Source organism: Neomonachus schauinslandi, chromosome 3 (assembly GCF_002201575.2).
Source record: "Neomonachus schauinslandi chromosome 3, ASM220157v2, whole genome shotgun sequence".
Taxonomy (NCBI): domain Eukaryota; kingdom Metazoa; phylum Chordata; class Mammalia; order Carnivora; family Phocidae; genus Neomonachus; species Neomonachus schauinslandi.
Genome location: NC_058405.1, coordinates 80724632 through 80795832, shown reverse-complemented (window position 1 = coordinate 80795832; position 71201 = coordinate 80724632). Strand labels below are relative to the sequence as shown.

The window sequence follows — 71201 nt, the reverse complement described above, 5'->3', positions numbered from 1 at the left end:
AAGAGATGCTATCAAAGCCAAGCTGACCAGAAATTCTTACTATTCATGGAGAATGTATAATGAAGACCCCAAAGAAAAGGAAATCTAAGAAAATAAAATTTTGATAGTGTTTCCTCCCTTTGCTTTTCTTTTAGTTGTTATGATCAAAGATACCTGATCATAATTTACATATTTAAAAGTTTACATGAAAATATTTAAAAGTACTTTAATATAGCATCAACCTGCCCAGAAAGAAAGCTTAAAATGCTGTAACAACAAATACAAACAAAATACCAAAACCCCATACCATCACCATTTAAAACTTTAAATGGTAAATTAGGGAGGTATCTAAGTCTATATTTCCAAGTAAAGCAACCTGTTAATTGCTCAGACTGATTACTATCAGTAATGCACTGTCATATCTAACTATCTGCTTCTCACTACATCCCTTAGGGTAGAAATTATTATTCCCATGTTACAGGCTCAGAGAGTATATGGCACCCATCCAAGTCTGCATGCTTTGTAACTGTAAGATTTAGAACAAAACCAGATTTCTGCAGAGGGGGATCAGGAGTAAAAGCATAGTAACAATAAGGGAGACAGTACTTCCTAAGACAGCTGGTAGACTCAATGAAATGGCTACTTTATGTATTGTAGTTTAGATAAAATGTTTGGAAAGATTCAGGGCAGTTCAATTTTATAGGTTCTAAATACTAGCTCAGAAGGCTAAATTTTATTCAACAAATAGTGAGAAACACCCAGGGATTTAATAGGGTTCAATATGAGAAAAAAAGAAACCTGCAGCAGGAGGGAAAAAAACGTTTATTGAGGTCCCACTAGCACAGTTCCATGCAATTTATAATGTAGTATAAAAAGATGGAGAGATGAGAGGCAAGGTGAGCAAAAAATAAGTCAATAAACATGGAGGAAAAGAAAAATTAATATTGAATACAAACAGAACAATGGATCAAATTATATGTTTTTAAAGATTTATTTATTTATTTATTTATTTATTTATTTATTTATTTATTTGACAGAGAGAGAGAGAGATCACAAGTAGGCAGACAGAGGGAGAGGGAGAAGCAGGCTCCCTGCTGAGCAGGGAGCCCGATGAGGGGCTCGATCTGGGATCGAGTCCCAGGGACGCTGGGATCATGACCTGAGCCAAAGGCAAATGCTTAACCGACTGAGCCACCCAGGTGCCCCCAAATTATACTTTAAATGATTAATATAACCACTCTGAAGAAAACTTCCGAATATTTTGACTATATACCATTGGCCTGGGGAAAAAAAAAAGAATTCCAAAGAAATCTTGGATTCTATTTAATATGTTTGGTTTTTGTAATGGTAGGTGAAGTCTTAATTTTTATTCTGTGTGTATTTTAGGATTCAGCAAATGAGTACATATACTGAAGTTGTTGGGAACTAGGTTCTTAATATGGTAAAACAGAGATGCAATATGGAAAAAGGAAAGGGAAGTAGAAACCTGTGTATCAAATGTGAAGGAAAAGGAACATGATGACTGCATGATTAAAATTATACATAAGGCAACTTCATATTGAAATTGCTTGTTTCCTCCCAGCTCTGGGTGCTGAAAAAGCTTAGAAACAATGATACTCCAACAGCAATGAGCATCAACTGGTGCCAAGATCTTGGTTTCTCATCATCATTTCCCACTAAAAGGCATCAAGATGCTTTCAAGAAATGGTTGCTCCCAGGGAGGGGTAGAAAAAGTACAAGATAAGCCTGGAACATCTGGTAAAGCTATAAAGTAAAAATCCTCAAAAAAATGACTGGGAAAAATCAAAAGGTCACAGGAGCCACTTTAAAGGGGCTGTCACAGAGCAAGTCTGGAACAATTTGAGCATCAATATGAATTACAGTATATATAAGTCATATATATAGTTTATATACTACATATACAAATAAACCATATTTATAAGCCACAAACACACTCTCTCACACATAGAATAAAAATTAATGAGTTGGGGGGGCGGAGTAAGATGGCGGAGGAGTAGGAGACCTGGATTTCGTCTCCTCTCAGGAATTCAGCTGGATAGGGATCAAACCATTCTGAACACCTACAAACTCAACAGGAGATCGAAGAAAAGAAGAGCAACAACTCTCTCATCAGAAAAGCGACCACTTTCTGGAAGGTAGGACGTGCGGAGAAGTGAATCCGAGGCGATATTCGGGAGGATAGACGGCGGGGGAGGGGCCTCCGGCGGCCGCTTCTGGCAAGTGATAGAACCATGGAGCACAAAATCAGAACTTTTAAAAGTCTGCTCCGCTGAGGGACGTCACTCTGGTGGCTAAGTGCGGGGTGGAAGCCTCCGGGACAGTGTGGTCTCAGGACCCTCGGGGTCACAGAAAGACCGGGGGTGCCTGAGTGTGGCAGAGCTCCCAGGTATCAGAGCAGGGAAGCCGGCTTCAGAGGCAGAGCCCAGGTGCGGGCTCTCAGCTCGGGGTTGCCATAAACCGTGATCCGCGGCACAGTCGGGCCACTGCTCCTTCAGCAGGGACCCAACAAGCGCCAGGTCCGGGGAGACTCACCTTCCTCCCCTGGGAGGAGTGGCACGGGAGTGCACCGCAGGGATCTGCTGGGTTTGGAGACTCCACCCGGGGTCGGGTGCCAGAGATAGAAACGCGCGGTCACAGGCCGGGTGAGCATGGAGTGCGGCTGGAGACCGGGGAGACGGGAGTGACTGACGGCTTTTCTCTGGGGGCTCACTGAGGAGCGGGGCCCCGAGTTCTCGGCTCCTCCGGGGCGGAGATTGGGAAGCCGCCATTTTCACTCTCTGCCTCCAAAGCTGTACGGAAAGCTCGCAGGAAACAAAAGCTCTGGAGAGCAAACCCGAGCAGATTACTTAGCTGGGAGGGGGCAAGGGCGGGGCAATTCCGCCTCCAGCAAAGACATTTGGAAACCACGGCAACAGGCCCCTCCCCAGCAGATCAGCGAGAACAGCCAGCCAAGACCAAGTTTACCGATCAACGAGAACGGCAGAACTCCAGCGCTAGGGGAATACTGCACATATAATTCATGGCTTTTTTACCATGATTCTTTAGTCTTTCAAAGTTAATTTTTTTTAACTGTTTTTTTCGTTTTTTGAATTTTTCTTTTTCCCCTTTTCAACCAACATCTTATCAATCCCTTTTTTTAAAAAAACATTTTTATTTTTCATTTTTAGAGTCATATTCTATCCCTTCATAGTAGTTACCCGTATTTTTGGCATATATATATATAAGTTGTTCTCTCTTTAAAATTTTGAGATAGTTTCTTCTAACAGATTAAAATATACCCTAAATCTCTTGTATATGGTGTTTTCTACTCCCCTGCCTGATCACATTATCTCCCTTTTTTTTTCTTTTTTTAAATCCTCTTCTTTCTTTTTTCAAACAACTTCTTATCAATTCCTTTTATAAAATTTTTTATAATTTCCATCTTTACAGTCATATTCCATCCCTTCATCATATCAACCCTTATTTTTGTACATATACAAGTTTTTCTTTCTTTAAAATTTTGGGAGGCACTTTCTTCTAAAAGACCAAAATACACCCAAAATCTAGTGTGTGGCACTGATCTATATACCAGCCTGATCATATTTGATCACATTCTGGGTTTTTTTGTTGTTGTTGTTTTGTTTTGTTTGTTTTTGTTTGTTTTTATCTTTATCTTTTTCTTTTTCTTTTTTTTCTTTTTCTTTTTTCTCTCTTTCCATTTCTTTTTCCACTGCTTCAAGTCTTTTCTGATTTGTTTAGAGTATCTTTTCTGGGGACGTTGTTACTCTGCTAGCATTTTGTTCTCTCATTAATCTATTCTCCTCTGCACAAAATGACAAGACGGAAAAAATCAGCTCAACAAAAAGAACAAGAGGTAGTACCGACTGCCAGGGACCTACTCAATACGGACATTAGTACGATGTCAGATCTAGAGTTCAGAATCATCACTTTAAAGATACTAGCTGGGCTTGAAAAAAGCATGGAAGTTATTAGAGAAACCCTTTCTGGAGAAGTAAAAGAACTAAAATCTAACCAAGTAGAAATCAAAAAGGCTATTAATGAGGTGCAATCAAAAATGGGGGCGCTAACTGCTAGGATAAATGAGGCAGAAGAGAGAATCAGTAATATAGAAGACCAAATGATGGAAAATAAAGAAGCTGAGAAAAAGAGAGATAAACAACTACTGGATCACGAGGGCGGAATTCGAGAGATAAGTGATACGATAAGACGAAACAACATTAGAATAATTGGGATCCCAGAAGAAGAAGAAAGAGAGAGAGGGACAGAAGGTATAATGGAGCAAATTATAGCAGAGAACTTCCCTAATTTGGGGAAGGAAACAGGCACCAAAATCCAGGAAGCACAGAGAACCCCTCTCAAAATCAAAAATAGGTCAACACCCTGACATCTAATAGTAAAACTTACGAGTCTCAGAGACAAAGAGAAAATCCTGAAAGCAGCTTGGGAGAAGAGATATGTAACCTACAATGGTAGAAACATTAGATTGGCAACAGATCTATCCAGAGACCTGGCAGGCCAGAAAGGACTCGCAGGATATATTCAGAGCACTAAATGAGAAATATATGCAGCCAAGAATACTCTATCCAGCTAGGCTGTCATTGAAAACTGAAGGAGAGATAAAAAGCTTCCAGGACCAACAAAAACTAAAGGAATTGGCAAACACAAAACCAGCCCTACAAGAAATCTTGAAAGGGGTCCTCTAAGCAAAGAGAGACCCTAAAAGCAACATAGACCAGAAAGGAACACAGACAATATATGGTAACAGTCACCTTACAGGCAATACAATGGCACTAAATTCCTATCTTTCAATAGTTACCCTGAATGTAAATGGGCTAAATGCCCCAATCAAAAGACACAGGCTATCAGACTGGATTAAAAACAAGACCCATTGATATGCTGTCTGCAAGAGACTAATTTTCGACCCAAAGACAGCCCCAGATTGAAAGTGAGGGGGTGGAAAACCATTTACCATGCTAATGGACACCAAAAGAAAGCTGGGATGGCAATCCTTATATCAGACAAATTAGATTTTAAACCAAAGACTGTAATAAGAGATGAGGAAGGACATTATATCCTACTTAAAGGGTCTATCCAACAAGAAGATCTAACAACTGTAAATATCTATGCCCCTAACATGGGAGCAGCCAATTATATAAGGCAATTCATAACAAAAGCAAAGAAACACATCGACAACAATACAATAATAGTGGGGGACTTTAACAACCCCTCACTGAAATGGACAGATCGTCTAAGCAAAATATCAACAAGGAAATAAAGACTTTAAATGACACACTGGACCAAATGGACTTCACAGACATATTCAGAACATTCCATCCCAAAGCAATGGAATACACATTCTTCTCTAGTCCCCATGGAACATTCTCCAGAATAGATCACATCCTAGGTCATAAGTCAGGTCTCAACTGGTACCAAAAGATTGGGATCATTCCCTGCCTATTTTCAGACCACAATACTTTGAAACTAGAACTCAATCACAAGAGGAAAGTCAGAAAGAACTCAAATACATGGAGGCTAAAGAGCATCCTACTGAAGAATGAATGGGTCAACCAGGAAATTAAAGAAGAATTAAAAAAATACATGGAAACCAATGAAAATGAAAACACAACTATTCAAAATCTTTGGGATGCAGCAAAGGCAGTTCTAAGAGGAAAGTATATAGCAATACAAGCCTTTCTCAAGAAACAAGAAAGGTCTCAAGTACACAACCTAACCCTACACCTAAAGGAGCTGGAGAAAGAACAGCAAATAAAGCCTAAACCCACCGGGAGAAGAGAAATAATAAAGATCAGAGCAGAAATCAATGAAATAGAAACTAAAAGAACAGTAGAACAGATCAACGAAACTAGGAGCTGGTTCTTTGAAAGAATTAACAAGATTGATAAACCCCTGGCCAGACTTATCAAAAAGAAAAGAGAAAGGACCCAAATCAACAAAATCATGAACGAAAGAGGAGAGATCACAACCAACACCAAAGAAATACAAACAATTATAAGAACATATTATGAGCAACTCTATGCCAGCAAATTAGATAACCTGGAAGAAATGGATGCATTCCTAGAGATGTATCAACTACCAAAACTGAACCAGGAAGAAACAGAAAACCTGAACAGACCTATAACCACTAAGGAAATTGAAGCAGTCATCAAAAGTCTCCCAACAAACAAGAGCCCAGGGCCAGATGGCTTCCCAGGGGAATTCTACCAAACCTTTAAAGAAGAATTAATACCTATTCTTCTGAAACTGTTCCAAAAAATAGAAATGGAAGGAAAACGTCCAAACTCATTTTATGAGGCCAGCATTACCTTGATCCCAAAACCAGACAAAGACCCCATCAAAAAGGAGAATTACAGACCAATATCCCTGATGAACATGGATGCAAAAATTCTCACCAAAATACTAGCCAATAGGATCCAACAGTACATTAAAAGGATTATTCACCACGACCAAGTGGGATTTATCCCTGGGCTGCAAGATTGGTTCAGCATCCACAAATCAATCAATGTGATACAATACATTAAGAAAAGAAAGAACAAGAATCATATGATCCTCTCAATAGATGCAGAAAAAGCTTTTCACAAAGTACCGCATCCTTTCTTGACCAAAACTCTTCAGAGTGTAGGCATAGAGGGTACATACCTCAATATCATAATAGCCATCTATGAAAAACCTACAGCGAATATCATTCTCAATGGGGAAAAACTGAGAGCTTTCCCCCTAAGGTCAGGAACGTGGCAGGGATGTCCACTATCACCACTGCTATTCAACATAGTATTGGAAGACCTAGCCACAGCAATCAGACAACAAAAAGAAATAAAAGGCATCCAAATCAGCAAAGAAGAAGTCAAACTCTCACTCTTTGCAGATGATATGATACTTTATGTGGAAAACCCCAAAGACTCCACCCCAAAACTGGTAGAACTCATACAGGAATTCAGTAAAGTGGCAGGATATAAAATCAATGCACAGAAGTCAGTGGCATTCCTATACACCAACAACAAGACAGAAATTAAGGAGTCGATACCATTTACAATTGCACCCAAAACCATAAGATACCTAGGACTAAATCTAACCCAAGAGACAAAGGATCTGTACTCAGAAAACTATAAAATACTCATGAAAGAAATTGAGGAAGACACAAAGAAATGGAAAAATGTTCCATGCTCATGGAGTGGAAGAACAGATATTGTGAAGATGTCAATGCTATCTAGAGCAATCTACACATTCAATGCAATCCCCATCAAAATACCATCCACTTTTTTCAAAGAAATGGAACAAATCATCCTAAAATTTGTATGGAACCAGAAAAGACCCCGCATAGCCAGAGGAATGTTGAAAAAGAAAAGCAAAGCCGGCGGCATCACAATTCCGGACTTCCAGCTCTATTACAAAGCTGTCATCATCAAGACAGTATGGTACTGGCACAAAAACAGGCACATAGATCAATGGAACAGAATAGAGAGCCCAGAAATGGACCCTCAACTCTATGGTCAACTCATCTTTGACAAAGCAGGAAAGAATGTCCAATGGAAAAAAGACAGTCTCTTCAACAAATGGTGTTGGGAAAATTGGACAGCCACATGCAGAAGAATGAAACTGGACTATTTCCTTACACCACACACAAAAATAGACTCCAAATGGTTGAAAGACCTCAATGTGAGACAGGAGTCCATCAAAATCCTAGAGGAGAACACAGGCAGCAACCTCTTTGACCTCAGCCGCAGCAACTTCTTCCTAGAAACATCGCCAAAGGCAAGGGAAGCAAGAGCAAAAATGAACTATTGGGACTTCATCAAGATAAAACCTTTTGCACAGCAAAGGAAACAGTCAACAAAACCAAAAGACAACGGACAGAATGGGAGAAGATATTTGCAAATGACATATCAGATAAAGGGCTAGTATCCAAAATCTATAAAGAACTCATCAAACTCAACACCCAAAGAACAAAGAATCCAATCAAGAAATGGGCAGAAGACATGAACAGACATTTTTCCAAAGAAGACATCCAAATGGCCAACAGACACATGAAAAAGTGCTCAATATCGCTCTGCATCAGGGAAATCCAAATCAAAACCTCAATGAGATACCACCTCACACCAGTCAGAATGGCTAAAATTAACAAGTCAGGAAACGACAGATGTTGGCGGGGATGCGGAGAAAGGGGAACGAACCCTCACTGTTGGTGGGAATGCAAGCTGGTGCAGCCACTCTGGAAAACAGTATGGAGGTTCCTCAAAAAGTTGAAAATAGAGCTACCATATGATCCAGGAATTGCACTACTGGGTATTTACCCCAAAGATACAAAGTAGGGATCCGAAAGGGTACATGCACCCCAATGTTTATAGCAGCAATGTCCACAATAGCCAAACTGTGGAAAGTCCCAAGATGTCCATCGAGAGATGAATGGATAAAGAAGATGTGGTATATATATACAATGGAATATTATGCAGCCATCAAAAGGAATGAGATCTTGCCATTTGCGACAACGTGGATGGAACTGGAGGGTATTATGTTGAGCGAAATAAGTCAAACAGAGAAAGACATGTATCATATGATCTCACTGATATGAGGAATTCTTAATCTCAGGAAACAAACTGAGGGTTGCTGGAGTGGGGGGTGGGGTGGGAGGGATGGGGTGACTGGGTGATTGACACTGGGGAGGGTATATGCTCTGGTAAGCGCTGTGAATTGTGCAAGACTGTTGAATCTCAGATCTGTACCTCTGAAACAAATAATGCAATATATGTTAAGAAAAAAAAAGAAGAAGAAGAAGAAGAAGAAGAAGGTAGAAGGAGGGGAAGAATGAAGCGGGGGAAATCGGAGGGGTAGACGAACCATGAGAGATGATGGACTCTGAAAAACAAACTGAGGGTTCTAGAGGGGAGGGGGGTGGGAGGATGGGTTAGCCTGGTGGTGGGTATTGAGGAGGGCACATTCTGCATGGAGCACTGGGTGTTATGCACAAACAATGAATCATGGAACACTACATCTAAAACTAATGATGTAATGTAGGGGATTAACATAAGAATAAAAAAAAAGAAAAAAAATTAATGAGTCTAGTTGACAATAAATAAGTGGAGGAGGTGGGAAAGCTCATTTTTAAAGGAGAATGCCAACTAATTAATGTAAGAAAAATAGTTAGATAATCACTATTTTACAGCCATTATAGTAGTTACAGGAGAAAGCAAAAACCATCGATGGATACTAGAATTCCTGGGAGGTTTAAAAAGAACTGGGATATTTACAGTTTCCTCACGGATTATTTATTAAATACAAGGAGTAAAAATAGTAACTTTGCAAAGAACACCATCACAACTAAATGATTAAAATTACCATCACTAATAATGGGGCAAAATGACATCGTGCACCTCCAGTCTGATGTACTGAGGACGCAACATCACTTATGCAGGCTCCTGTCTGAAAAAGCAAAACCTGAATCCAATAAAGAGGAAACAGGCAAACTCAGATTAAGGGATGGTTTACAAAACAACTGGACTGTACTAATCAAAATTCAGAATCAACAAATACAAAGAATGTCTGAGAAACTGTCTCAGATTAAAGAATAATGAGATAAAAGTTAATTGTAATGGATGAAGCCGTCAGAAGAGAGCTTTCAGTTGCTCCCATCAATATTATCTTACCCACCCCACTTCACTGTGTGTCCTGCCTTCTTTCTTATTACTATGAGTGAACTGTGCATCTCCTCTTTAAGGCTAACCATCCCCTTGCATATTATATCTTGTCCCTCTGACTTGCTTAAGGACATCGCTCTCACAAGTGTCCGTTCTTGCTTCTTGTATCATCAGTATCCCTTCTAGTAACTCATTATCCTAAGTATACAAACATGCTGTAATTTCTATCATTTTAGAAAAAACATTCTCCAGGGGCGCCTGGGTGGCTCAGTCGTTAAGTGTCTGCCTTTGGCTCAGGTCGTGATCCCGGGGTTCTGGGATTGAATCCTGCATCTGGCTCCCTGCTCAGCAGGAAGCCTGCTTCTCCCTCTCCCACTCCCCCTGCTTGTGTTCCCTCTCACTGTGTCTCTCCTGTCAAATAAATAAAATCTTTAAAAAAAAATTCTCCTGACCCCACAGTTCCCTTCAGATATTGTTCTTTTTCTCTGCCCCCTCAAAAGAAAAAAATCCTCAAAAAAGTTGTCCATATTTTCTCATTCTAATTCCTCTCCTCCCGTTCTCTCTTGAATCCATTCCAAAAAGTCTTTTTTCAAACTTCACCTTGTACCACTAAAAATGATCCTGGTCAGGACCACCAGCAACATTTACATTTTAAGATCCAAAAGTTGGGGCACCTGGCTGGCTCAGTTGGTGGAGCATATGACTCTTGATCTTCGGGTTGTGAGTTTAAGTCCCATGTTGGGTGTAGAGATTACTTAAATGAAATCTTAAAAATAAATAAATAAACTCCAAAAGTCATTCTCAGTCCCCTTCTTGGCCAATCAGTATTATTTGGTAGTTAATTGTTCCTCTACTTTGAAACCAAACACATCTTTTTCAAGACATACACTGGGTGTTCTTCCTATGTCAGTAGTCATATGGATCTCCTCTTCCTTCTTCATCCTTATTTTTCTGACCTGGAAGGAAGCACCCCAAGGCTCTGTCCCTCTTACCACTTTTCTATCAATACTTACCTCTTTTACAATCTAATTCAGTTTCACAATTTCATTTAAATACTACTTAAACACTGATCTCTCCCAAATTTCCATCCCCAGCCCATACCTTTCCCCTCTACTCCAGATCCATATATCCACTTCCTATGCAAATGTTCCACTTATAGGTCTAATAGACATCTCAATTTTATTATGTCCTAAACTGAACTCTTGGTCTTCTCCATCCAAAAAGCACTCCTCCTACAGTCTCTTCCATCTCAGATGTAAAAGATCCTCACCATCTGCACCACAACCACTATGGTCCAAGTGATCTCTTCTTGCCTAAATAACTGTTAAACCTCCTAACTGGCCTCCCAGTTTCTGTCCAGAATCTCTCTGTAATCTGATCTTAATAAAGCAATTAAAACTTGAAAAATTTACAGTAGATTATTTTATCCTCTGCACAAACTCTGACAATGACACCCCATTTATTTCACTTACAGGAAAAGCCAAAGCCCTTATAATGGTACAATGCCCTGCATAATCTGGCCCAAGGTTTTTGTGTGTGTGTTTGTATGTATATGTTTTTAAAGGAGGAGGCAGGCAAAATAATAGAAAACCTGCTACTGATTTTTAAATAGTTTAATTAGCAAACATCTATAGAGTATTACCTATGTATGTGCTACTGTTCTAAAACATTTCAAATAAATTAAGTCATTTAATATACATAACTACCTTGTGAGGAATGGATTATTATTACTATACTTTACAGATTAGTAAATGAAAGAACAAGATTATGGGATGTGCTCAAGGACACACAGCTAGTAGAGATAGAGCCAGAATTCAAACCCCAAAAGTCTGATTCAGAGTCAAAGCTCTTCACAGCATTCTACACTGCAGAACACGATAAACTCAATGAATGAAAGTGACCTCTTAAAATATGAAAAAAAGGAAGACTACATATTAAAAAGATCAGTATTACTCAGATCTCATAACTTCTTAGCCAAACATTTTATGAGATTTCATTCAGTTTAAAAAAATATTTGGAAATGTCTATGACTAGTAATTGTTAGGATGAGAAGAGACAGTCAAAATCCAAGATAGCTTTGGGGTATTTAATTCTGGCTGAAAGTTTCAAGAATCTTTATCTTAGGGCTAAACCACATGTTCCTATAAGGTCTCTTCCTGCATTTGTATATTATGAAATATAATCTCTTATAGCAATTCAAAATTGCAGAATAACAAAACCAGGAAACCGTGTAAAATAAACTTAATCAAGTAACACAAAAGGTAAATGATCTGGCTGAGAACTAGTAACAGTTGGGTTACTGACTTATTTCAGGCCCAGAGAAATAATTGATTTAAGTCATCTTTATCTAACTCAAAATTAAACTACTAATATCCCTGGTTTTAGCTTATCCTTTACAATTTTCCTGATAACAGGCTAGCCATTTCCCAGCACATCTGCCTCTTACAATTGGTACCTTGTGGAACTCAGTTAGGTATTATCAAAACAAACCAAAGAAAGAAAAGATAATGGTTTTAATCTGAAAGATTGTCCAGGCTGAAATTTCTACAACCTCTTTTACTATAATTAGTAAAACACATTTAGGCCAATAGATCTAGACTTAGAAAGTCCAATAATTCTTTATGTAAGAATAATAATAAGCACAGAAAACAACAAGGCCATTGTTATCACCATCTCTCCTAAATATAAGATTGTCTTTTTTATATACATGTAACTATATACCATGCTTCATTTATTTGCTTACCTAGACCTTTTTTTTAATGGAAAGGCACCCAGAAGAGTTTTTCACAGAGAATTCATTTTTGTACTAAAACAACATGGAATGTTCCAGTTTTTTGGCAGAACATTTAGTGTTTTGGGCACCTGAGTGGCTCAGTTGGTTCAGTGACTGCCTTCGGCTCAGGTCATGATCCTGGAGTCCCGGGATCGAGTCCCACATCGGGCTCCCTGCTCAGCAGGGAGTCTGCTTCTCCCTCTGACCCTCCTACCTCTCATGCTCTCTGTCTCTCATTCTTTCTCTCTCAAATAAATAAAATCTAAAAAAAAAAAGAACATTTAGTGTTTTTATACTTTATAGCACTAATACAAAATGAGGATACCAAAGCCTTCAATAAGTGGAGTTATAATTGTCTAACCTGCTTGGTGGGAGTCCAGTCTTGAAGAACAAAGAAGGAGGAAAAGTAAACTCAGCTTTTGTAGATGGAAGTGCTGCTTTTTTCTCTGAATTTCCAGTTCTTCCTGTTGTACCTTAAAAAAAAGGGTTATTATAGCTTATTTAATAGATAATACACTAAAGGTGTTAAATAAATTTGTAACATCAGATTTGAAATTAAATATGAAGAATGCTTTTGAAGAATATTTAGGGTGCCTGGGTGGCTCAGTTGGTTAAGCGACTGCCTTCGGCTCAGGTCATGATCCTGGAGTCCCTGGATCGAGTCCCGCATCGTGCTCCCTGCTCGGTGGGGAGCCTGCTTCTCCCTCTGCCCCTCCCCTCTCTCATGTGCTCTCTCTCATTCTCTCTCTCTGAAATAAATAAAATCTTTAAAAAAAAAAAAGAATATTTAATAAAATTACCCTATTTTAGAACACCATTAGGTGAAAGACACCAAAGATGGATTTGGGGATCAAAATGTTCCCAACCATTAAAAAGTTCACACTAATGTCACTTAAAAGTCCAATAAGCTATAACTCTTCAGTCCTTTCATAAATTCCCTTAAATCTCCACAAATAAGTCCAAGATACTTGGTTATGACTCCAGGTTTCAGAGTTCAAAGACCTTGAAGAATTTTCCCCTTCTATGTTTACTGTCATTCTAAGAAAACCACCAGTGGCCATTTTAGCCATTCTGACCATTTTCTATTCAGATTCAGATGAATAACCTGTTCCTGCACTTCCATACCATTTGTTTCCTCCTCGTCATCAACAGTATCACCATCCTGCCAGTTCAGTACACATAGAAGCTTGAAGGAGTCATCTGTCTCTTTAATAACCTCTTTTACCTCTTTATACTCACTTTCAAACCAGTTATCTACTTACTCCATAATTTCTCCCAGATTTAGCCACCCTTTCTGCTCCTAGCAGTTCTTTTGAGTATGGTCCAGTCATACTCCTTTATGCTGGTGAAATTCTTCTTTATGCTCTTTTGCCTTTATACTCACCTTCCTATCTTAAATTATCATTAATTTATTAAATTTAAACTAAGTTGCCCTATACTTGAATAACATCACACCATATTTTATGTTCTACTTAAATTCCACTGTTCAGTCTAAATTCAGCATCATTCTCTTTCCCCATGAGACAAAGGCCAAGAAAATCTCAGACACCTTGACTCTGATACATTCAAAACATTGATTCAATTCCAGAAACCACCTACCTCTCACATAATCATTGCGTGAGAAAAAGAATATATTTGAACCATTAAAGTCAGATCTCTTATTAATACTACTGAACCCAATCCCTAATGGGTGTCTTCATATAATTAGGGTTTAACATTGACAGTTTAGAATTCCACTTCTTGAAAAAATCCATTTAAAGGCCCAGATCCTAGTGAGGGATGACGGAGGATCAGCACTAAGAAAATGAGGATAGAAAGAAAGAAATGGGTTTGACAGACACTTGAAAGGTAAACTGACAGATTGTGGTGACAAGGGAAATATACATGGTTCATCCATCAAACATTAAATATCTATAATCTATCATCTAAAAATCTATTACCAGAGGCTGAGACTAGAAAGAAAAATACAACAAAATCTCAGACCATGGGACCAGACACATGAACAATCAGAGCAATACAATAAATGCTACGTGTGTGAGAAAAAATGCTATGTGAACACAGAAAAAGAAATGCAGGGTGGTGGGATGGGTTAGCCCAGTGATGGGTATTAAGGAGGGCACGTATTGCATGGAGCACTGGGTGTTATATGCAAACAATGAATCATGGAACACTACATCAAAAACTAATGATGTACTGTATGGTGACTAACATAACATAATAAAAAATAATAAAATAATAAAATAAAATTAATTAATGAAATTAAAAAGAGAAAAAAAGAAATGCAATATTCTTTCTGCAGATGTCAGGAATATTGAGAGTTGACAGTATGGTTTCAACTGTTCCCCTGAGCTCCAGTAATTTATATCCAATGTCTTACATATCTAATAAACAACTCAATCTTACCATGGCCAAAACAAAGCTACTGATTTCCCACTATCCCCTGATCTGATCCTCTCCAAGCCTTCCCCATAAGTAAATATTACCATCATTTACTGAGTTGCTCAAGGAAAAAAAAAAAAAGAAATCCTAGCCATTAGCCAATAGATATGACCATCCTATGTCAATTTTACCTTTATGATACATAACGAATTCAATCACTGATTATGTCTACCCCTAAAATCCAGGTTAAACCTACTACCACTTCTCAACTGTTCTGCTAAATTTTCTGTTTTAGTCTTACCTCTGTAAAATCCATCCTCTATATACAGGCAAGCAATCTTATTAAAAAGTGTAAATCAACTCATGTCTCTCCCTTGCTCAGAATTCTCCAATAGCTTCCCAATGCAAACAGAATAAAACCTAAATTTATCATGGTCTACAAGGATTTACACTGCATTTAGGTTTTATTCAAATCTGTATCCCAAATACCTAAAAACAGTGCCTGGCATGCAATAAGTGCTCAGTATATATTTTTACTTGATTGACTTTGGGACTCAGCTTAAATTCAAAGTCTTTCATAGGACATGGAGTTTATAACTACATAATTTTTGGCCCAATTATCTAATTAATCACTATTTTTCCCATTAAGTGAGAAAAACTCTAAGATCACAAAGTCTAGGTCTATAATGCTCCCCTCCCCTCCCTACTCAAGCCTGAAATGCTTCCTGGCAGAGTCAACACTCAATTACATGCTGGGAAGGGGAAAGGGAAAAGAGTTGAAGAAGAGGAGTTGAAGAGAGGGAAAAAAAGAGAAAGAAGAGAGCATAGATGAAAGATTATTTACAATAAGGGGAAAAGCAAGAAAGGCATCAGGAAGACTCAATACATTTTTAAACATGTAAAAATTATTTCTGTTTCCTCACTTAGTTCTCCTTTTCTCCTTAATTTCTTTGTAAAGTACTCATTAATTCTGAAAATCTTTGCCATTTTAGCAACTCCCCTAATCAACCAGCATCAACTTGTTTGTCTTTAGATGTTGCACACAGGATTACACAGCCTCAAAACTTGTTTAACCAGAATGGGACTACTTTTTTTTTTAACATGATCTAATATTTTGAGAAATGACTATAAGATACCATGACAGATTTCCTAAAAACAAAGTCATGTCAGGTCTTACATATCCATACAAAAGTTGAATGAAGCCTATAACCTTGAGAAGCTAAACATTTATCCAAATTATGTTACCAGTGTACCAAAACTTAAATTAGTTTGTGAAATTTCCTTCAGCTGGCCTTTATAACATTATTTATAATATCTAAAAAGACATTAGAAAGCAGAGAAAAAGTAAAAACATAACAGAAGAAAATATCCCAGAAATGAAGGATATACGCTTCCAGAGTAAGATGGTACAAATAAATGCTTGATACAATAGGTGATAATAGACCAAGACACATAGTTGTGAAATTTCAAAGCATGGTGACAAAGCTTATACTTATCCACAGAGGAAAACAAAATCATCTACGCATGTGTGTGCACGTACAGACATAAAAGTATTTTCAGAGAAGATTGTAGTCAATTTTTTCTTACACGTATATGTCATCTATTCCCACAAGTCACTCTTCTTTGCCCCTCACTCCAAATTAAATAATTACACAATTGTTTTTGCACCCAATTAAGCGATTTTATTTTTTATACCTATTAAACTTTATCTCCTTTCATTTCACTAAAAACAAAAACCAAAAAAACAACAAAAATCTTATTTATATCGAAGTATATAAAAGATTGTAAGAATGTCAAAATTTAAGAATCAATGAGGCATTATAAAAAACATAGGGTTCATTGGTACTACTTTATCTACTTGTTAGTATATTTGAAAATTTACTTAACAAAAAGGAAAAAACGTTATTTAAAGAGGCTGGTAAGTTGCTTGTCTCTCAGTTGATTAAGGACTTAAAAAAGTGTCTTTGCTGTAGACATGAAAAGAACTTAAATTATGATTCTTAAATCTGTTCCTTTTTCCATTCACTAGTTTAAGATGGCTTCCTCATTCATTTCATCCTTACAGTACAGCAATAGCTCCTTATCTGGTCTCTGATTTCCTTTTCTCCTCCTTACATTCTAAAGTCTACCCTTCTAAAGAACACTTGTCAGTTCTTTTCCTAAAAACTAGATTTGCTCAGGCTATTCTCCCACTCAAGAACTTTCAAATGGCTTCCTATTGCCTACACAAATGTCTGCAGGCTAGTTTAAGGTCTTTCCCATCAAGGCCCACATCTACCATTTCCAGGCTTCTCTCCTATAATCTCTCTCATCTACCCCAACTCTCCTTTCATGCTATCTGGTTTTGCTCATATTGCTCTCTGCCTACAACGTTCTATATTCCCCTCTCTTCTACTAATGAAAACTTACTCATCTTTCAGTTATCATGTTTGAATCCTTCTAGACTCTCTGCACCGTAGGATAACCCACTCTATCCTCTGAACTCCCTACTGCACTTTGATAATACCACTAACATAACATTTCTCACAATATATCATGGTTCATATATACACGTCACTCAGATCATGAGCTCCTTGAATACAGAGACCCTATCTTACTACAGTATCTAGCACAGTGCTGTGCACATTAGAGGTGCTCAGACATAACAGGAAAATTAGGGAAGTCCTTTTCTTTCTGTCTCACCAACCCTAATAATTGTAATTCAAATAGTGGACTAGTAAATAAGAGCTTAGACTTTCTTTTTGTTGTTGTTTAAGATTTTTTATTTATTTATTTGAGAGAGAGAGAGAGCACAAGATGGGGGAGGGTCAGAGGGAGAAGCAGACTCCTGGCTGAGCAGGGAACTTGATCCTGGGACTCGATCCTGGGACTCCAGGATCATGACCTGAGATGAAGGCAGTTGCTTAACTGACTGAGCCACCCAGGCACCCTGAGCTTAGACTTTCTTTTTCCAACTACACCTTACACAGCTGCCAGAATTACTTATACGTCACTTCCAGAATTATATCACTTATAAGGCACTTTCTTGCTCATAAATAGGCAATAATTCTTCCAACTTGTCCTTGTTTCTAGTCTTTCTAGAACTGAACCACACCCTACAAAGCCATCTCTCTTCTACTCCCTCCCAAAAAGAACTCATCCAAGAAGGCTAATTTCTTAAATAATACTCTCATCAACTATCTACTCAAGCTGAGTTTCTTTTATGCCCAAGCCATTTCCTAAACTATAATACTTTTTCTTCTGTTCTCCACACCCACAAGGTTCTGATTAAAATGGCATATACAGGCGCCTGGGTGGCTCAGATGGTTAAGCGTCTGCCTTCGGCTCAGGTCATGATCCCAGCGCCCTGGGATCGAGTCCCGCATTGGGCTCCCTGCTCCTTGGGAGCCTGCTTCTCCCTCTGCCTCTCTGTCTCTCTCTGTCTCTCATGAATAAATAAATAAAATCTTTTAAAAAAATAAAAAAAATAAAAAAAAATGGCATATACTTCTCTAATACTGCATCTTTAGACTTTAAAAAAATACAGAAATAGAAAGGAACTATATATAGCTTTCAATATTATTTCTAATCCCAGGGTACTTTCTCATCAACTCATTTCTCCAATTTCTATAGCATTTTGTCTAAAATAAACATTTTTGTACCTAATAATGCCTAAGAAATTTACCTCTGCATATTTGGGATACACATTACATTATTACAATTTTTTTTTGTATTCTCCAGAGTTTCAGGATAGATAGTAAAAGACAACTCAGGCTTTTTTAAAGAATAATAGTCCTACAGAAATTTGAACGAGGATATTTCTTTATTTAAGGTGATAGAAATTTGTCTGAAATTTAATGTCAAATTGCAGCCTAAAAATGCCAAACACTCCCATACAACCAGTAGTTGAAGATATTGAGCAACATCAATAAAATATGTCCTACAGACCACAATATACATAAAAAGTGTGAGCCACACACATTATTAAAATACACACCCTAGGATGACTCAGTCGGATAAGCCTCATACTCATGATTTCTTCAGCTCAGGTCATGATCTCATGGGTCATGAGGGTGAGCAGCCCATTGGGCTCCCCGCTCAGCAGGAAATCTGCTTGAGATTCTCTTCCTCTGCCCCTCCCCCCACTCGTGCACGCTCTCTCTCTCAAATAAATATTAAAAAAATAATAATTGAAAAAATAAAATACATACCCTATTTCTACATCAGCATTTCTAACAGGTTAATAATATTTAATGCACATTATCAAGGCAAGAAAAACCATTAAACTATACCCATCATATTCAAATCTTTACTCATTCAGAACCAAATAAATCAGAATGGAACAATGACCTCCTCTCATATAACCAAAAGAAACTTCAAAATAATTTTGGTAGACAGTATGTATATAAAAAAAACTCATTCACGGTGACCACTTTTTTTTTTTTTAGAAGATTTTATTAAGTTATTTGAGAGAGAGCGAGAACACAGAGGGAGAAGCAGACCCCTGAGGAGCAGAGAACCCGTTGTAGGACTCGATTCCAGGACCCTGCGATCATGATCTGAGCCGAAAGCAGACGCTTAATGGACTGAGCCACCCACGCGCCCCACAGTGACCACTTTCAATAAGAGACCAGCACCTAGGAGTGTCTTTTTATTCTTTAGTTTCAGAGGTCTACTGCAAAAAGACAAAGGATACAGAACCGGGCAGTTTACAAAGGCACCTTGTTTTCATTTCTGTTAGAGAAAATAAAAAGGACCACTGCAAACGAACTATTTTATCATCAAGACAACTTTTCTACCTGTTCATTGTAAACAAGTGTAACGAGATATTCAATCCTTAAACAAGATAGCACTGAAAAGAACCTGATGACTATCTAAAACAGAATAGACATCAGTACACACTTTCAAAAGATTGACAGCAGAACAAGAACCAAATACTTACCCAAAGTAGGATGTAAATTAAGATTAAATTCTCTACCCAGAACCGTGTCCTGCAGAGCGGCTACATCTGTGGCTATAGCACACATATTGCATAAGGCAGTATTGCAGGGGACAGGGCTGCACGCCCAAAAGGGTCACAGGAAAGTGCCTGCCCGCAGAAGTTCCCTGAGTATATAACTTGATCTAAAAGTCACTCCCAGTCTTCATTCCAGTCTTGTTCAAAACAAGAATTAAGAACTAAGAATTAATAAGGTAAAGGAAAAGGTACACGATCAGGTTTCAAAAAAAGTTGGTAGGTTGCTATGTATTGTAGAAGAACGAAAATACGACATTATTCTTTGGATTGGGTCTGTGATCATATGGAATGGAGAAGTCAGAAGTCAGACTTGATACCCAAGTGGGAATATCGACCTGCAAGTCACTACCTAAGCCTAATCCTTCTAAGTTATTAATTTTAAAAATCAGTTTTATCCTATTCTGTTGAGTCTTTCTTAGAGACTCTCAAAAATGCCTAAGCTTCAGGGTAAATACCCAGTAGTGCAATCGCTGGGTCATAGGGTAGCTCTATTTTTTATGTCTTGAGGAACCTCCATACTGTTTTCCAGAGTTTCTGTACCAGCTCGCATTCCCACCAACAGCGCAAGAACCACAACCTCGCCAACACTTGTTGTTTCCTGTCTTGTTAATTGTGGCCATTCTAGCTGGTGTAAGGTGGTATCTCTCATATGTGGAACATAAGGAATAGAGCAGAGGACAACAGGGGAAGGGAGGGAAAACTAAATGGGAAGGAATCAGAGAGGGAGACAAACCATGAGAGACTCTGGACTCTGGGAAACAAACTGAGGGTTACAGAAGGGAAAGGTTGGGGGGATGGGGTGACTTGGTGATGGGTATTAAGGAGAGCACCTATTGGGATGAGCACTGGGTGTTACATGCAACTAATGAATTGTTGAACACTACAACAAAAACTTAGGATGGCTGTATGTTGACTAACTGAACATAATGAAAAATTTTTTAAAAATGCCTAAGCTGCTTGAGACATCTTAAACTATAAGATACATTACACCAATAATTTTAGTGTCATACAGATAATAAGCAGTATGCCATCTTTCTTACCATTTTTTAAAAGAAAATTGGGAAAAATAAGTCTCCAAGTCTGATAAAAATTATACCATGATCTAAAATGAGAGCTTAGCTTTTCGTACGAACTTTTATGTCCAACAAACATATGCTATAATTCAAAATAAAATCACAACATAAATTCACATGCTTGCAAAAATGGAGATAAAAAACAACAATCAGCAAATTTGGAAGGAGGCTGAAGGTTTGGGAAAAAGGTAGCTATTTCCACTTTAATCTCATCCCTTGAGTAGTGGTATGGGAGCAGACTCAAGAACAAAAAATGAGAGCAACCAAGGATAATTTACTAAAATTCAACTTAAAAATTGAATCTGCCATCTTGGATCTCTGTACCTGGTGTAACTTCCATAGTACAGTCTTCAGCCCAAGTTAAATAACATATTTCCCCATTAAGATACCACGTAATTTTTCATTGAGAGGCCATATAAAGACAGACTAGCTGTGACTAGTCTATGACTTGAAACTAAGAACATCGGATAATCATTAATATGAAACTGAAAGGGAAGGTAGGGAAAAAACAAACATGGTAAAGAGAATGAAAATTTTAAACTATCTTATAGCATTTAACCACCTTAATGGTGAAAAAGTTATTTATCTGGGGAGTAAGTTTGAGACTGTAGAAAAGGCTGGGGTATTCTGGAATAGTTACTTAATTACTGTAATTTTATTTGTAGTAGAGGTAACTGGTATAACTTCAAGTCCCATTCGTAACCTCTTTTGTTTTTCACAGTAAGCTTTCCAGGTATCTTCATTAAAATCATAATTTAAATAATAAGAAAGATCAGCATCTAAAGATATATCACAGTGTTAGTGTACAAATATCTCAATTCTATTTTTATGTAGCATATAAAATCTAATAAACTATAAAAATATAAATCTTGTGTAGGTTTTATCACCCCCTCTAATTTTCCCAATTCTCCCAATTATGAACATAAAGCAACAGGACTATAAAAATTATTTTTATATAAAAATAAGTATTTTATATATAAATATTATTTATATTAAAAAAGTATTTTCTTTAAGCCAGAGAGTATTATGCTAAGCAATATAAATCAGTCAGAGAAAGACAAACACTTTATGATTTCACTCATGTGGAATTTAAGAAAAAAACAAACAAAAAAGGGGAAAAAGTATTTCCTTTAGAAATGGCATTAAGGGGGTGCCTGGGTAGCTCAGATGGTTAAGCGTCTGCTTTCGGCTCAGGTCATGATCCCAGGGTCCTGGGATCGAGTCCCACATCGGGCTTTCCGCTCAGCGGGGAGCCTGCTTCTCCCTCTGCCTCTCTCTCTCTCTGTCTCTTATGAATAAATAAATAAAATCTTTAAAAAAAAAAAAGAAATGGCATTAAGGAGGGCACGTGATGTGATGAGCATTGGGTGTTATACTGAACTGATGAATCATTGAACATTATATCAAAAACCAATGATGCACCATACTTTGGCTAATTGAATTTAAATTTTAAAAAAAAGAAGAACCATTGTAAAGTAAAAAAAAAAGAAATGGCATTATAATAAAAAATATGCGAGTCTACTTTGATATTATGCACGAAAGGGTGGCGTTAAAAAAAAAAAAATCCATTTAGGATGACTGAATCTTAAAGTTCCAGTAGTCCAAGGCTTTGCCCCAGATGGTTGATAAGAGGGACTCTGTTATAAGTTTTAAATCATGTGGCCTAGAGAGAGGGAAACTGAAGAACTCCATAAAAATCTTTTTGCTCCTTCCTGCTTCTATTCTTGCTAGGAACTGGACCCCCCACTTTATACATGCCCCATAGGGCAAATAGGGTATGTCTTCCTTGCAAGGGACAGAGTTAATAATTTCTTTAGAGTCTTCCAGCAAAATAGACAACATCTAAGGAAGGACCAGGTGAGAATGACCAGAAGAAACCATCATACACACATTCCAGACCATTGGTGCTAGACATTTCTATCCCAAAACTCCCTGGCTTGAAGGAATAATTGACTTATGAAGGACACTTGGGAACTTGTCCATGTTCTAACCAGTTCCTGGATGCCTGAGAGGACATAGACACTGGACTACAATCCTCAGGAAAAACCCCAGACCCAGAGCAAAGACAAGGCTCTCTCCTTTCCTTTCTAAGTCTCCCAGATACTCTGCCAGTCCCTGCTCTCTCTATATACCTTCAGTAAACTCTGCTCTCATCGCCTGCTGGCTTGCATTTGATTTCTATCCTGTGTGTAGCCAAGGAACTTCTTGGCTGGTCCTGCAAGACACCCTCTCTAGGTCCTTGGACCCAGCCTGCCTGTATTAGCCTGGGCAATGTGGGTGTTGTCAATAAGGGCATCAGGTTGCCCTTATTAAATATATGTGGCTGAGGTTGGAGCTCCAGCATTAACCTGTAGGCAGGCCCTCTAATAATGGCCAATTACTATAAGCCCTTTGCCTCAGTTGTTGGCTTGGTTGGTGATGGGCATGTTTCTTTGGCTTGTAGGGTTTACATTAGCCAAACAAATGGCATGCAGGCCTCAGCATTTGCCATGTTTAATTAAAACTATAGCTTCTTTGGGGCCCGTGGGTGACTCAGTTGGTTAGGTGTCTGCCTTCGGCTCAGGTCATGATCCCAGGGTCCTGGGATCGAGCCCCACACTGGGCTCCCTACTCAGCAGGAAGCCTGCTTCTCCCTCTTCCTCTCCTACTCCCCCTACTTGTGCTCTCTCGCTCTGTCAAATAAATAAATAAAACCTTTAAAAAGAAAAAAAGAAAAAAAAAAGAAACATTGCTTATTTGGAGGGTTTGGGCCTATTACAGACCAATGAAAGCACTTAATAATAATAAGACAACAGTCAAAAGAATGGTGTGTAGCTGCTGTCAACAAGCTTTTTTTGTCTGATACTGGTTTTCCTCTGGAATACATCATCATTACGGGGTATGGTGTTGATTTTATTATTATCTCTGTGATTTTTATTTAATAAGTGGAATTTTCTATCTACCTTTTTTGGTATTCCACATTGTCTATGGGAATGGCCCTGGAAACTAATTTTAATTTCTTAAAGGGGATCAGAGGGAGAGCCCAGTTTAATTATGTACCTCTTTTTTTTTTTTTTTTTTTTTTAAAGATTTTATTTATTTATTTGAGACAGAGAGAATGAGAGAGACAGAGAGCACATGAGAGGGGATAGGGTCAGAGGACGAAGCAGACTCCCCGCCGAGCAGGAAGCCCGATGCGGGACTCGATCCAGGGACTCCAGGATCATGACCTGAGCCGAAGGCAGTCGCTTAACCAACTGAGCCACCCAGGCGCCCTAATTATGTACCTCTTATAACTAAATATTCAGGAAGACTTTTTTGTTGTTGGGGACGCCTGGGTGGCTCAGTCAGTTAAGTGTCTGCCTTCGGCTCAGGTCACGATCCCAGGGTCCTGGGATCGAGTCCTGTATCGGGCTCCCTGCTCTGCGGGGAGCCTGCTTCTCCCTCTGCCTCTGCCTCTCTCTCTCTCTGTCTCTCATGAATAAATATATAAAATCTTAAAAAAAAATACTTTGTTGTTGTTTTGGGGATTTAGGGTTTATTGAGTGGTAGAAGTTTAGACTCAAATGGGCCCCATATTAGATGACTACTACCTGGTCCATGGGGCAATCAATGGTTAATGAGTCCCAGGAGAGTATGCACCTTCAGTCAGGACTCCAGGTCTTACGGGATGAAGATGAAATTAAAAGTTTAGAGAGATAGGGAGAGCCATATTAAAGGGGTCTTTGTATACATGGAGGTAAAACATAACCCCCTTAAAGTATAAGAAAGAATAATGGTAAAGTTTGGGGGGGCTTTTGTTTTGTTTTTTAATTAATTTTTTAATTAACATATAATGTATTATTTGTTTCAGGGCCACAGGTCTTTGATTCATCAGTCTTACAGAACACACAGCACTCACCACAACATATACCCTCCCCAATGTCCATCACCCAGCCACCTCATCCTCCCACCCCTCTCCCCTCCAGCAAACCTCAGTTTGTTTCCTAAGATTGAGTCTCTTATGGTTTGTCTCCCTCTCTGGTTTCATCTTGTTTCATTTTTCCCTCTCTTCCCCTATGATTCTCTGCCTTGTTTCTTAAATTCCACATATCAGTGAGATCATACGATAATTGTCTTTCTCTGATTGACTTATTTTGCTTAGCATAATACCCTCTAGTTCCATCCATGTCGTTGCAAATGGCAAGATCTTTTTCTTTTCTTTCTTTCTTTCTTTTTCTTTCTTTCTTTCTTTCTTTCTTTCTTTCTCTTTCTTTTTCTTTCTCTTTCTTCTTTCTTTCTTTTTCTTTTTTTCTTTCTTTCTTTCTTTCTTTCTTTCTTTCTTTCTTTCTTTCTTTCTTTCGTTCGTTCGTTCTTTTGATGGCTGCAATGGGAAAGTTTTTTAAAGTTGGTTTATCCGTCAGGATTTTTCAGAGATGCAAGCTAGCAAATCCAAAATCTGCCTGATGAGCTAGTAGGATGCAAACCAGCAGAATCATTGCTGCAGTTACAGTCTAAAGGCAGTGTGCTCTATAACCAGGAAGGACTGATATTACAGATGAAATTGGAAAGCAGTCTGCTGGAGAATTTTCTCTTGCTCAAGGGAGGCTAGTCTCTTTGTTCTACTCGGACCTTCAACTGATTTGATGAGGCCCACCCACACAAGAGAGGGCAATCTGCTTTACTCAAAGTCTACTGATTTAATTGTTAATCCCATCCAAACATGCCCTTACAGAAACATCTAGAATAATGTTTGACCAAATATCTGGGCACTCTATGGCCCAGCCAAGTTGACACATAAAATTAATAATTATGGTTGTGAATTAGGTCTTAAGGCCTGGGGCAAGAAGAGATTCATTAGGCAGAATGGAATCTGAAAAAGTTGTTGTTTGAAGAGACCATATGTCTCTCATTTAAACTATCTGGGAACTATCAAGGACATAAAAGTTTTACTAAATACCTTTTTTTAAGAACCCAGCACTATGTATTCTGAGAAGTAAAATTTGTACCTTGGGAAATGTCTGTAACTCTGAAGAGAATAAAGAACATCCTGGCAAGGCTTCCTATTGTGGTAGATTTTTATTTATATTTTGGTGTATGTGAGGCAGGAGATTCCAGAGTTCTTTACCCTGAAGGGGACAACTCTCAGCAATGATCCAAAAGTTTGTAATGAATGTGCAGATGGGACCATTTGATGGCCAGAGGATCCAATCTAGTGCAAAGATGACTGCCTTAAGTTTGACCAATTGCATTGATCCCTAGTCCATCTATTATCAGAGATATCTTGGCTACAGGATGAAAGGCAGTAATATTCCACTGAGCTCCATTTGTGATGGTGGCAATGCTGTCCATAGAGTCTATATATTTCCATCTCTGCTCACTCAATTTATTTCAAGGGACTCACTGGGTAGCCAAGTGATCTTGAGGAGAGATGACCTCCTCTGGCATTGTGGCATCTGACAATGGACTAAGAACAGGGAAGGCCTTCCCATCCTGTAGGTGGAATATGCCAGAGGGCCCAGGATTCCCTCCATCCTGTCTTCAGGAACCTGTATAGCCATGTTGAGCTTGTGATATACTGTTTCCATGATCCAAAGCATAATGGGCAGCTGGGTATGGATGGTCACAGGTTCAGGGTCTGTGAGAGCCCTTATTTCCAGCACATCCCAGTATGTAGACAGCAGTTTTCATCTTAATAGATTTTATTCCAGGCCCAAGAGGACCAACTTCTTGCGCCAGAGGCTTTGGGGCAACTTATAACATTATATGTGATCCAGAGACCCCAAGGGGCATGAGAAAAGGAATCAAACCTCTCCACTGAAGGAGTCTCTGAGGGCACTAATGGAAGTAACTGTTGATTTTAATTTGGACAGATTCTAAAGTATTTGTTGGAGAAACCCACTTAAAATAGGTTGATTTGTAAGCAGCAGCACCAGTAAGATTAAGAAAAATTTGTAAGTGAGGAGTATGTTGCCTCCAGAACCCAAAAGAGATTTGTATGTCCTTAATTGTCCTTAATGAATGTGTCCAATGAGTATCCTTGGAGGATGGTCATCACTGTAATGTCATCCTGGCATTGTGGAGAAAGGCAATGTAGTTAAGATCCTGTCTGTAAAGATTATGGATTATGTGTGATAGTAAAGCTGTGAGGAACCCCATGGGCAGCCTGGAAAGAGTATATTGTGTCCCTTTGGAGGTGAGGCAAACTGCAGCTGAGAAAAATTGGCACTGAACAGAATATATTAGATAAATCTGTAATAGTAAAATATTTACCGATTGTTGATTGGATGGAGTCAGTAATTTTAATAATACTGGGCACTAGGTATAAAATAATTACTGGATGAGACCACAAAATTAGGGTTGCAGTAATCAATCCTGAGTCACCCATGCTTTTTTTGTTATTTAAAATCAGACAAAATTGAGCTGTTAAAGAATCAGTGGGGATAGTCACTCTTTTATTAATTAGGTCTTTTTTTTTTTTTAAGATTTTATTTATTTATTCAGCAGATAGAGAGCACCAGTAGGCAGAGTGGCAGGCAGAGGGAGAGGGAGAAGCAGGCTCTCCGCTGAGCAGGGAGCCGGACGTGGGGCTCAATCCCAGGACCCCAGGATCATGATCTGAGCCAAAGGCAGCTGCTTAACCAACTGAGCCACGCAGGTGCCCCTATTAATTAGGTCTTTTACAATAGTTTTACTCCATAAAGGCCCTGTTCTAACCTACATTGGGCCATATTAACTGGAGGTCTATGGAGGTCTCACTATTATCCTGCCAATTTGTAAATGTCAAAAACTTAATTTAATTTTAATTGATTCCTCATTGTGTTAGAGGATCTATGTCCAATCTGGGATATTTTAGAGCAATAAGTACTATGGTTATGGGAAATTTAGGCAAGGCTATGGTTAAAGTGACATACTTATTTTTCTCTATTTTATATTTTGTGCCTTTCCTAAGATTATAGGGGGTACAATGTTTATACTTAGTGGGACCCCAGGTATAACTGTAATTTGAGCCCAAGCATTGATTAAGACCATGAAGCTTTGTCAGTTGGTGCATTTTAGCAGATGTTAAAGTTAATTTAGAACCTATATTGTTGAGGCACAAAAGCCCTTTTGTTTTTTGTCATATGAAGTCTTTTAGTAAATTTTCCACTTACAATTGAGTCAAATTAAATATATATACTTTATTTACTTTTTATTTTCCACCCTGCATCTACATTTCTTTGGGTGCTTTTTTTTTTTTTTTTTTTTTCTTTTTCTTTTCCTTTTTTTGGTTAGTTTATTTGTTCGTCTTAGTCTTTTAGTTGCCTGAATCCACAATTTCTAGTTTCTGTCTCTGGCTAATAACACTATGTGTGTACCTTCTAAGTGGTTACAGCAAAAGCAGGGGAGAGGGAGGAGCCCCTAATAGGTGGCACTTCCTCCTTCCAAGCCATCCAAATACGCCTCCCAAAGATTGGGGGTTTGTACTTAGCTATAACAGCCTCTTCCTGGGATAGTGCAGTTAGCTCTTGGTCTGAAGTACCAATTCTTTTTCATTGTCTTTTTGGTAAAATCTTTAAAAATGACTTGTATGTCCAGGCAGGTAAAAATTTTAGTTTTTGTTTTAGTCTCCTGTTTGTCCCAAACTATCTTGACCTTTGAGTATTTACCAAAGGACTTGGTGGTCCCAAATGGTCCTATCTGTAGGGGGTGGCCGCCCTGTCAATGATGTCTAATTTGACCTCGGAGGGGTCTACATCCACTTCCAGGAGAGCAACAGTGGCCTTATCAGTACTTTGAGGATCCAGGTTTTGAGCATAAGGCCCTTGGTGTGCTGGTGAGCAGCACTACTCAGAAAGGCCCATGAGTGTTGCCCAGAGTTTACATTCCTGAAACAATGGTGTGACTATCTCAGGGGTCTTAGATAGAGTAGGGATAGTGTCCCCCAAACTTTCCCTTTTCATGAAGCTTTGTGCTATTGGCTTCCATCCAGGTGGCCTCTCCTACCCCGCTGAGTCATGCAGTTAGACAAGCAACAGCATAACAATCATTTCCTTTACCACAGGACCTGTGGGTGCCATGGTCACGAGGATGCCTCATATTGACCCTATGAATGGTTTGAGAAGAGAGTAGTTTCCTACATAGTGTGGAACAGGCCAAATAAAATGATTCTGTTATAGGATATAATGACTTCATTGGCCCCACCACTTGCTGACCAGTAGGCTAATCAGACCCATCCCCTGCCACTTGGATGGGATCATACCTTACTCCCTTCAGAGGAACCTTTTAACAATCAGAAGTAGCCAATTAATTTGAGCTGCCCCCAGGTGCTCTGTCCTAGACACTTAACACCTTGACTCAGAGAGGACACAAGGGAGGACTGTTCATAAATTTCACAATTTGTGGAGTAGATTCACAGCAACATCTGGTAGAGGCAACAAAAAGTAGCTATGGCCCACAGCACCAACATGCCAGCTGGTGGCACACCTGCTCAGGTAGCTACTGCTGCCTGGAAGAACCTGTAAGTCAGAAGTCTAGTGACATGTCATTTGGTCTGGAAGCAAACCATCCTGCTTTGCTGGGCCAATTGTTTTGGTAGGTTTTATTTATCATGATTATTTATTATTATTATTATTATTTAGGTATGGTAAGGCCAATAGATCAGGAGACAACTGACACTGAAAAGATAGTTTATTTTACTCAAAGTTCTCAAGAGAAGAAGTACACATCATGTGGGGGCAAGAGGGTGGCAGTGGGGGACAAAAAATGACCAATGGTGAGGTCAAGAGACAGGGCGAAGAGGAACGTGTACACAAAAGATTTTATGATGATTTCCTTGGGAATGAATGGATTAGGCAGGGTAACCAGGGTTAGGATTGGCTAGTTTGAATCATTTCAGTGGGCTCATGGGCATAGGGGCTTCCCCTGTCTCATATCTGGCCCTGGAGTGATTAGGATAGGTATATAGCAGCCCATAGTGTGAGAGCCTGATAAAGAAAGTGGTTGGGGTGTGGATTTAATTAGCTACTCAAGAAGGGGAATTGACTAGCCTCCAGCCAGAGCTTCAAAACTGAGTCAAGATAGCATTTATAAGAACTATATTACAAGAATCCACTGGTCTTGTAATTTGTTCCAACATGTGCTCAGTGGTGGGGTAAAGAGTGTCTTCCCCCAAATTCATGTCCACCTGCAACCTGTATATGTATAATCTTATTTGGAAATAGGATCTTTGAAGATGCAATTAAGTTAAGATGATGTCATACTGGATTAGAATGGGCCCATATCCAATCACTGTTGGATTCCAATCAATTTCTGCCTCCACATGAAGATGGAGGCAGAAATTGAGCAATGCATCTGCAACCTAAGGAATGCCAAGGATTTCCAGGAGCCACCAGAAGCTAGGAGGAGGCAAAAGAGTTTTCCCTAGAGTATTCAGAGGACATGTGGCCATAGAAACAGCTTGATTTTAGACTTCTGGCCTCAGAACTGAGAGATAATAAATTACCAAGTCACTTATAATGGCAGCCCTAGGAAACTAATACAGATTTTGATACCAGGAAGTAGGGTGCTCCTGTAACAAATACTTGAAAATGTCGAATGTGGCTTTGGAATTGGTTAAGGGATAGAGGCAGAAGAATTTTGAGGCACAAGATAGAAAAAGCCTAGAATGCCTTGAAGAGAGGGTTAGTGGAAATACATATGGACATTAAAGGTTATTCTGGTTAGAGCTAAAAGATAAGTAAGGAGCACTGTAGAGAACGCTTCTATCCTCTTTAGAGAATACATATATTGACATGAACAGAATTTTAGTAGAAATATGAAAGTTGAAGGTGCTTCTGGGCAAGAACTTAGAAGGAAATGAGAAACATGTTATTGGACACTAGAAGAAAAGCAATTCTTATTTTAAAGTGGTAGAGAACTTGGCTGAATTGTATTCTACTGTGTGACAGAAAGTAGAACTTAGAAGCAATGAACTTAGATATTTAGCTGAAGAGGTTTCTAAGAAAAGTGTTGTAGGCACAGACTGCTTCTCCTTGATGCTTACAGTAAAAAAGCAGAAGGAAAGAAGTAAATTAAGAAAAGGATAGTTAAGCAAAAAGGAGCCAGCTCTTGATGATTTCGGTGGTTCTCAGGCTATCCAGATTACAAAGGATTCAAATATTAAGAAATTCACCATTGGAAAGTGTGCTCTGAAAAAAGGGGCCAAGGGTGTGGCTGGACAATCTTTTGCTGAAGAGATTGGGCTTGTGACTCATGGATCCAACTGACCATCTGAGCAGAAGCAAGAATAGAGATGGGGTTATCCAGGAAAGATCTATGGAGGACCCTCTTGTCTGAGGACTGAAACCCCATGAAATGCACAGGAAGCTGACAAGGGTTCTGAGAATGTTATACCAGGAAAACTACTGGAACCTGAACTCCAAGGAACAGAGATGGAAGAAAATGAAGGGAGGCTGTGGGACTTCCAAAACCCTAAAATAGGACATGGGCTGACAGAGGTTCTCAACTATAGACATGCTTTATCCCCCAACTTTTAAGTTTTATTGAAAGGTAAACATGAGGGGTGCCCGGGTGGCTCAGTTGGTTAAGCATCTGCCTTCGGCTCAGGTCATGATCCCAGACAGGGTCCTGGGATTGAGCCCCACATCGGGCTCCCTGCTCAGTGGGAAGCCTGCTTCTCCATCTCCCTCTGCTGCTCCCCCTGCTTGTGCTTTTTTTCTGTCAAATAAATAAAATCTTAAAAAAAAAAAAAAAGGGAGATATGATGTATCAGGTAAAAGGAACCAAGTTAAATAGGCTATTAGTGTGCGCTTTTATATTTATCTGGCTAAGAATCACTCTGTGTTTATTGTTTGCTGTGGCTGTAGGTATCAGAGGCTAAAATTTCCTCCAGTGTTCTTATTTTAGTCTCCTCTTCTGTGTTTGGGTTTCCCAGCAGATTTCTTACATAGATTCTGAGCCCTACAGTTCTTTAAGTTGTATTATATATATCATAACAAGAACCTTAGTGGTCATATATGGGAGGAGGGGGAAGTACTGTATAATCCTATAGTCTTTTACTGAGCTTCTGCCCGAAGACTATAACCTTCAAAAGTGCTTCCCAGCTTTTTTCTCCCTTTATGTGACATAGGAAGGCTAGAGAGGATTGGGTATTTCTCTTCCCCCAGATTGGGTGGGCTCTAGTAAAACAGTTTCCCTGAGGATAGGCCTTTGTTAAGGAGAACTGGGTGCGCTGGCAATTTTCCAAGTGGTTACTTTTCCCTCCTTTTGCCAGAAGCACCAGGGGATTCTTCTCCAGTCTTGACCCTAAAGAACCTGGTAGGGTTCCTGGAGGTAAAAACCCACAAGAATGTGAGGGTTGTCAATGCAAAATGAATAAAACTTTCAGAAACTCTAAAAGAAAGAAAGTTTTATCCCAGCCCAAGTTAGAACAGCTGCCTGGGAAACACACTCTTCACAGGAAAGATAATGCTCCAGAGAACGAACGCTTTGTACAGGGTTATAGATTTTTTTTACGTCTTGTAAAAAGGTCAAAAGATTACAGATGAACATATAGGCAGATTACTTTGTACAAGGTTATAGATTTTTTTTTCTGTCTTGTAAAAGGTCAAAAGATTACAGATTAACATATAGGCAGGAATCATAAATTTTAATTTAACATTAATGCAATGCTAAATGCAAGGAGTAGGAGTATTCATTGATACCTATGGTTTTCCTTTATGGCTTGGCGGGCCATAAATCAGGCTTTTGGTTTAAATGAAGTTTATACAGTCATACTAACTTAGAAATCTAAAATGGCTTCCCCTTGGGAAAAATTAAAGATGTTACTGCAGATAGAAATCTCTTCTTTTGCCTTTGACCAATGTCATACTCAAGGGCTTTATTCTTTCACAAAATCTGTACATGCTCTGGTTGGGGCCTCTTCATTTCCTTAGTTTATAAATAAGAATGCCCCAGTTCCTCTGGTGAATCTGCCTGTTTCTCTCTGTCCTGGCTGAGGAGTCAGGAGGAGAGGTGAGGTTGTGCTGATCACCCTGCAGCTGAGGTAGAAAACCTTTGATTTTGCCATCTCTGACGAATTTCTTCCAGTTTTCCTGAGGGCTCTGACTCTGAGTCTGATGGCCATTGGATCCATGCCTAGATCCCAAATGGAGTTGGAAACTGTTCTACCTGGCAAAATCTTTTGTTTGTTTGTTTTCAGTTTTCATTTGAGGAAAACCGACATTTACCTGACTGGCTGTTTCTAGTCGGTTTGTAGATGTGTGAGTTGGGTCTGAACCTGCCCAGGGAGTGTTATGGGCTCCATGTTAAGGAGGGCCACAGTCACAGTGACTTTCTCACATTGAAAAACTTGAAAATTATATCAATAATTGTCTACATCAGAGCCAAGTTATATTTGCTTTATAGCAAACTGTGGAGAACTAAAAGTGCATTGTACAAAATGTTTATACTGTTCTCGTATTTCACCTATGTCATATTCATGTGACTAGATCAGTACTTCCTAGAAAATGGTTCTGTTAATAATTTAGTGAGTCGCTGTTAAAATTGCTATGGTAATAAATTGATGCCTCTTAGCTATTTTTGTCTAAATTAAGCCACCGTGGTAGCAACTACCTAGGATTCTTGTTCTGCAAAAGAACAATAAATATTAAACATGTCAAAATAAAATAAAGTAAAAGAAAATAAAAAATAAAATAAAATAAACTTCCTTTATAGATTAGGCCTTTAGAGAGTTTTTCTCTCAACAGGGTCAATTAGCCTTTAAGTTTTCCTACCAGTTACTGGCTCCAGCAGCAGCTTCTGAGCCTGGTATACTATGACTCTCTGTAGTCAGTCTTCCCCTCAATTTTCAAGGCAGCAATTCAGCTGTGACTTCAATTTTCCCATGGATCTAAGAAGAGTTGTTAAATTTTAGTTTATTCAGCTTTTTTTTCTTGTGAGGACAGAGTGATGACTTCCCAGCTCCACTGTATCCTATTTTAACCTATAGAATTTAAATTAATATGATTACCAAAATAATTTCTCCCCCTCCCCCCACTACCAAATGTATGAGTGAATAAATGAGTGTAGTGGTCCACTTCTGAAGGCAGGACCTTAGCCCTGCACATAACCTCCCTGGGTTGACTAAGTGAACCAGACAAAGGGGGTGGAAAATTGACAAAGGCACTTAGTATCTCATGTTTGTATGTTTGGCTCTCCTTTTGACTGGAAGTGTGCAAGTGTTGGGGGTCAAGAGGGATTCTTAAGTTTTAAGTAATTTCCATAAAGGGTTGGGGGCAAACTGGATTGCTTAAGAACTCTAACCACTGGACTAGAGAAGGCAAACAAAGCGGCCGGAAGACCAGAGAAAATTAAATTGCCAGAGACTTCTTCCAATTGGCCCTCTCCAGTCCATTCATACACTTCATCCTATGCTCCTCCAGAGACTCAGCTCCACTTGTTGCAGCCCAGCCTCTGGACTGGCTCTGGAGCAGAAGCTGCAAGTGTCTTGACTTCACCCATCCCTTCCTCCCTCCCGGAGAGTGCCCCCACCCAGAGATTGACAATAAATTTTGAGTATTTTAAATATTATTCAATATTTAAATATAATGGTATTCAAATCTATAATGTATACGGTATCTTATATAATTAATAAATTACTGATCGAGAAAATAGTTTAATGATGTGATGAAAATTAATACTTCGTTCAAAACACAGAATGATAGGTCCCAGAGCTCCCCGGGCCCCAGTTTCTCCAGGCTTAATTGGAAAGAAACGCCAAATTCGACCTGAGGCATTCTAGTGGCGAAAATACAAAATTCTGGCCTGGCCAGTAGAAACGAAAAATCAGTTCTCTTCCCATACCGGGAGTCGAACCCGGGCCGCCTGGGTGAAAACCAGGAATCCTAACCGCTAGACCATATGGGAAGTGCTGAAAGCACGCCTCTCGTTTCTGTAGACATCACTTACCTCAGCTTGCTGTCTGCCCCTTCACATAACGGCTTCTTACCCGTTGGGCTCGCTCCGCCCCCGGAAATTCTGACTGCGGCTGCGCGAGCCCCAGCTTCAAGGGCCCCCCTTCCCCCAAACTGGCCCCGGGCTGGAACATCCGGGTCTCTCTAGGGGGCGGGAACTCCTGCTCCCGGAGCTCTCCCAAAAGACTGGAGCCAGGGCAGATTGCAGAGCGTTTGTGGTTTTCTCAGGCCCTATTTGCCTACCATATTGGGCATTCAAACAGTAAAATGAAGGCTATTGCTTGACCTTCGACATCAACTTACATCTAAAATAAAGGACCCCATCCGGGATGGAGTTCCTCATGAATATCTTTTCTGTGAAAAACAAAAACGTATTGTGTTTTTACTTATTTTGACTTCAAAAATCTCACTGGGTTGACACTTCCTAGCAGGATTTTGTTCTGAAATTCAACCTGTGTGAGAAGGGATGTACTTTTTTTCTCTAGTTTCCTTTTGAGTGCTTCCATAGGCTTTCACTGACAACTCAAGCTCAATGTGGCAAAAACAAAATAAACAATTCCTCCCAATCCAACCAGAAATACGACCTAATGCGATTAAAGTAAATGTTAAAGACTCAAGGATTAAAAGAGTGTGGTACCTGTGTATTAACTGACAGTAAAATCAATGAAACAATGGAAGCTCCAAAATACGGTATGGGTTTATGTGAAAGAAAAAAAGGTGACATCTCAAATCAATGGTTCAACATACAGTATGTAGACCTATGGTAGAAAAAACAAGCTGGATGCAGGATTCACCCCATACCTCACTGAAACCACAAAAGTTCTTAAGGAAAATACTGGAGAATTCCTTTATCATATCATTTACAACCCCAAATTCAGAGATGATAAAACAGCTGATTGATAAAGTCAACTCTTAAATCAATAAAATTAATTTAAAAAAATATGAGAACTGGGTGGTGGTTACTATAGCTTTCACCTTATTCATTAAACTATTCAATTATTTTGTGCAGTTTAATGTGTTTTATTTTACAATAAAGGTTTAAAAAAAAACACCATAAGCAAAGTTACAAGAGAAATTGGGAAAAATATTTACATTCCATATTATGAACAAAGGATTAATTTTCCCGCAGCATAAAGACTACCTCCTAGAAACTACTAAAAATACCAACAACCCAGTAGGAAAATGAAGCAAGGACACAGATCCCAGCACATGAAATACATTTGGCCCTTCAAAAATTAAAAGCAGCTCAGTCTCCTATAAAGATAAAGGAAGAGTTCCTAGAGTTCCCTTGAAAATCTAAGTCAGATCTTTTCTACTTTCTGGCTTAAAACCTGTCAAGGACTACCTATCTACTTAGGTGTTCATGTTTTTTATTGACATGGAATCAAACTGTCCTGATTTGTTAGCCATGTTTGCTTTTTTTCCTACATCAAAATTAGTTTTGAGAATCTAGTGAAACTGAAGCACCTATTTGTTGTCCTTCCCTGCCACTAACTGTGCAGTATTTCATCCTGTAAAGAAGCCACAGCTGATATATCCATGAGGCTGTTCTGGTTATTTATGAACTAACCTAACAGCTTTGCCCCTGCTCCACATGAATGTGTCCTAGGAGAATACAAGCTTAAAAGTGGTTTCACAGTAGTGACTTTCAACATTATTCAGTTTGCCTCTTCAAACTTTCACACCTAACAAAGCTAGAAACATGCAAACCAGAGAAATTTTAAGGAGCAGGGATTAGTTGGGGTGGGAATAGGGGCAGGGGCAATCTGTGAAGGAAGAAGGCCTGAGATAAGGCAGCCACACCAAAGAACAGCTGTGCTCACTGCCCGCCTCTGGTCACAAGTCAGGCAGACTCAGGCGCCAGCTGCTTGAGTTTCTCCTGGAGCTCCCGGAGTTGGCTTCGACCCCAGTCGATCCGGATCTGAAGGCTGGCCATGTCTGCAGCCAGCTGCAGGCCTAGAGGAAGAGAGAAGATTGTCACCATGGTATCCTCGATGTGACACATGACTCAGGGGGCTCTGAATATCTCCAGGTACTGGAAAGGCTCCAGAACTTTCTGGCCTCCACACTATTCCTAAAATATTTCAAGAGCCTTGCATTGGCTGCTTCAGAACCTCACTAGACCCACACCCTCACCTCCTTCAGATCTTTACTAAAATGTCACCTCTTCAACAGACTTTCTTTACTCCCTTATATTACCCACCAGGGACTAAAAAACACTGTTGCATGCCCTCATTTCCTTCCTTCTTTCCTTCATTATAATAGTCCTTCACTGTTCTCGCCCTCTCTCTTTCTGTGTTCTCTGCCCCCAGGAGTATTCCACATTCTGGATCCACATCTAGGTGGCTTTTGCCTGATGCTTCTGCTTAACAGTCTTCTGGGCCCTCCGTGCCCAGTCCACTCGCCAGTTCAGTCTTCAGCCTACCTGCCTGACAGCAGAGCTGGCCACATATCTGCTCACCTCCCTCCAGGAAGCACTTTCTCCTCTTGGCTTCTGGGATCTCTCATCCTCTGGTTGTTGCTCCTGCCTCACCACTACTTCTCAGTCTCCTCGAGTGGTTTCTCCCCTTCCTCCTCCCACCTTCTGTCCACATTTTGAGGCCCTCTGCTGATCTCAGCTTAAATGCTGTGTATGTGTCAGCAACTTGGGAATTTAAACACGAGTGTTATGCAGTGGGCTCCCAAATCTCTCTTTCCAGCCCAGGTCTCCTCCAAACTCAGATGCATGTGCCCAGACACCCGAGCACAGTCTCCACCACACAGCACTAGGAACATATTTTCACCCAACTCCTGACTTACCCTTGGCTGCAGCTCTCTCACACCAGGTGAGGGCAACTTCATTCCCTCAGGTGTTCCTGCTGGAATCTGTGGGCTCAGGCTTCATTCCTCTCCTTCCCTTACTCTCAAATTGATCTGTCAGTAAATCTTGTGGCTTCTATTCTCAAAACATGCAGGTTCCCATTACTTACCCTCTCCTTCACTGCCTCCACCTGCATCTCAAGCCTGGCTGCTCCCCGTCACCTGCTTCCTCCCTCTGCTCTTGTCTGTTCCCACCCAGCACCACAGTCTTCCTATCACTCTGTGGGTCCAACTGTGCCCCCCTCTCTTCAGAGCCACCCATGACTCCCAAAGTCCTCATCAGGGCCTGTACCTCAAATCACCTGAGCCCAGCCACCTCTGACCTGAGCTCCTGGCACTCCCTGCTACATAAACTCCACTCCAACCCATTTGGCCTCCTCTCTGCCATCCTAAACATGATCTCACCTCAAAGCTTTTGCCCTGGCTGGTCCCTCTGCCTACAGCACTGATCCCCCAGATCAACCACAAAGTTCTCTCCATCTTTTCAGAGAGTCCTTTCCAGGCCACCCTTCGTAAAATAGGTACCCTCACCCACTCCTGTCCCATTCCATCCACCATACCCTATCTTATTTTTCCATAACAATTCTCACTACCTGGTATTATATATGGGCCTACTTATTTATTTGCATGTTTTCATTCTCCCCTCAATAGAATAAACATTCCATGAGGGGTGTTTATCTCTTTTGTTTCCTGCTGTATCTCCAGCACCTAGCATGAGCCTGGAACACTGCCAACAGCCAGTAAATGCTTTTTGGAAAAAACAGCAGGTGTGCAAAAAAAGCCTGCTATGGAGAAAACCTGGAAAACCCTTTGCCGATTAACCCCAGCCAGGCATGGCTTTAGTACTCAAGTTCTTCCTGCAGATAGAAGTCTACTCACCCTCCCGGAAGCTGGCTTGGGCATGACGCAGACTGTGAGGAACGAGGATTCCAAACCAGTTCAGAGGGTCCCGGGGGGCTGGGGAGGACTCCAGCTCTGGGGTTCTGGTGAGACCCTTGCGCCTGCGCAAAGCTGGAGAAAGACAGACTGGAGGTTGAGGGTCTCATTACCTGTGCTTGTCTTCTCTGTGACAATGTTGAATTTGATCTGAGCTCATGATCCTGACAAACACTGAAGGCTGGAAAATCCCTCCAACCATTTATGTTCCAGAAAACAGCTTACCACAAAGAACAACCCTTCCCTTTGTGATTCAGATGAGATGCCCAGACCACTCCTCATGACTCTCACAAGATCAGCAGATGACCCCCTTGTTTACCACAAGGTAAACAAGGAGCCACACACTGACTTTTCCCATTTTGCCTGAACATGCTGAAAGGCCAGACAGACCCTCCAACTTCCCGTTCGTCTCATAAATGATTGAGATTAGAAGTTTGTCCCTCTGAAACCAGACATATAAACATTTTCTGTTCAACTGACTGAAGTTTCCCCCAATTGCAAAACTATCTCAACTGTAAAGGACATCACCTATAACTTGTCTATTTCTCCCTACAGAAGTCTAAAGCAAAAACAAAAACAAAAACAAAACTAAAAAACAGCCTGCTGAGACACTGTGATCCTCCAATCTGGGACGCTCTCTCCATCGCAACACTCTTAATAAAATCATCTCCTCAATTATCGTGTACATTTTGTTTTTGACATCGGGAGGACGCCCTGACGGGAAAAAAGGGGGACTCACCTGCTTCACGAGGCCCCACCTCTTCTGGAGTCTGGGCGCTGGCTCTCACCACCCAGAACTTCTGGAGTCCGTCCTGGGCCTCGCTGAAGAACGAGAAGGTAGGATCGACATTTGGAGGCCCCAGCCTGGACCCTGCCCGCCCACCCGTTCCAACATGCACGGCTCCTCACCTGGTGTAGACGCAGACCTGAGGCTCCATGCGGGAGGCATACTGCAGAGGACCTACAGACTTGGCACCCATGGCATAGCGAGCTTTAGAGAGCGAGAGCCAGCCCTGGGATACGAGGAGAGCGATGAAACTCAGTTTACCTCCGCATGCCCGCCCATCCCTCCCTCCCCAAGATCCCACCTCTTCCACCCGAGCGTTCAATGCCGCCCGCTTCCCCTCCAGTTCTTCCAGGTCCCGGAGCAGTTGCAGAAGGAGCGAGTCCACCTGCGCCCTTACGTCCCGCGCAGCCATGGGTCCACGGTACTGAGGTCTGGTACCAGTCTCCTCACAGGTTGCCCAATCGCCGCTCGCCATACCGCCATGACAACCAATAGGCTCACCTTCAAGGGGCGTTCCCAGCCGTGGGCCGAGTTGCCCAACGTTTCTAAAGGCAAGCGCTTTTGGGAACAGCGACCCAGAATTGACTAGCTGTGTTCTCCGAAGGGTGTAAGGCAACGGAACAGTCGGCTAGAGCTGGCTAGAGCTGTGGGTGGTTCCGAGTCGCTTTAGGAAGAGGCCGCATTTTACACTTGAACTTGGCCAAAAGGCCGAGAAGCGATAAGAGGCCGCATTTTAATAGTAGGGCGATAGCTGTGGTGATGGAAGAGGTATAGCTGTATGGCAGCCATTTTAAGGGAGAAGATGCTTTAATTCCAGGAGCCGGTAGGCGAGCCTCCAGTCAACCGCTATGCTTTTACAGTTGCTGGGTCATTTCGAACCGCCAGTTATGATTACTCTAGCGGTTCATCATCTTAAAATTGGGCATCCTGCACAGCAGTGATAAGTAATGAAGCCATGCACCGACATCTTTAGTAAGGGCGATCCTAGCGACGTGACAAAGTTTTGACGCCAGCCTACTGGCTGTTCCAATAAGCATGCGCCTCCAGATTGGCCAATCGCCTTGCGACTCCCAACCCACCCTCCGTCATCTTAACATTGGGCACTCTCGACAGTAGCAGAGTGTAGCGAAGCCTCCAGCGACCATCTTGGTTGAGGGCAGAATCGAGGGTGGCGTTGCTTACGCTGCCCCGGCATTCTCCTGGACTCACGTGGAAGTCGCGCTCAGGATGGTAGGAGAGATGTCTGAGCTCCTGTTTTTGATGTTGGGGACTCGCGCAGGGCTGGGGATGATTCCTAGGCTTGGGGTTGGTAAGGCTGGTGGCCCCCGGGGCCTGGCTGTGCGTGGCGAGAAAGAGGCTGATCCGACCCTCTGTTCCCTAGCTGCGTCGTGAGGCCCGCCTTCGCCGGGAGTACCTGTACCGCAAGGCCCGCGAGGAGTCGCTGCGAACCGCCCAGGAGAGGAAGGAGAAGGTTCGGCGCGCCCTGGAAGGTAGGCACGTCTCAGCGCCCCCAGCGGGGGGGAGGGGGGGCGGGGGGGAGGTCTAGACCTGTCGTTATAAAAGACCATTGGTTTGCGGGCGCCTGGGTGGCTCAGTCGTTAAGCGTCTGCCTTCGGCTCAGGTCATGATCCCGGGATCCTGGGGTCGAGCCCCGCATCTGGCTCCCTGCTCCGCGGAAAGCCTGCTGCTCCCTCTCCCACTCCCCCTGCTTGTGTTCCCTCTCTCGCTGTCCCCCTATCTGTCAAATAAATAAATTAAAAAAAAAAAGACCATTTGTTTGCATTTTAAAATCTAACGGAATAAAAGACCAAATGGTATAAAACGCGTTTATATTAGCATTTCTTAGTGTTTGTGTGGCTGAGCATCCTTTCAAGTATTTACTGGCCTTTTTCCTTGTCTTTTGTCTTTGCAAATGTCCCTTCCGTGATGCTATAAATTTCATATCTTGTCGTATATGCTGCGGTATCCAGATTTTACAGTTTGCCTATTAGTTTTGTTTATAGTGTGTTTAGTTCTTCCCAAATTTTAAATTTTTACGTTGTCCTATAGATGTTCTCCCTCCCGCACCTACCCCCATTGTTTTTTTTTTTTTTTTTGCTACCTTCTTCAGTACAAAATAACAAGAATATCTTACTGTCTTTTTAGCGTTATTATGATTCCGTTGTATTTTAAAAGCATTAAACCGTTGAGAATTTAATTTTATTCGACTTGTGAATTAGGATCTAACTTTGCAATATTTTCTCCACTTTTTATTTGTCATACTAATGAAGAGTGATAGCATGCCTGAATGGAAATGTTATATTTATCCCTATTTTCTTGGTTCTTGTGTGGGTTCTTGTGTAGAACTTTGTTTCCTATCTGGATGGTACATCAGCTTACTACCTCTGATTATTTTAAATTCACTTTGGTTTTCTGTGTTTTAAACATATAAAGTGCATGTGGTATGTGAGTATATGTTTACCTTAAGCGTTATATTAAATACCTGTGACCTATCTGCCCACATTATTAATAAAAAATGCTCAATATATTGAAATTCAAGAATATTTTCCCCAACTCAGATAACCACAATACAGGATACTGTTTAAAAATAAGCCATTTCCTTGCTTTTCTTTGTGCTTTTATCGTACTTGTTTGTATCCCTAAATCATACGGGGTTGGTTTTCAGTTTTCAAAGTAGTTATTAGGTTGTATGTATTCTTTCCCAGCTTTATGTTTTCATTCAGCATTGTTTCTAAGATCTATTGAGTGTAGTGGGGGCTCCCATTTCCCTGTGGTTGATGTTGACCTCATTTTTTAGTCTGGGGCAGTTAGGAACAGCATTGGTGCTATGAACCTTCTCTTCCATGTGCAAGAATTTCTCCAGGGCATATTGGAAAGACCTGCTGGTTCCAAGGGCGTGTTCATATTGAGCTCTGTACTCCAAAGTGGGCATGCCCACAGCCCAGCCCTTTTTTAACCAAGTCTAGCTTTAGTTCACAGAGGAAACCTCTGACCCAAAGCATCAGGTTTAGCAGTTTTGTTGTCAGAGGGTTTCAGGGTTTCTGGTCCACCTTCATACAGAAAGAGCACTCTGTATTTGTTCTTTTAAAATTTAGTTTGTTAATTTTTTTCTAATTACAAAAGCAGTATATACTTGCAACTAAATATTTTAGAAAGCCCTAAAACCATGAGACTCAGGAACCATAAAAAATGAAATCTCCTGCAACCATTATTAACAGGTTGGCATGTAGACAAAAGTAGTTTTGTCTCTGTCTTCCCCCTGCCAAAAAAGTCGTGTATCACCTTTCTGCACAGAAAGGAGTGAAAAGGATACTTTCTAATAAAGTCTACAGTTTTTGTAAGCCACAGTGTTATATAAACTGAGGGCTCCATGCACGTGTCTTACTCAGCCCCTCTGTGTTCCCCCTGCAGAGAATCGCCTGATTCCCACCGAGTTACGCAGGGAGGCTCTGGCCTTACAGGGTTCCCTGGAGTTCGATGACGCCGGCGGTGAAGGTAAACTTTCCTGACACTGGGCCAGCTTCTCCCCCTACACTTGAGCCTGCTGGCTTCCGTCTCATTCCGCAGACACCTTGAAGGAAAGGCTGTGGAGCTCCTCCTTGCAAAACTGTCTCCCAGATGCCCTCATGACTCTGCACAGATGGCACCTCAGGAAAGCTCTTTCTTAGTGCTCCCAGTTTCGTTTATATAACATACAGTATTATCCCACTTACTCTGTTTTGTCTGTTAATTGCCCCCCTTACTAGAATGTGAACTCTGCTGAGGCAAGACCGTGTCCGTTTTGTTCACTGCCATGTCCCCAGGTCCCAGCACTTCATTAACACCCAGATGTTTCATTCATTGCATTATTCAATAAATATTAAAGGTATCACAGACTTTATGAATTTTTGTTATGAGGAAAAGGAGTCTGTTACCTTTGGCCTTAACAGAATCTAGACTTGCGCTTAGGTGGTAGCCATTAGCCCTCTGTGATAAAAAAATAAACTAAAATTAAATCAAAATTAAAAATTTAGTTTGTCAGTCATACTTGTGTTTATAGCCAATGTGGCTGGGGAGCCACCCTCTTGCTCCGTGCAGATATAGAGCATTTTATGTTCATCGTCGAAGGTGTTGTCAGACAGTGCTGCTCTAGACAGATTCAGCCACCCTCAAGTTAGCATTTTATTTCCCAAGACAGTGTCTTGTTGTTGCCTCTCATGCTCTGACAGGTGTGACCAACCACATGGATGATGAATATCGATGGGCAGGGGTCGAGGACCCTAAGGTCATGATCACTACCTCCCGAGACCCCAGTTCCCGCCTCAAGATGTTTGCAAAGGTACCAGTAGTGGGAAGTGAGTGGGAGGTGCTAAGGCACTAGTGGCCCCAGTCCTAACTCAAGTTCATGTACAGGAGCTGAAGTTGGTGTTCCCAGGTGCCCAACGCATGAACCGTGGCCGGCATGAGGTAGGGGCACTGGTGCGAGCCTGCAAAGCCAATGGTGTCACCGACCTGCTGGTTGTCCATGAGCATCGAGGCACACCTGGTAATACTGTGGGTGGGAACAGGGTGTCTGCTGGGGTGGTTGTCTGAGAGCAGATAAGGTTTCTGACGGCCCGCCTGGCCCCACCAGTGGGGCTCATTGTTAGCCACCTGCCCTTCGGCCCTACTGCTTACTTCACACTGTGCAATGTGGTCATGCGGCACGACATCCCTGACCTGGGCACCGTGTCCGAGGCCAAGCCTCACCTCATCATGCATGGCTTCTCCTCCCGACTAGGCAAGCGGGTGAGTCTGGGTCCACGGGGTGATGAGGGCTGGGGGCACGGAGTTCCCGGCTGGGCATTTGCCACTCTCCTTCCCTCTGACCCAGGTCTCCGACATACTCCGTTACCTATTCCCTGTGCCCAAAGATGACAGCCACCGGGTCATCACCTTCGCGAACCAAGATGACTATATCTCCTTCCGGTAGGTCCGTGGGCTGGCCTCAGAATAGTGTCCTGACCTTTGTGTCCCACTGCTGTTTGTTACTGACCCACATCTGCTCCCTGTCTTCCATTACCCATGCCCTGCCTCCCCTTGCCTCAGGCACCATGTGTATAGGAAGACCAGCCACCGCAGTGTGGAGCTGACCGAGGTCGGACCTCGCTTTGAACTGAAGTGTGAGTCTGGGGCTTCCCTGCCCTTCTGGTGGTGGGGGGGTGCTGGCGGCGTAGGTGGCAATGTGTCCATCTCCGCCCCCCAGTGTACACGATCCGCCTGGGCACGCTGGAGCAGGAGGCCACAGCCGACGTGGAGTGGCGCTGGCACCCATACACCAACACGGCACGCAAGAGGGTCTTTCTGAGTGCTGAGTGAACCCGCTCGCTGGTCAGGACGTGGGCCTGGACCCAGGACTCGGGGAGCGGTCAGAATAAAGTCTGTGTGCCACACCACCCCCTCTGCCTCTGTGTGGTCAGGACAAGCCCACTGTCAGGCTGAGTGTGAGGGACAGTTTCCACTGGGTCTTCTTAGGTGGGGAGCTGACAGCTCAGAGACATTTGCAGGTGTGCTGTTGACATTGTGCCTAGGACAAGGCAGGCCCAACCTGCTGGCTTGCCCCTTAGCCATAGCAAAGGTTTGGGAGATTTGGTGTTGCTGTCACTTGGGAGTCAGGGGCCCTGTGAGAGCCCATCTCAGACTGGGACTGGTATGTACCCAAAGACCTTGGTTTTACACAGAACATGTGTCAGGACCCTACAGCATGCCCCCAAGTTGACGTGGAGGGGGGTATAACATTAAGTAAGAAAGCGATCACACCACTTGGGGCAGGCCTATGAAAAAACAACTCAGGCAGGGGGATGGAGAGTGGGGGAGACCTCTGCAGATGCCCTGAAAGCTACAGGATGGCATGAAGCAGCAGGGACCACCTGGATGACCCATGCAAAGACCCTGAGGTGGACGTGCTCATAAGGGTTCCGGGAGCAACAGTGGCCTAGTGAGAGGAGTCTTGATGGAGAACAGGCAATAGGACTTCACAGGGATGTCTGTGACTTCTGGCCCCACTCATGTGAATCTAGGGCCTTCCGGAGCCTCTCTCACCTTGACATAACCTCAGCTCACAAATGAAGGATACGCCACTAAAACTTCTATGCAAGTTATGGAAATTCCAAAATACATACAAAGTAGAAGTAGTATGATGTTTATATTAGTTTTCTGGGATTGCCAAAACAGACTGCCACAAACTGGGTGGCTTAAAACAACAGATTTATTCTCTCACAATTCTGGAGGCCAGAAGTCAGATCAAAGTGTTGGATCCACTCCCAACCCCTCCTCCATTACTTGCCTCTTCCAGCTTCTGGTGGCTACTGACAATCCTTAATATTCTTTGGCTTGTAGTTGCATTGTTGTGGTTTCTGTCTTTGTCTTCACGTGGTCTTTCTCTACTGTCAAGTTTCCTCTGTGTGTCTCTTATAAGGACACCTGTCCTTAGATTTATAGCGCATCAGAAAATCAAGGATGACCTCTTCATTTAAAGATTCTGAGCTTAATCACATCTGCAAAGACTTTTTGTTTTTCCGAATAAGATCACGGGCTCCAGGAATTAGGCTGTGGACATATCTTTTGGGGCCACCATTCGTCTGACTACACGTCGTCATTCCTCACTTTCAGTAGCTGTGGGGCTCCTGCCCTTCCTGTTTACTGGATCCCTCTGTACCTCTTGCAGACATCACAGGCATGAGGATGATGCTCCCCTGCTTACTCTGAGCATCCTCATGGTGAGCACCATGAGGATGCTCCTCTGCTTACTCTGAGCATCCTCATGGTGAGCACCATGAGGCCTCGGGCTGCATTCACTATTTCACAAGCCTAGAGCAGGCCCTTAGTCACTGGTGTTTTATTTTTTAATAACAGCACAGAAGTCTCAGAGCAGGCCTTTGTGCAAACTATTATTCATTTTATTGTGGCTTCCACTGCTAAAGAAGTCTTTGAGTGTAATTCTTTCAAGTTCCTCAGAGAAGTCAACACACTTGGCCTCATCAGTAGTGGGGGGCTTTATGAAAGACGTTGGGTCCACGTTTTGCTCATCAGCTGTGTTTAGCCATTGGATGTGAATGGTATGTACTGTCAAATGATACTGGGGGAAACAGGACCCCTCATACTGTGCTGGTGGAAGAACCTGTAGGTAAAGGATTTTCAGATGGCAGTTTGGTAGAGTTTCTTAGCATTTAAAATGTTCTACTTCTTGAGTCACCATCCTAGGGTCAGAAGTGGTCACTGTGATGCTGCTGGGGACAGCTTAGGCACAGCTTTGCCTGGATGTTTGAGCAGGGGAATTTGTAGAGTGAGTCAATAAAATAATTAAAGCACGAAATAAGTTGTGGGAAATGTCCACTGTAGTGCCTTGTGTATTGCACAGATAATATCCTGAGGACTCACAGGGAGCCTTGGATTTGAGGCTTGGTACAGTGCTTAAAGGGATATTTATGCATCTTTTATTTGACTTTTTTGGGAAGAAATCAGTTCTTGTAGGGTTTTGAAATGTGAAGGACAAGGGAGGAGACAGGAGTGGGCGTGGGCTTTGGTGTCTACCATTTGGAGCATCTCCTCTGGCCAGAGAGCAGTGGCCCAGGGAGAGTAGAGGGCCTTTGTGACCAGGAAAAGCCCTGTGTCATGTCTGCAACTGATTTTCGTGTTCTAGTATTCTCAGTATTCAGAAATATTAGCATGTGGGGAATCCAAGTTAAGGGCATGAGAGATCTGTGCCCTGTTTTTGCAACTTTTATATAAACATGACATTTCAAAAGAAAAGTTACAGAAGTTTTGGGGCGCCTGGGTGGCTCAGTTGGTTAAGCAACTGCCTTCGGCTCAGGTCATGATCCTGGAGTCCCGGGATCGAGTCCCGCATCGGGCTCCCTGCTCGGCAGGGAGTCTGCTTCTCCCTCTGACCCTCCTCCCTCTCATGCTCTCTGTCTCTCATTCTCTCTCTCGCAAATAAATAAAAAAAATTAAAAAACAAACAAAAAAAAAGTTACAGAAGTTTTAAAAGAATTACTGCTAATCTATTGGGTAACAATATAACATTGGAGTTCCTTTAGAAAATGTTCTTAGTTTTTATATATAGTGAAGTATTTAGGGGTGAAATATCAGCCTGATACTTGTTTGAAAATGCTTCAGCGGAGGGGGAAAAACTGAAGCAAAATACTAATTGTCACATTTAGGTGATGCAGACGGGGGTTTGTTACAATATTCTTTCTACTTTGATATGTTTTAAGTTTTTTACAGTAAAGGATTAAAAGGAAAATAATTACAAATGTCTGCTGTTGTTATTAAAGCATTTTTCATATTGTTAAGTTGTTAAAAATCTTCAATAAAAAGGTTGAGGTGTGAAAATAAAAGGGAACCTCCTTTACAATAAAATTGGAAAGCCAGCAGGGAGCGATCTCACGCCCTACCACTCCTAAACTCCTTAATTGCAGACCCAAATGGAAGAGAAACCTTGTAAGTCCTTGCTACTTTAGCTACTACTTTGGTATCCCAGCAGGAGAAAGAAAGGTTTTCTACTCCTCCGGCAACAGCCCCGCCGATGAGAGACTGTCACAACTCAGCCAATGAAAAGCCACTATACTTTGAACTCCCAGTTTACTCTAAGGGACTTTTTGTTTATAACAGCCCTCCCTACTTCTCACTTTCCTCTGTAAAAGAGCATTCCTCTCTTTTGTTCTCTGGACTTGCCTATGGTTTTGCCTTACCAGGCTTGTCTTGGATTGCAATTCTCTGCTATTCCCAAATAAACCCATTTTTTGCTGGTAAAACAACGCCGGTTTTATTTTTAACGTTGACAAAGGAGACGTGCCAACCATTAATGGTGGTTGAAAGCCATTGAGAGTTAGGGCCAAAGGGTGGTGGTAAAAAAAGAGGAAAGAGAATGTGTTCATGGTACAAAAAAGAAGTGAAAATTCAAGCACAATATGAGGTACATTTTAGGCATTGGTCCACCAAACTGGTTGCAGTGAACATCTTGCCCACTATCCCTTATTGTTTCCCTAGGGTACACTCCTAGAAGTGGAATTTCTGATCCGAGGAGATGTGCAAGTCTAAACCTTTTGATATTTACTACCAGAAAGTTTATAGCAGGAGACCGTTTTTATCAGATTGGCAAAGATGAGGAAGGTTCAATATGGTCCATAAAGGTGTAGGGAGTTTTGTATAATAGATGTAAAACTGTGGGGAAATTTTATAATTTCTACTTTGATCCCATAGCCAGACCTAGGAATGTGCCCAACCTGCACACCATGTACACAGTGGTCACCGTGCAAGGATCTGTACCGTTGTCTGTAGCAGCAAAAGCAGGGAAACAGCCTGGATGTCCATCAGTAGCACTGAAGTTACATAAATTAGGATGTATCCACAGAGTGGAACACTGCAGCCACTGAGCACCTCAAGATAAAGTGTTGAATAAAAAGCATGGTGACATGCCATATATGATATGCTACCAGTGTGCAGAAGGAAGGGGGAGGGCCTTGTGCTGGTATATGAACTGCATTATCTCCAGGAGGGTAAACATTCACCTGGTGCCTTGCTGGAGGGAACGGTGTGCCGAGGATCCAGGGAGGAGGGAGAATTTATTTATTTTTTTTAAAGATTTTATTTATTTATTTGAGAGAGAGAGAATGAGAGACAGAGAGCACGAGAGGGAAGAGGGTCAGAGGGAGAAGCAGACCCCCTGCCGAGCAGGGAGCCCGATGCAGGACTCGATCCTGGGACTCCAAGATCATGACCTGAGCCGAAGGCAGTCGCTTAACCGACTGAGCCACCCAGGTGCCCCGAGGAGGGAGAATTTAGTGCTACTGTGGGTAGACATTTCATTTACTTGTTGACCACTTGCGTGAGCTCCCATCTGGGTTCTCTGCCCAGTTTTCTTTGGAGTGCAGGGAAGACACTTTGATTTTGTCTGATTGGCTTCAAGAGTTTGAAGATGTTGTAAATACTTCTCTAATACTGATACTTCCTTAAATTACAAAAGTAACACACCCTCAAGTTAAAAAAAACAACAGAAATGCACAGTGAAAAATAAATCACCTTCCTCCTTCCTGTGCCCCCAACAATTCCACTGTACTCTCCAAAAGCTATGGACTATTGACTTAAAAATATATATATATGGCCAGATGTTTTCTCTTCATGGTATTTTTTAACCCAAAAATCATGCTGTATACACCATTCTGGAACTTCCTGTCTTTCCCTTTAATGATCTCTTTCAGCTGCCTCTAGGTTATCAAGGGTATCCAGTACACGTGGATCCACCTCCTATTTAATACCTGCACATTTAAGTTGTTTTCTAATTTTTATTACCGGAAACCTTGCTTCAAGAACATCATTGAACATACCTTTGTGTATACTTATGCGAGTATATCTGATGAATAAATTCCTCTGAGTGGAATGTTGTCTTTAAAATGATCATAGATGCTGCTGAATTGTCCTCCGAGAGGCTGTCCTGGCCACTGTCAGTAGATCTGAGTGCCTGTTTCTGTGTCCTTGCTGGCACTTGGTACTATCAGACTTTTCATCTTGGCCAAGCTCTAGGTGCAAAATGGCTCCCCAGCTGAATTTGTATTTCTTTAATTATGATGGAGGTTGTGCATCTTTTCAAATACTATTGGCCATTTGTATGTGTGTGTTGTCTCTGACCTGTTTGCTCTCTTCTCTATAGAAATGATTGTTCACCTCTATATTGATTGATTTAAATATTTTAATTGTGCAAAATTTCAAACATACAACAGCAGAGAGGACCATACAGTGAGTCCATGAGCCCACCTCAATGTTGACCAGTCTGGTTTCCTTCATAGCCCCACCTACTACTCCCTATATCCACTCACTTGTTTATTTTGAAGCAAATCCTTGACGTCATGTCATTTCATTCATGACTATTTCTGTATGTATCTCCAAAAGATAAGGAGTCAACAAGAATAACAATACCATTATCACACCTAAAGAACCAATTATTCCAAATATATATTTTATATATTATATATTCCAAATAGGTTATTTCAAATATGGTTAGTGTTGAGTTTTCCCCAATTACAGTATGTTAGTTTGAACTAGGATCCAAATGAGGTCCATTCATTGCAAATGATTGAAAAGTCACTTGTCATTCTTTTTAAATAGCTTTATTAAGATACAATTCACATATCAGACAGTTCACCCATTTAAGGTATACAATTAAAAAATATATATACAATTAAACTTTTTTATCATTGTCATAGGATTGTGCAACCATTGCTACAATCTAATTTTAGAACATTTTTGTCCCTTCTGAAAGGAACCCCGTACCCATTAGTCACTTCCCATTCCCCTCAACCATCCCTCCACCCTCAGGCCCTTGTAACCACTAATCTACTTTTGGTCCATAGAGTTGCCTATTCTGGACATTTCATACAAATGGAATCATACAATATGTGGTGTTTTTTTACTGCCTTCTTTTACTTAGCGTGCATTTTTAAAATTTATCCCTGTGGTAGCATGCATCAGTACTTCATTTCTTTTTACTGCTGAGTAATAGTCCATTGTATGGATATACCATATTTTATTTATCTGTTTATCACTTTATGAAACTTGGGTTGTTTCTACTTTGGGGCTATTATGAATAATGCTGCCGTAAGTATTTGTGTATACATCCTAAGTCTCTTTTAACCTATAGGATTCTCTCTCTTTTTTTATTTTTTCTTTGTAATTTATTCAATTAGGAAGCTGGTTTATTTGTTACAGAGTTTCCACAGTGTGGATGTCTCTGATCTTGTCCCTGTTGTGTCATTTAACATTTTCCTGTGCCCTTCTATTTCTTCTGAATTAACATTTAGATCTAAAGGCTCAATCAGGTGCAGGTTTAAATTTTGTTGGTGGGAATACTTGGTGGAGTGTTGTGTTCTTTTACTAGGAGGATGATAATGTGTGGGGTGTCTTTTTTGTGATGGTAGCAGACATTAATATCATTGTTTAGCTCTATTAATTCAATAGGGGTTTGGAACTTGGTGCCTATTTTTCAAGAAATTAATAGGAGATTTTTTTTTCATTACAGTTTCAAATTCATTTTTGCTGGTATATCGGAAAGTGATTTCTGTATGTATATGTGTGATGTGTGTGTGTGTATTATATTTCAACTAGATACCTTATTAAATTTTCTTATAAGCCTTTTTGGTTTTAGAACTCTCTAGCCTGATTATGCATGCCATGTGCCAGTTCCACAGTACTTTTGACAGACCCCCACTCTTGCTTTCTCCTTGCCACAGTGCATTGGCTAGGACTTCAGAACACTGAGCAGCGGCAGCAGCGTAAGATGCCCCCTGCCCTTGCTCTTGGTCTCATTACAGGAATCCTTCCAGAGATGTGCATACTTGCCCAGACATAGATGTGCACTTAACTTCTCTCTGGTTTTATAATTGAGGGGCAGAAAGCGATGGAGAAGATCCATACCTCCCTTTGGTTGTGACGCCATGGGCTCTGCATTCAGCACCCACAGAAGAGCCCTTAGCTATGCAGAACTCCAGCCAGACTAAGCTTAAAAGATCGTGACTAGTTGGTCTTTTCCAAATAAAGTGCTGGCTAAGCTAAAGTTGGGTGTGGAAGCTGCAAGCCAAGGATGCAGGGTGACCTGACCAGAGGCCCCAAGATGCTACCAGCATCACTGTCAGAGCATTTGTTTGCCTAAAGCTTACAGCAGTGGAGCTGTTGGCACAGAGCCCAGGGCTGAGTTTATTTCCTCCAAAGGCATGTACTAGCATCTGGGGCTCACTCTGGGTGATGAAGATACCCAGGCTCTGCCTTGGAAGAGTGGGGCTGGTTGGTATGAACATTTTAAGGATGTAATTTTTTAAAGATGAGGAAGAGGGCTTTCCCCCTCCCTCTGTGAAGCAGAACAACAGGGCAGTTCCCAGTAGTAGAAATCAGCCTCCACAGAGAGGTCATGTGGGTTGACAGCAGGACTGAGAAATGGTAGGTAGGGTGGCTTTCTCCTTGGGCTGTGTTCCCCCAGTTCTAAGCTGCTGCTTTTTTTCTCAGAAAGGGACCAGGAGGGATCCTCAATTTCAGAACACTGAAATCCAGAACCCCTGAGGAGTTAGGGGAGAATAACAAAAGCCCTCCCAAAGGTAGTTAGCTGCAGTCACTGGTGGGCACAAGCTGCCCCTATTGGAGTCAATGTCCTTTTTCCTGTTTGCTAAGCACCACATTTGTGGATGGACCCACAGGTCAGCCCACCCTGCCTGCAGGTTCTTAACAGAAGCGGTGGGAGAATTTTTTCAAATGTCTTCTGCCCTTTTTGGTCTATCAAAAAAGGAAGCCAGAGAAGAACTGTACAGTAATACTATCGATAGTCTCAAAGTATCTCCCAACAAGCTCCCTGAGTTAAGGTGGTATCTATGTTTCTCCATTATAAAGTTACAGTTTTTCCCTTTGCAACATCTGCTCAGCCTGGGTTCCTCACAGCATTAGGAAAGCTTACCCAAGCACCTTCCAGCACCCAGTTCACTTGCCTCTGTTGAGTGAGCACTATGAGCAGACAATCAGGCAGATTGGCATGTGGCATGTGGGCATCAGGGTACTTAGGATCTTCAAGGGCAGTGCCCTCTGCTCCCACTTCATGGGATTGCCACCAATAGGGTGAACAAAAGAGCCCCTAGCAGCAGCAAATCCCATTGTAAGAACATGGCATGCAATTCTCTGGGAGGAGGGAGAGGTGGGACAGGCTGGGCTACTGGAGGAATTCCCATGGGTCTCCCCATCCCCCACACCAGCCTGAGCTGAGTAGATTGCAAGCCAGGAGCATTTGGATATCTGGAGAGACCTAGAGGGATAGTCAGCGGGGCACACAAATTAAACAATGAGAGGCAGGCATGGAGTTAGGGTGAACGTGCAACCAAAAATATAGCCAGTCCAGCTGGAAGCATGACAGGTGGGCTACAGCCTCAGCCATTCTGTTCATAAGCCATAAGATTTTGAACCAGATAGAAAGATCCCCAAATAGGCAGACACACAGACCCCTGGCTAGACAGACTTCTGGATGGACAAAATCCCAGGGAGACAAATAAGACTCCAGAGGGACAGACAGCCAGATAAATGGACAGATTCTTGAACAAATGGGAAGATACCCAGCCAGACATCCAGAAAGACCTGTGGTCAGACACATGGACACCTTCCTGGCGTCAGCCAATTAGGTGATCCCAGGCAACCAAAAGACAAAATCCCTCAAGGACAGACAGACATTACCCCAGCAAAGAGATACCCCACCTACCCAGTCAATTAGCCAGGCAGACCTCAGCTTGACAGGCTTAGCTCCTGCCACAGACCCCAGCCTATGAGAAAGCCAAGCCGTTAGCAAGATAAACATCACCCCGAAAAGCCAGGTGGACAGATAGGTACATCCCCCCACTGGACAAACAGACCCTCAGTCACTGGTCAGAAGATCCCCAGCTAGCCAGACCCCAGCTTCTGGGTCAGCCTTCCTGCCTCCCAGTCACCACCATAGATGACATGGATGGCCCAATGACCCTTCAGTGTTGCATCTGCTCCCCAGGTACCACCAGTTTCCAGTGACCTTTGACCTCCAATGACATCCACTAACACCAGGGTCCACAAAGACTTTTCATGATCCCACAGTGACTCTTCCTCATTTACTCTGGTATCCACTAGTCCCTAATGACTGCCATTAGTATCCATGAGTACTCAGACTAAAGAGTGTCCATGACTCCTCCATTGAACATCCATATCTTCTCAAAGTTCCCTGAGACTTCTGTATCCCACCTCCCCAAGTCTCCAAAAACCCATGACCATCCACAAAATCTCAGTGATTTCATTGACATACACTATAGTGCACCGAGCAGGAGCCCTCAATGACCTTCCTTCTTTTGATCCCTCAGTTACTTAAACTACCACTCCAAATCCCAATAGCCCTTCAGCTACTTTCACAGTCTCTCACTGACCTCCAATGGCTGCCAATAACATCTGATGACAGTTGCCCATGAACATCCAAAGAACTCTCACTGACCTCCAATGAATTAACTATAAATGTCCATCCTCAGTGATCACTACTGACCATCTTTGAACTCTTAGAGATGAAACTAATAAACACTGAGTCCACGGTGACCCCACCCAACCCCTCAATAAACAAAACCAGTGATCATCCACTTTGACTTCTGTCACTTAAACCTGGGTCAGTAAACCAGGTTACACAGCCTCAGGCCACACACACAGAAATGTTTTGTGACACATGAAAATTACATGAAATTAAAATTTCAATGTCCACAAATAGTTTTATTGGAATATAGCCACACTCATTTCTTTACATGTGGCCTATGGCTGCTTTCACACTGCCATGGTGGAGTTGAGTAGCTGGGACAGACACCAGAGACAGCAAAGCCAAAAACCAAAGTCTTTTGGAAAAAAAAAAAAAGAGTTTGCCCATCCCTAACTCAAAAAACAACACTCTAATAATCCATAATTAATTAAATCCACAACCTGAACCAATGACCTTTTTGACCCCTCAATCACTTAAAGTACACCTCACCCCATTGGTTAACCTTTTACACCTCAACGACCTCAAACTGGACTCCACAGACACCCCCTCCAGTGACACCCCCAGAAATTCCTCCCATGACTCCTGGAGCCCTGCTGGGTGAGGGGTGGGCTGGCCCATCTACCCAGGCAGGACCCCTAGGCTCCTCTCCGCTTTCTCCAGCCTCCCCTTGGTGACCCCGGGAACTGGGTCACCAAGTGGTTCTCTTGGCCTTTTCCTGCGCATTTTCTGAAGTTGAGGGTGTGGAGACAGCAAAAAGAGAAGCTCTTTGAAAGCCTTGAGAACATCTTTCCCCCTGGAACCCACTTTGACGGCCTCAGTTCTGTTTCCCTGCATGTTTATGAGGGTTGAGATCCTTAAATTCAGAAAGGATCCTGGCGCCCCCAGCTCCTCCTAGCCCGACCCAGAAAAAGGAACCTCAGGAAATACAGAGATACAGAAACAGACGCTTCCATTCGGTCTTTCTCACAACGGGGGTGCCCGGGTGTCAGTGCCCCAACCCCTACCCCCCCCGCGGCAACCTCAGCAACCTCCCGTGACCTCCCTCGGGCCCCGCCGCCGGAGCTCACAGTGAGGGACGCCCCCAACCCAGGCTCCTCGAGGCAGGACTTGCAGCTGGATCTCTGCGACCATCTCCACTAACAGCTGCCGCGCCGCCTCTCTGGCTCGGATCCCAGTCTATCTCTCAGGGAGACTGGACCTGGGAGGCCAGGCGAGAATGCAAGGCCATCTACCAACGCGGGCCCTTGGAGGAAGGGGCGCGGATCCTGGGAACAAGCAGGAGAAAGCATCCAGCGGATTGTGCGGACTCAGCCAACATGCCCGGCGCGCATAAAAAGGGAAGCACCTGCGCTGGACTCAGTTCCCAGGCCCAGCGGGAGAGGACGTAGGGCTCCCGAGGCTGCCTGGGTCCCGGAGCCTGTGGGCGGTACCGGGGCGAGCTCCGAATGTCATTGGCCGAGGGGCGAGCCCTGCCGCCTGTTGCGCGCTTCCATTGGGTTGCAAGATAGGAGGCGGGGCCTCTGCAGGCCGCCTCCGCCTCCAGCTTTCTTGCTACTAGCTGAGCGGAGCGCAGCAGCTGGACTGGACCTCTCTGGGACACGGCGTCATGAGCCACAACTTGGACGCTGCGCGGAGCTTCTTGGAGCAGTTGAAGGCGCGAGGCGGCCGGGAGAGGGCGATCCTTGGCGGCGAGTTCAGCGTGAGTGGGCGAGAGTGGACGGCCAAACCGCGCGCTCAGTCTCCTGGTCCTGGGCTGTCCGTTGTCTGTCCTGTGCGCCCTGCAGCGCTTTGCGCCCCCCACCCCCTTTCTCTATGCGTCCAAGGGTGTCTCCTCGCTTCAAGGTCTATTTTTCTCCCCCCCGGCACCTCTCTGTCGCTCTCTCCTCTGTCTCTGTCCTCATCCTCTGCCCACAGAACCCCAGAGGGCGAAGTCCACGGCCGGGTTGGGCGGTGCCGCACACGCCCTTGTGTCCCTGTGCCCTCATCCAGCTCCCGGAATAGTCCCGCTACTGGGTGGGGCTGGAGAAGCCGGCGCAGCAAGGGAAGGCAGGAGCGCACTTGCGCTTGACACCGGTCACCCGGGCCTCTCCAGGCACCCTGGTGATCACTTGTGTGATCATGTGGAAGAAGGGGCTAGGGGAAGAAGAACCAAGAAGCCCCACTGCGGGTGGGGGGAAGTGGGGTGGTGGTGTGGATGCCGGACTCTAATAGGCGCTGTGACCTAGGGTACTTTACCCGGGTCCTCTGGCGTCAGTTTCTCCTTGGGTAAAACGCGACCTCTAATGACCTGAGGAACTGGTGTGGGTAAAAAAGCGCCTAGCACATCTTGAGCGCTCAGTTTGTAGGATCCTTTGTCACTAGTTATAAATATTCTAAACATTACAATGCCGTGATGCAAGCCATGTGTAAGGAATGCTAATGCAGCGTCGTAGGCATTGGTAGGTGTTACTTATTATCGTCTGATTTTGAATAGCTGATATGATGGTAATACACTTCACGAATTATAATAATCTAATAGTAACAAAGTATCTGTAATATTTTGTTACATAAGTAATGTTATACATTATAATTCATATACATTGTATATTGTCACATATACATCATCATGTTTGTTATATTAAATACATATTCCATTACAATTATTGTTTACAATACAATGTAACACAGTTTGAACGTTTAGGGGGTAGATGCTGAGAGGTTTGAGTGCAACCCTCACGGTTCCAGTTCCTGGGTGGGACTTTTGGCAAGTCACTCAACCATGTGGTGCGTCAGCTTTCTTACCTACACCATGGGGACATTAATAATAGTACTAACTTTGGGGTGACCTTGTAATGATTCAATGTCATTAGCACAGAGCCTGGCATAGACAAGGTGCTCTGAGTTGCTATTACTATTGTATCACTACAATTACCCAGGCACCATGCTATCTAAGAGTCTGCATTCACCTCTCACAGGCCATGTACCTTGTATCCCTACAAGTGCCTCTGTGCCCCAGAACTCTGACCTTGCTCCTCTCTTCCTCTCTCCTCCCTTTCCCGGGTCTGCTAATGGTGCCTTCCTCCAGGACATCCAGGCCCGCTCAGCCGCATGGAAGACTGACTGTATGTGCTCCACTGAGGCTGGCAGTCTGCCAGGGAATGTGAGGAAGAACCGCTACAAAGATGTGCTGCCCTGTAAGTCGGGGGCTTCCAGAGGGAGTCAGTGAGGCTCTGCACACATCCTCCATCCCATGACAGTCCAGTCCATCCCCACTGTGCTCCCAGTGCACTCCCTCTCAGATCCTTGCAATGGCTGCATTTCTCCTGAGCAGCTCACAAGTGCACCCAGGTGGGATCCCTGCTGGGTGTGCAGTAAACCTGCTGGCTTTCATCCAGGAGGCCATCAGGGCTTTGATGCTCCTATCACCCCAAAGCACTTTTCTCACCTCTCCCACTGGCAGATGATCAGACACGAGTGATCCTCTCCCTGCTCCAGGAGGAGGGACATGGCGACTACATCAATGGCAACTTCATCCGGGTCAGGCTGGGAGTCAGGGAAGGGGTGGACTTGGAGGGGGTGACAGCAGGATCTTGGTGATGAACTTAGCCTTTACCAGGGCACAGACGGAAGCCAGGCCTACATCGCCACACAAGGACCCCTGCCTCACACCTTGCTAGACTTCTGGCGCCTGGTCTGGGAGTTTGGGGTCAAGGTCAGCCTTAGAGGACCGTGAGGTGGGGCTAACATTCTGAGTCCTCCCTTGGCCCAATTCCCTAACCCAAATCACTCCCCTCTTCCCTTACCCTTCTTGTCTAGGTGATCCTGATGGCATGTCGAGAAATGGAGAATGGGCGGGTAGGTGTCCTCTGCCCTCTAGAATACATTTCCTTGAGCAGGAAGGAGGCAGGAGAAATCTTGCTAGCACCTCCCTAATCCCAGGTCTGAAAGGCCCAATTCTTGAAGTGACTCCACTATTGCTCTAATTTTTTGTTGATCTTTTTCCTTTTATTCATGGTGCTCATCCCTGCAGTGTTCACAAACCCTTTACTGCAGGTCTTCCCAACCCAAGTCTGCATCATAGACTGTAAGGCCCTACACTGAGCTGTCCCTGGTACAGCTCTGATCTCTGTGTTTTTCTCTCTCTCCTTTATTCACTCCACTCTAGCCATTTTGGCCTTTGCTGTTCCTCAGATGTGCCAGGGATGGCACTGTCTCAGGGCCTGTGCCTTGGCTGTTTCCTTTGCCCGGAACATTCTTCTTGGCTTGCTCTACTACCACCTTCAGATCTTTGTTCAAACGCTACTTTCTCCATGACACCTTCCTGGATCTTACACCATTTAAAACTCCCAGCACTCCCACTCTCCTTCCTGTGTCCTATTTTCCTTCACAGTTCTTACCATTTCTAGCATACAATGTAATCTACACATTGTTTATTCTCCATCTCCTTGATTAGAAGATAAGTCCAGGAGTGCAGGGATCTTTGTTTTGCCTGTTAACATAAATTAGTTACTCAAAAAATGCATGTCAGCTTTGAAGGCACATGGTTTCTACATTCTGGCCTATTCAATAGACAGGGTTGGGAAGTGGGATAAGTACTGCCCAGGGATGAATGGCTGATCATGGAATCTGTACAACCTGTAGTGATGCCCCTTTTTCATTCCTGATTTTGGTAATTTGTGGTCTATCTCTCCCATGTCAGTCTGGCTAGAGTAAAGATGAGCAAACTTTACCTATTGTACTAGGTCTGTCTTGCTGCCTTTTCTTGTAAATAAAATGTATTAAAATACAGCCACACTCATATGTTTAGATATTGTATATACCCACTTTCATGCTACAATGGCAGAATTCAGTAGTTGCAAGTTGGGTGGATTGAATGGCTCACAAAGTGTAAAATACTTATTATCTGGCCCTATTTTATAGAAAATGTTAGCCATCTCTGGGCTAGAGGTTTGTCAATTGTTGTTGTTGCTGTTGCTGTTGTTGTTGTTTTTTAAAGAACCAGCTTTGGGTTTTATTTCTATTTTTTTCTCTTATATTTCTCTATTTTTTTTTCATTTCTTATTTCATTAATAACTTTTCATCTTTTTCATTTCCTTCCTAATGTTATTTAGGTTTAACACTCCTATTTTTCTAGTTTCTGAAACTTAGATCATTGATTTGAGATTTTTCTTTTTTCATATATAAGCATTTAATGTTATTCATTTTTCTCTAAGCACTGCTTTAGCTACATCTCACAAACTTGATAAATTGTATCTTCTTTTTCAATTAGTTCAAAATACTTTCTAATTTCCCTTGTGATTTCTTCTTTGACTCATGGTATTTGACCATAGTTGTACTTAGTTTCCAAATATTTGAGGACTTTCCCATATATCTTCCTGTTATTAATTTTTAGTTAATTCCACTATGGTCAAAGAACAACTTTATATGATTTTAATCCTTTTACATATACTGAGACTTGTTTTATGGCTATGAATATGGCCTATCTTGGTAAATAGTCTATGTACACTTGAAAAGAATGTGTATTTTGCTTTTGTTGAGTAGAGTGTTCTATAAATATCAGTCAAATTGTGTCTTTTTTGAAAGACACTTTAATATTTTTGTATCTTTACTGTATTTTGTAAATCTTTACTAATTCATTTTCTCTAAATGTTCTATCAATTGCTGAGAGAGGAGTGATGAAATCTCCAAGTATTCTATAACTGCCAATTAGGACAAATATTATTCAAATCTTATTGTTTGTATGACTTTTTAGGGGGTCTACTTGCCCTATTATTTGCTGAAATAATGTTGAAATCTCTAATTTTAAAATTATCTGTCTTTTCAGTTCTGTCAGTTTCTGCTTCAGCTATTTTGAAACTCTGTAATTGAGTGCATATACAGTTAGGATTATGTCTTCCTGATTAATCAATCCCTTTTCCAATATGTAAGGTTCCTTTCTATCTCTGGTAATATTCCTTCTCTGAAGTGAACTGTGATATTAATATAGCCATTTAAATTGTGCTAGAGTGTACATATCTTTTTCTATTCTTTTACTTTTTATCTATGTTCATCTTTATTTTTAAAGTGTATTGTAGGTGGCATATTGTAGGGGCTTACTTTTTAATTTAGTCTGACAATCTCTGCCTTTAATTGGAGTAAATCTACCATCTTTGTTTTCTGTTTGTTCCATCTGTTCTTTGCCCCTTTATTCTTTTCTGTCTTCTTCCAGATTGAGAATTATTTATTTATTTATTTATTTATTTATTTATTTATTTATTTATTTAAGGGAGAGAGAGAGCACGAGTGGGGGAGAGAGGCAGAGGGAAAGGGAGAAGCAGACTCCCCACTGAGCAGGGGCCTGATGTGGGACTTGATCCCAGGACCCCAAGACCATGACCTGAGCCAAAGGCAGATGCTTAACTGACTGAGCCACCCAGGTGCCCCCAGATTGAGAATTTTTATGAATCCATTTCATAGTCATTATTTACTTATTAGTTATACCTCTTTGTATTATGTGCTTAGTGTGGCTTTAGGGTTTATCAGTTATATCTTTAATTTGTCACAATCTACACTCAAATAATATTATACCATTTCATTTAAAACGTAAGAACTATACTAGCATATTTCTAATTTCCCGTTCCATGCTTTATGTTATTGTTGTCATAGATTTTAATTCTAAATATGAAATATACTCCACAATGCACTGTTATAATATTTTTGCTTTAGATTGTCTTTTTCTTATTTTTTTAATTTTTTAAGTCCAGTATAGTTAACATAGAGTGTTATATTAGTTTCAGTGTACAATATAGTAATTCAACAATTCTAAATATTACTCATTGACCATCATGATAAGTGTACTCTTAATCCCCTTCACCTATTTCACCCATTCCCCACCCCCACCTTCCCTCTGGTAGCCACCTATTTACTCCCTATAGTTAATAGTCTGTTTTTTGGTTTCTCTCTCTTTTTTTTCTTCATTTGTTTGTCTTGTTTCTTAAGTTCCACATATGAGTGAAATCATATGGTACTTGTCTTTATCTGACTGATTTATTTCACTTAGTATTATACCCTCTAGATCCATCCATGTTGTTGCAAATGGCAAGATTTCATTCTATATTCCATTGTATATATATATATACCACATCTTCTTTATCCATTCATCTATTGATGGACACTTGGGCTGCTTCCATAATTTGGCTATTGTAAATAATTCAGCAATAAACACAGGGGTGCATATATCCTTCTGAATTAGTGTTTGAGTATTCTTTGGATAAATACCAAGTAGTGCAATTACTGGATCATAGGGTAGTTCCATTTTTAATTTTTTGAGGAACCTCCATACTGTTTTCCAGAGTGGCTGCACCAGTTTGCATTCCCACCAACAGTGCACAATCGTTCTTTTTTCTCCACAACCTTGCCAACCCTTGATGTTTCTTGTATTTTTGATTTTAGCCATTCTGACAGGTGTGAGGTGATATCTCATTGTGTTTTGATTTGCATTTCCCTGATGATGAGTGATGTTGAGTGAGTATCCTTTCATGTGTCTGTTGGCCATTTGGATGTCTTCTTTGGAGAAATGTCTGTTCATGTCTTTTGTCCTTTTTTTTAAAAAGATTTTATTTATTTATTTGACAGAGAGAGACACAGCGAGAGAGGGAACACAAGCAGGGGGAGTGGGAGAGGGAGAAGCAGGCTTCCCGCTGAGCAGGGACCCCGATGTGGGACTCGATCCTAGGACCCTGGGATCATTACTTGAGCCAAAGGCAGACGCTTAACAGCTGAGCCACCCAGGCGCCCTCTTTTGTCCATTTTTTAATTGGATTATTTGGTGTTTGGCTGTTAAGTTGAATCAGTTCTTTATATATTTTGTATACTAACCCTTTATCAGATATGTCATTTGCAAACATCTCCCATTCAGTAGGTCGGGTTTTTTTTGTTTTATTGTTTGTTTCCTTTGTATGCAAAAGCTTTGTATTTTGCCACAGCAATCAGATAAGAAAAGAAAATACCATCCAGTGGTATTTTTTTTCCCCACAGCAATCAGATAAGAAAAGGAAATTGGTAAGCAAGAAGTAAAACTTTCACTATTTGCAGATGACATGATGGTATATATAGAAAACCCTAAAGACTACCCCCCAAAATTATTAAAACTGATAAATGAATTGAATAAGGTCACAGTATACAAAATCAATGTACAGAAATCTGTTGCATTTCTATACACTAATAATGAAGCAGCAGAAAGAGAATTTAAGGAAACAATCCAATTTACAATTGCACCAAAGATAATAAAATACCTAGGAATAAACTTAACCAAGGAAGTGAAAAGCCTATACACTGAAAACTATAAAACACTGATGAAAAAAATTGAAGATGACACAAATAAATGGAAAGCTATTCCATGCTCATGGATTGGAAGAAGAAATATTGTTAAAATGTCCATACTATCCAAAGCAATCTACAGATTTAATGCAATCCCTAAAATACCAACAGCATTTTTCACAGAACTAGAACAAACAATCCTAAAATTTGTATGGAACCACAAAAGATCCTGAATAGCCAAAACATTCTTGAAAAAGAAATATAAAGCTGGAGATATCACAATTCCAGATTTTAAGTTATACTACAAAGCTGGCACAGTATGATACTGGCACAAAAATAGACACATAGATCAATGGAATAGGATAGAAAGCCCAGAAATAAACCCATTATTATATGGTCAGTTAATCTATTAATCTTCAACAAAAGAGGCAAAAATATGCCATGGGAAAAAGAGTCACTTCAATAAATAGTGCCCGGAAAACTGGATATCTACATGCAAAAAAAAAAAAAAAAGAAAGAAAGAAAAGAAACTGGACCACTTTCTTACACCACACACAAAAATAAACTCATAATGCATTGAAGACCTAAATGTGAGACCCAAAACCATAAAAATCCTAGAAGAGAGTACAGGCAGTAATTTCTCTGGCATTGGTCATAGCAACATCCTTCTTGATATGTCTCCTGAGGCAAAGGAAACAAAAGCAAAAATAAACTATTGGGACAGAATCAAAATAAACAATCTCTTTTATTTTTATTTTTTATTTTTTTTAAGATTTTACTTATTTATTTGTGAGAGAGAGAATGAGAGACAGAGAGCATGAGAGGGAGGAGGGTCAGAGGGAGAAGCAGACTCCCTGCCGAGCAGGGAGCCCAATGCGGGACTGGAGCCCAATGCGGGACTCGATCCCGGGACTCCAGGATCATGACCTGAGCCAAAGGCAGTCGCTTAACCAACGAGCCACCCAGGCGCCCAACAATCTCTTTTAAAAAACAGCTTTATCAAGATGCAATTTATCCATTTAAAGTGTGCAATTCAATTGTTTTTAGTATATTCCAAAATTTAGTATATATTTAGTATATTTAGTTATGCAACCATCCCTGCAATAAATTTTACAACATTTTCATTACCCCACAAAGAAATCCTGTATCCATTGGCAGTCACTCCCCATTTCTCCATCCTAGGTAATCCCTACTCTATTTTTGGTCTCTTTAGGTTTGACTACTCTGGACTTTTCACGTAAACTGATTCATATGATATGTTGTCTTTGTGACTGGGTCCTTTCACTTAGCATGTTTTTAAAATTCATGCATATTATAGCATGTGTCAGTACTTAACTCCTTTTTATTGTTGAACAGTATTCCATTGAATGGATCTACTGCATTTATTTATTCATTTATCGGTTTATAGAATGTGAGTTGCTTCCACTTTTTGGCTATTATGAATAATGCTGCTATGAACATTTGTGTGCAAGTTTTTGTGTAGAAGTATGTTTTCAATTCTCTTGGGTACATACCTAGAAGTGGAATTGCTACATCATATGGTAACTCCATTCTTAATATTTTGAGGAACTGTCAAACTTTTCCACAGCTACATCATTTTACCTTCCAATCAGCAATGTATGAGGATTTGAATCCTTCACATCCTCACCAACACTTGTTGTTGTCTCTTTTTTCAACACTTGTTTTTTATTGCAGCACTTGTTATTTGTCTGTCTTTTTCCCATTGAATAGTCTTGTTATCCTTGTTGAAAATCAATTGACTATAAATGTAAGGGTTTATTTCTGGACTCTCAATTCTATTCCATTGATTGGTAGGTCTATCTTTGTACCAGTACTATACATTTTTTATTATTGCAACTTTATAGTAAGTTTTGAAATCAGGAAATGTGAGTCCACCAAATTTCTTCTTTTTTTCAAGTTTGTTTCGACTTTTCTGGGTCACTTGCTGTGCAGAAAAGAGTAATATAGCAGGCTTATGATTAAAAAAAAGACCTTCCTACTAGGTTGGATCTTGCCTGGGAATTGGATTTCTAATAAAAGTGGCTCACTATGCTTGAACTGTTTATATAAACAGTATGGTTTATTTGAACACCTGCCTTCCTTCTGGGAGTCTGAAGTTGTGGTACATACTACTCAGAGGGTGACCGTATAACACATGGAGTGCCCCAGTGAATTCCCTGGGCACTGACTGCCTAATGAGTTTTACTGTGGACATTTCACACATGTTGTCTCAAATCATTGCTGGGGAAATTAAGCACATTGTGTGCAACTTCACTTGGAGAAGACCCTTGGAAGCAGGAATCTTGTTTCCTTCATTTTGCCCTGTGCATCTTTTCCCTTTGATTTTTTTTCTGTATCATTTTATTGTAATAAATCATAGCCATGAGTACAACTGTATGCTGAGTCCTGTGAGTCCCCCTAGTGAATCATCAAACCTGAGGGTAGTCTTGAGTATCTATGACACACTCATTAATATTAACATATTAATGTTAAGATCACCTTGCCAATATCTTCAAAAAGCCTTCTGGGATTTTGATAAGGAATGCATTGAATCTATCAATTTGGGAGCTATTTCCATCTTAACCATATTGTCTTCCATTCCATGAACATGGATGTTTTTCCATTTATCTAGGTCTTCTTTAATTTCTCTTAGCAATGTTTTATAGTGTTTAATTTAGTCTTGCACTTTTGTTAAATTGATTCCTAGTTTATACTTTTTGATGTTATTGTAAATGGAGTGATTTTCTTAATTTCATTTTCAGTTTCCTTATTGCAAACCAAATAGTTTTCACTATATAGAAATACAATTGATTTTTGTTTGATATTATGTCCTGCAACCTTGCTGAACTCATTTATTAGCTTTAATAGTGTGGGGGTGTGTGTGATTATGTGGAAAACTTAGGGTTTTCCATATATAATATGATGTCATCTGCAAATTGAGATAATTTTGCTGCTTCTTTTCTAATCCAATATTCCTCCTTCTGTCCCTCCCTATTTTCCTTTCTCCCTTCCTCCCTCCCTCCTTTCTTCCATTTCTTTTTTCCTAACTGCACTGACTAGACCTTTCCGTACAAAGTTGAACAGAAGTGGGAAGTGCAACCTGATTTTAAGGGCAAAACATTCAGTCTTTCACCATAAGTCTAAGGATTGGTTGTGGGGTTTTTTTGTAGATGTGTGTGTGTGTTGTTGTTGTTGTTTTAATCAGGCTAAGGAGTTTCCTTCCATTTCTAGTTTCCTTTGTATTTTTATCATGAAAGGGTGTTGGATTTTATCCAAAAATTTTTTTCTGCATCTATTCAGATGATCATGTGTTTTTGTTTTATTTTCTATTAATATGGTATATGACATTGATTTTTTATATATATACAACCAATCTTGCATTCCTGAAATTAATCCAACTTGGTCATGGTGTATAACCCTTTGCTGGTATTTTGTTGAGGATTTTAATGTCTGTATTAATGAAACATTGGTTAATAGTGTTCTTTTCTTGTGATATATATGTCTAGTTTTGGTATCAGATTAATATTGGCTTCATACAGTATGTCGGGAAATGGTCCTTCAATTTAAAAAAAAAATTGTGAAGGATTGCTATTAATTCTTCCTTGTTTGTTTGATAAAATTCACTAGACTGTCTTTTTTAAATGTTAAAAATGAGAAATATTTTTTATATTTAGCTACATATTTGCTTTTTCTTTACTCTTCATTCTTTTGTGTAGATCCATATTTCATCTAGTATCATGTTCCTTTTGTATGAACAGCTTACTTTAATATTTCTCACAGTATGGGTTTGTGATAAATTCTCCCAGCTTTTGTTTGTCCGAAAGTGTTTTTTCAAATTTCAGCCTTTTTAGAATGTCACAACTTTGACTTCTGACTTGCAGTTTCTGACAAAATTCTGTCATTCTTATCTTTGTTCCTTAATGTGTCTTTTTGTGTGTGATGTTTTTAAGTTTCCTCTCTCTCTCCCTCTCTCTCTCTCTGGCAATTTGATCATGATCTGCCTTTGTTTGGCTTTATGTTTACTCTCCTTATAGTTGACTTTCTTGGACTTGTGGGTTTGCGGTTTTATCAAATTTGGAAAATTTTCCAGCGATTATTTTTTCAAATATAGTTTCTGTTCTCCCCTCTCTCCTCTCCTTCTTCTGGACTCCAGATACACATACATTAGACCATTTGGTATATTTCTACGAATAACGGATTCTTTGTTCATTTTTTCCCAGTAATTTTTGTTTTTTTTTTCATTTTAAATAGATTCTATTGCTATGTCTTCATGTTCACTGATCTTTTCTTCTGTGTCTAATCTGCTATTAGACAGTGACTTTTTAAATTTCACGTATTTTATTTTTCCTCTCTATAAGTTCCATTTCGGTATTTTCTCTATCTTTTGTTTCACTTTCATTATGTTCATGTTTTCTTTTTCATCTTCAAGTATATTTAAAATATTTTTAAAAAACTGTTTAAAGGTCTACTTCTTTCTTCATCCTTATTGGATCTTCTATTCACTTATTTTTCTCCTGGTTATGGGTCATGTTTTCTTGTTTCTTTGTATGTCTAGTAAATTTTTATTGGATGCTTAACATTTTTAATTTTGCAGGTAACTGTTAGATTTTATTGTCTTCCTTTAAAGAGTGTTGGACTTTTTCTGGAAGGCAGTTAAGTTACTTTTGGATGTTTGATCATTTTAAGGTTTGTTTTAAAGCTTTTGTAGGGCAGGTCTAGAGTAGCCTTTATTCTAGAACTAATTTCATTCTACTTTTAACATGTGGTCCTTCTTGGTTCCCTATTGAATGCCCTTATAGTCAGTTGGGTCTCTCCATTCTGGCTGGAGGAATGTAAATTATTTCTATCCCATTATGAACATTATAGGAAATATTCATCTTATAGGTCCTTAGCTATTATTCTTTCGTAGGAAGTTATTCTTGCCTGGCTTCACAGAGTTTCATGATCCTCAGATTATTATTCAGTTAATAATACTCAAAGGAACCATATGCAGACTTCTGAAATTTTTAACTCTTGTTTGCATAGCTCTGTTCTTTCCAGGACTCCAGCTAATAATACTCAAGGGGACCATTTGCAGACTTCTGAAATTTTTAACTCTTGTTTGCATAGCTCTATTCTTTCCACGACTCTGCCCTTCAAATTCTAGCTGCTTTGGCCTCCCTGAGCCATGATCTCTGGCTCCTCAACTCAGTGGGATCATTGGACTCTCCATGTCCTGCAGTAAGCTGGGGCAGTCATAAGATTTGGTCCATGTGTTTCCCTTTGTTCAGTGATCACAATCCTGCAATACCTGTTGTCCAATGTCTGAAAATAGTGGCTCATATGTTCTGTCCAATTTTTTAGTTGCTTACAGTATGAGAATATTCTGGCCTGTCTTCCTCCTGCATGGTCAGAAGCACAAGTCTCCACTGTGTCTGTGTGTTTAATCTGATAAGGTTCTGACAGCTGGCCTGCATGATAGCTACAGCTATCTGTGCTTCCACCAGCAATGCCTGAGGTATTCTGTGGGGGTGTGGATGTATTGAGCTGGAACTCTAAAGCAGACTACTGCTCTTCACTCCCTGCCCTTTCTCCCTTGCCTTTTGCAGAAAAAGTGTGAGCGTTACTGGGCCCAAGAACAGGAACCACTACAGATTGGACTTTTCTGCATCACCCTGGTAAGCTGGGGCAGAGGTGGGAATTGTGTTTTATGAAGTCTTGGATGTTGTGGGAGGTTTCATAGAAGATTCTCAGGGAAGCTTTCAGGCTGGGCCTGAAAGGATGAATAGTTTTCCCACAGTCTCCTCACACTGCAGGGAACCCTCTAGTATTAGCGTGCAATAGCCAGAACTCAATATATACATTGCTGTTGCATTTTAACTATGATCATGGTTATCTCTGTTATATAAATGTGCCTGGTTAGGTTCTTAAAATCCCTATTTCCCTTACCATTTCATAACTCAGGAAAATCTCTTACCTCAAGTCAAATATAGTTGGAACATAATAAGTACAATAAAACTCTTGTAGAACGAAAGAAATATTTTTTCTTTTTTCACTATAAATGAGCTTGTTGGGGTTTTTAATCATAGTTCTTTCTCCCCTCTATCAAATGTTTCCTTCAGGAAAACCATGGGGGATGTTTGAGCTGAATGAATTTTTTAAAATATGTTGACTTTGATTTTTAATCAGAAATGCTTTGTTTTCTGCAAATGTCTTTTGGCACCTGTGGTCTTTGCTCTCCTCTCTCTTCCCACCTGCCCCACATCCTCAGACAAGGGAGACATGGCTGAATGCAGACATCATGCTCAGGACCCTCCAGGTTACTTTTCAGAAGGTACTTAAAGGGAGGAAGAGGCTCCCATATGGGGAGAGCTATTTTCTGTCTCTGTTTTCTCACTTGTAAAATGTGCATTAGCAATAGTACCTATCTCCTCAGTTATTATCTGTTGGATTTAAATGGAAGATGTTTAGAACTGGGCCTGACAAGCAGTAGGTGCTCAATAAATGCTCTTTTATTATTTGCCGCTCGTTTCCTGTGTTTCAGGAATGTCGTTCTGTGTACCAGCTGCAATACATGTCCTGGCCAGACAGAGGAGTCCCCAGCAATCCTGAACATGTGCTCACCATGGTGGAAGAAGCCCGTCGCCTCCAGGGATCTGGCCCCAGCCCCCTCTGTGTCCACTGCAGGTTTAAGAAATGGGTTTTATGGCGGTCTGGTGAGACAGAGATGACTGGTGGGGGAGTGCAGAAGGCAGGGAGGGCCAGTGCAGGCCTTGAAGCCAGTGTCACAGTTTGAGTGCCTCTTTTGAAAAACCTGAAGCCACACTAGCTCATGCTGTATCAACTGAAATTTAGCATTTATTGAGTGCAGACTGCCTGCTGGAAGAGTAGTAAACACAGAGTTGATGCTCAACAAATGTAAGCAATTAAAAAGTTTTTTCTTCTAATTGTAATCTGGGGATTCTGAGAATCAAAAGGTGCTGCAGGGGATCCTCCATCAGGACCTTCACTCCCAAACCCAAACGCCCCACATAAAAGGGGTTGTGGGCAGGTCCTGACCAAGCTTATGCTTATTCTTGCTTGTCAGCGCAGGTTGTGGGCGAACAGGTGTCCTGTGCACTGTGGATTATGTGAGACAGTTGCTCCTGACCCAGGTATGAATAGGGCATATGTGTGCTTATGTGCAGTGCAGGTCCCATGCCCACCAGGTCCTGCTCATATGCCCTCTCTGCCCCAGATGATCCCACCTAACTTCAGCCTCTTCAACGTGGTCCTGGAGATAAGAAAGCAGCGGCCTGCAGCTGTGCAGACAGAGGTGAGAGCCTCAGTCTCCTCAATCCAAGGACATATCCCTCCTCCTCTTGTTTTCCCTTTCTGAGGATTCCTCTTACCCCACCAGGAGCAGTACAGGTTCCTATACCACACAGTGGCTCAGATGTTCTTCTCAGCACTCCAAAACACCAGCCCCATTTACCAGAATTTCAAGGAGGTACCAAGGCCCCCTTCCTACTCTCTTCCTGCCCACCATCAACACCCTCAGAGACCAGGACCCAGAGCAGAAGTCTTTGGCCACCATCACTGCAGCATCTAGCCCATGGACTCCTGGGAGCAGAGACTGGCTATGATACCCACTTTTGTCCTCCTTGCTACCTTATCAGACTGTTCCTCTTAAGCTTCCCCACCCCAGCCCTGGCAGAGTCCATGGTCACCTCCATCAGGAGTCTGGCCAGTTTCCTCCAAGTCTCATACCCTTTCCCTCCTGTCTTTCCCCAGAATTGTGCCCCAATCTACGACGATGCCCTCTCCTTCCAGACTTCCCAGACCCTTCCCACCACACCGTGCCCACCTGGCGAGGTCCTCAGGTACCCAGCTCCATCTCCTCGTTCTTCCCTTTCCAATTTCTCATGCTCAGAGGCTAACCCTTTCCTCGCCCTTGAAACACCAGCCCTTCCTTGCTGTTCAGTTTACCAAATATTCACTGGCTCTTTGAACTGAGTCGGGGAACCTGCCCCAAGATGACACTTTGATCCCAGAGATCCCATTGCCTCTGCCTCTAAGGCTAGCCCCTATGTTAGCCCTTTCTTTGCTTCCCTAGACATTAATTTAGCAAATATTTCTTGAGGCCGCCCACTTGTCAGGCCTCATGTCAGGTGCTGGGGACACAGAGTCAACCTTCGTTTGCAGCAGATTTCACCCCCATGGCCTTTAGACTAGCTCTCCATTTTGAGGCTATCCCTCCCTCTCCTTTAGATGCCACTTCCTCATTCTTTTATTCGGACATGTACACAGAAATGACCACCCCTCAGTACCAATATCCTGCCCCATTCACCTGCCAGGCTGTCCCCTTCCCTTCACCCACCTAACTTGCCAGGCACTCGAGACACAGAACCGAGATCCAGAGACCCCTCCCTCTCTCCCCTGAGACCTGCCCGCCCGCTTTCTCTGACCGGCGACCGGCGAGCAGCCTCTGGCGGGAAGGAAGCCAGCGGTTGACGAGCTAAGCGCACTCCCCACCCCCTCCCTCCCTTGGCTCAGTCGCTTCACTTCCTCCCCCGCCCGCCCCACCCGCAGA

At 41.5% G+C, this 71201-nt stretch overlaps 3 protein-coding genes and 1 non-coding gene across 7 annotated transcripts in view; 2 read left to right on the top strand and 2 right to left on the bottom strand.

The window, feature by feature from the left end:
• Positions 1 to 34644: 34644 nt before the first annotated feature.
• Positions 34645 to 34716, bottom strand: TRNAE-UUC. Its single transcript has one exon. It is a non-coding gene; the product is annotated as a tRNA-Glu (tRNA).
• A 683-nt stretch (positions 34717 to 35399) lies between these two features.
• CCDC115 (coiled-coil domain containing 115) lies at positions 35400 to 39820 on the bottom strand. Of its 2 annotated transcripts, none has more exons than XM_021694305.1 (5): positions 39647 to 39820; positions 39468 to 39571; positions 39298 to 39380; positions 38502 to 38633; positions 35400 to 36719 (listed from the first exon to the last, which is right to left on the bottom strand). In XM_021694305.1, the coding sequence occupies exons 1-5, from the start codon at positions 39818 to 39820 to the stop codon at positions 36607 to 36609; spliced, it is 606 nt and encodes a 201-aa protein (XP_021549980.1). In that variant the 3' UTR covers positions 35400 to 36606. The 2 variants fall into 2 exon arrangements, with proteins under 2 accessions (XP_021549980.1, XP_044769172.1); XM_044913237.1 differs by having other exon boundaries at positions 39671 to 39820.
• Positions 39821 to 40267: 447 nt separating this feature from the next.
• On the top strand, positions 40268 to 44778 carry IMP4 (IMP U3 small nucleolar ribonucleoprotein 4). 2 transcript variants are annotated; one of them, XM_021694303.2, is made up of 9 exons: positions 40268 to 40575; positions 40727 to 40835; positions 42757 to 42840; positions 43554 to 43663; positions 43738 to 43870; positions 43958 to 44112; positions 44198 to 44292; positions 44413 to 44486; positions 44570 to 44778. In XM_021694303.2, the coding sequence occupies exons 1-9, from the start codon at positions 40573 to 40575 to the stop codon at positions 44680 to 44682; spliced, it is 876 nt and encodes a 291-aa protein (XP_021549978.1). In that variant the 5' UTR covers positions 40268 to 40572; the 3' UTR covers positions 44683 to 44778. The 2 variants fall into 2 exon arrangements, with proteins under 2 accessions (XP_021549978.1, XP_021549979.1); XM_021694304.2 differs by having other exon boundaries at positions 40457 to 40575; positions 44105 to 44112.
• Positions 44779 to 55950: 11172 nt separating this feature from the next.
• PTPN18 (protein tyrosine phosphatase non-receptor type 18) overlaps positions 55951 to 71201 on the top strand; it is a 16598-nt gene continuing 1347 nt past the window's right edge. The window contains exons 1-13 of one of the 2 annotated variants that reach the window (XM_021694301.1): positions 55951 to 56072; positions 57438 to 57546; positions 57813 to 57889; positions 57969 to 58064; positions 58169 to 58207; positions 68239 to 68307; positions 68901 to 68963; positions 69174 to 69316; positions 69717 to 69783; positions 69867 to 69944; positions 70029 to 70118; positions 70403 to 70491; position 71201. The exon at position 71201 is cut by the window's right edge and continues 202 nt beyond it. In XM_021694301.1, the coding sequence (XP_021549976.1) occupies positions 55980 to 56072; positions 57438 to 57546; positions 57813 to 57889; positions 57969 to 58064; positions 58169 to 58207; positions 68239 to 68307; positions 68901 to 68963; positions 69174 to 69316; positions 69717 to 69783; positions 69867 to 69944; positions 70029 to 70118; positions 70403 to 70491; position 71201 (1014 nt within the window). In that variant the 5' untranslated portion in view covers positions 55951 to 55979. The remainder of the gene's footprint in view (positions 56073 to 57437; positions 57547 to 57812; positions 57890 to 57968; positions 58065 to 58168; positions 58208 to 68238; positions 68308 to 68900; positions 68964 to 69173; positions 69317 to 69716; positions 69784 to 69866; positions 69945 to 70028; positions 70119 to 70402; positions 70492 to 71200) is intronic. The other variant, XM_021694302.1, reaches the window with a different exon arrangement.

Excerpts from the sequence above, each read along its gene's own strand:
- CCDC115 (XM_021694305.1), bottom strand. The coding sequence starts at position 39,820 with ATGGCGAGCGGCGATTGGGCAACCTGTGAGGAGACTGGTACCAGACCT. Across the intron at positions 39,381-39,467 it reads CAGGTCTGCGTCTACACCAG|CGAGGCCCAGGACGGACTCC; the intron begins GTGAGGAGCCGT and ends CTCGTTCTTCAG. Across the intron at positions 36,720-38,501 it reads CCAAGCCAGCTTCCGGGAGG|GCCTGCAGCTGGCTGCAGAC; the intron begins GTGAGTAGACTT and ends CTCTTCCTCTAG.
- IMP4 (XM_021694303.2), top strand. Across the intron at positions 42,841-43,553 it reads CGATGACGCCGGCGGTGAAG|GTGTGACCAACCACATGGAT; the intron begins GTAAACTTTCCT and ends ATGCTCTGACAG. Across the intron at positions 44,293-44,412 it reads GATGACTATATCTCCTTCCG|GCACCATGTGTATAGGAAGA; the intron begins GTAGGTCCGTGG and ends CCCTTGCCTCAG.